The sequence below is a fragment of the Gigantopelta aegis genome, chromosome 9 (genome assembly GCF_016097555.1).
Source record: "Gigantopelta aegis isolate Gae_Host chromosome 9, Gae_host_genome, whole genome shotgun sequence".
In the NCBI taxonomy this organism is placed as follows: Eukaryota; Metazoa; Mollusca; class Gastropoda; order Neomphalida; family Peltospiridae; genus Gigantopelta; species Gigantopelta aegis.
In genome coordinates, this window is record NC_054707.1 from 43,337,300 (window position 1) to 43,409,388 (window position 72,089).

The 72,089-nt window shown below is 38.4% G+C and overlaps 1 protein-coding gene across 1 annotated transcript; it reads left to right on the forward strand.

Annotated features, from left to right (window-relative positions):
• The first annotated feature begins 20,855 nt into the window (after positions 1-20,855).
• LOC121381588 lies at positions 20,856-48,550 on the forward strand. Its single transcript, XM_041510923.1, has 3 exons — positions 20,856-21,058; positions 43,737-43,831; positions 47,676-48,550. The coding sequence occupies exons 1-3, from the start codon at positions 20,856-20,858 to the stop codon at positions 48,548-48,550; spliced, it is 1,173 nt and encodes a 390-aa protein (XP_041366857.1).
• The last annotated feature ends 23,539 nt before the right edge of the window (positions 48,551-72,089 follow it).

The window sequence follows — 72,089 nt, forward strand, 5'->3', positions numbered from 1 at the left end:
CATTTTAGATTTTCTACAATCAATCTCTCTTCAATACTAAATAAAATTGGCTGTCTTGTACGCCGTTTTAAGTTTACGATAACGTTTGAGATAGGAAAGAGCTTGTGCGGAACGCGTCTAAATGGAGCGTGGTTTAACTCGCGCCTATACAGTAAACGCGTGTGTGTAGAATCTATTGGCGTACGGACTCCCATTTTGTAGGTGGGGGAGGGGGGGGGGACGCCGATTTTTGCCCGAATTAATGAATGAATAAATGAATGTTTAACGACACCCCAGCACGAAAAATACATCGGCTATTGGGTGTCAAGCTATGGTAAATTGAAAACTAAAGTGATGAGCAACAGCAATATAAAAATTCGTGATTCAACTAAAAATTCAGGATTCAAATAAAAACACAGTGTAACGAATTTTTGCCCGAATGAAACAAAATTGACCGAATCTGGACAACAGTATTTATTCTCATTAACTTTATTGTCAAACAGCTATATGAAGTTGCAAACGAATTACTTATGGTTTTCACACCGATTACAACTAATATTATAGGTAGAATGATGGAAATGCATCGTTTTGCCCGAATTTGAGCATTTGCTCCAGCACTGATAGGGCAGTTGCTCCCTGCCCCCTGCCCTCTGCCTCCTGCCCTCTGCCTCCTGTCTCGTACACTTATAATCAGAAAGGAGCAGGGTTTATCTCTCTCATATCCACTAAACGCGTGTGTGTAGAATTCCGTGATAGGAGTTCGTTGTTTGAGGCCCAATATGCAAGGTCTCTTCAATAATACTAGCAGATATTTTGTATATTAAATATATTTTGTTCTCAATAAAATATTACTGGCTGTATATTAACTGTGTTTCTGATCGACCTAATATTTGCACTAGGTCAAACTTCATTTTATTTCCTGATATTTTTGTTCGTACGTACGAAATTATTGCAGACTATATCCAGTTTGGGCTACTAATATTACAAATATTAAAACAACCAGAAATACATTGAATATACAGACACTAATATTCTAAACAAGAAAATATATTTAATGTGTCATTTTAGTCGTTAAATTGTTTTTATTATTTTATGGCGAGCTGTCAGTAACTCAAAAACAAGGCATTATTACTCTGTTGCTGTCACGGGGATCCTATAATACCCGTAACTGAATGAAACACGATTATCCAAATATCTCTCCTAACTGTATATCTATTAGATCTCTCTATAACGGGCAGTTCAACCCGCCTGGCTCGTCTAGGTATGATCAGAGATAAGATCTTATATAAAGTATATGATATTATAGCACGTTTAGTTCACTAGAAAACAACAAAAACACCATACACTTTGGAATCTGTATTAACCTACGCTGACAAATGTACTGCCGCAGTAGTTAATTAACAACAACAAATAATAACAACCCAGAACTGATCACTTAATTAGTTAATCTCTAGGTGTCTAGTTTACACAATATGCTAATCACTTCACCGTGACACAACACACACACGTGTGATAATTGAGAAACGCTTCCAGGGGAACTTAATTAATAAAGGAATTACAACTCTATTCCTAACTGGTTAATTTTTAATTAACCCTTACTACTCGTTCAATAACGTGTGATAATTGAGAAACGCTCCCAGGAGAACTTAATTAATAAATGAATTAAAACTCTATTCCTAACTGGTTAATTTTTAATTAACCCTTACTACTCATTCAGTAACCTAGTAACACAGAATTAATACTGTTACCTACCACAATAAAGACACTAACCTACAGTTTACCTAGGTCCTCTAGGATGACTGGCTAAGCTTTATATATTTATTTAGACAGCGAGCCTACAGTTTACTGCGTCATATGACCGGCAGCACCGTCTAAATAATATTGGTATAATACAGTATTAAAATATTTAAAGTCACATCAATCACATCAAGGTTATACAACAGAGCAGAAAATATATAATTACCAAGTCCAACCGGACTAACGTTCCCCCTGGAAGCCTTCCTATGTTTCTCCCCGATATCTCTAAAACCCTAGCTAACGAATATTTCCTGGTGGTACAACGCGGTCCTCCCCCTATCAAGTGGTATTTCCACAGCGACCACGCCGGCATTTTTTTTCTTTGATCGTCAGACTTACTGACGCCTAGTCGCCAAAATCACGGTCGTCGAAACCGCACTCGCAGAGGTATTACGTAACTACTGGCCACATGGCCTCCACACCTGGACTAAGTGCATATTGGGATGCACGGTCGCGCGAAGGTAATACGTAACAAGGTGCCCACCTGGGATAAGTGCATATTGGAACTGCACACGACCCTCTAAAACAATTAATATCGCCACAGGCGAAAACAAAATTAAGAGCATGTTCCGTCACAGTTGCCTAAAGGAAACAAACCCTGTGATGTTCTAAAAAAAAACTGGAGACCAATATCTTTACTAAATACCACTTATAAAATAATTTCTGGCTGTATAGCCAATATAATAAAACAATCTATAGATAAATTAATTCATGAAAATCAAAAGGATTTCCTAGCAGGCAGGTGTATAGCCGAAAACACCAGATTATTATATGACCTGATGCATTACACTAGTGAAAATAATATTCCCGCACTCCTTTTGTTAGTAGATTTTGAGAAAGCTTTTGATTCAGAATCTTGGTGGATTTATTAACAAAACCTTAAATTTTTTAACTATGGCGAGGACATTATAAAATGGGTCAATATATTAAATAAGACTGTATTTTAACTGTTATTCAAAATGGTGTTTTTACTAAAACAAAATCAGTAGGGAGGGGATGTAGACAGGAGGACCCGATTGCACAATATCTTTTTATATTGTGCGCTGAGATCATGGGAAACTTGTTTACAAAGGAAGAGTCAATTAAAGGACTATTTATAGCAAAAAGAGAATATAAAATAATGCAGTATGCAGACGATACAGCTATAACACTCGATGGGACAGAAGCTCCACTATTAAGGAACACATTAAATTTAATAGATCAATTTTCTAAATTCTCAGGATTGAAATAAAATATTTTAAAAACTATTGCTATTTGGATCGGATCAAATTCAAATAATACTCATAATCTGTGTAAAGATAAAAACTTAAAATGGTCACAAAAGAATTTGGCCTTCTTAGGAATTAAATTTAACGTCCAGTTAAATCAAATTGTACAATTTGTTCAAAGTTACTGAATACCTGGTGTAAACGTCATCTTACTATGCTGGGTAGAATTACCGTCGTCAAATCCTTGGCTCTATCTAAACCTGTTCACCTTATTCTCAGTATCCCCAATCCAGATAATGGCATAATAAAAACAATCAACAACATCTTTTATTCATATATTTGGAAGAGTTCCATAGGTAGAATTTCTCAGAATTCGCTAATGCAGGATATAGAAAATGGTGGTTTATTTTATGAATTCCTTAAAATTAACATGGATTAGAAGAGCAGTAAATGGACATGATTCGTTATGGTATCATATCCTTAGATGTCATCTCCCAAACAAAATTATTTTATTTATTAATATAGGAGATGATTACCATAAACTGTGTAGGGAAAAAATTACAAATATGTTCTGGAAACAGGTATTCAATATACTAGCATTATTCAAAAAGAAAGTGGAACTTAACGAAAATGATGTAAGTTCCGAACTACTGTGGTTCAACTGCCTAATTAAAATTGGTAACAAAAGAATTGGAATATAATAGGTATAACAAACGTACAGATGGCAACTTATTTAAATATGATGGATTTTGTTAATTTTATGGCTTTCATCCACCATTTACTACATTTGAAGGGCCAAAGGCTGCAATATTACATACATGGCCATTTTTATCCACCAAACCACTTTCAGCTGACTTTCTATTTTTGCCTAAGTATATAAATACCATAATACAAAACAAACACCTATATAAAGTCATCTTTTTCTCCACCAAAAAATATATCTAAATGGGAAAGAATACAATTGGTGGAAAAGTATCAACAGCAATGTATTCAATATATTTAAGGATACCAAATTAAGATGGTTCCAATATAGAATAATCCAAAGAATTCTCCCTACAAATAAGTTTCTCTATAATATTAGAGTGATAAGCAGCCCAAAGTGTAGCTTCTGTAATGCGTATATTGAAACATATACGCATTTATTTTTCGATTCTGTACACGTCCAAAATTTAATTAAACAAGTCATATATACTGTGTGAAAATGTGACCAAAAATGAAAATTAAAAACAAAAAGTTTGTTTTTATTAGTAGCAATCATATTACAATGTAGCAAACTCAGGGGAGTCCCTTTACAGTTCTTGAGTATATATTTTTAATATTTAGGTGTTTAAAACAAATTATAAACTGTTGTCTCAAACCTCGTCTCGTGCGAGTGACTCGGGCCATGTTCAATTGTATGTCATGCGGCACGTTACGATTTGCTTGTTGGTCACTCGTTTAGTGTAGCAGGGCCTTAACAGTGTAATCTCCAAACTAGATCAAGCGATACATTGTTAGCCAGTACGAAACGCAGAGTGGAAACATTCTAGAGGTTTAGTTGTACAAATGGTGACGGGAATTGTTTGCTTACAGACCACAATTATTTACGCTATATAGCGTTAGTGGCTATAGCGCTTTTATTAATATCAATAGACCTGTGAATTCTTTATGCACCTTTGCCTGCCTGGGGGCAAAATACCTTAAAAATTACATCCCTTGTTGTCCAGCTCTTTCTCCCAGAGTATTGTTTCAAACAAGCACACCCACTAAACCTGGCCGGAGTACAGCCATTTTACATAAAAAGCACTACATGGGCCGAAATTGCCACACACAAAACGTCTTCAATATCAACAAGTTACACATGTTTGCAAACTACATGCATTCTCTCCTGTCGACTTGAGTCTAATAGTTTCCTATTCAAAGCTGTCTGTCATGAAATAATCAGTCCAACAGCAGACTATTTGCGCGGATATATTTCCGGAATGGGAAGATAACTGTGATCTGTAGCCGTATGGTGCTGCGACAACACAAGCTTATTAAAGCTGCAGTCTTGCCCGATTCATAATATGACATCATTCACTAATGCAAAATACAAACACAACTACAGTTTTAATAAACACAAAATCTCGCCTCAGTATGTATAAAACAATATTCAGTAATACAAATGTATACTAAAACACCTAGATTGCAGTTTTAATCAACTCAAAATCTCGTCTCACTAAATTATAGCACATCACATGTAGCATAGAAATATGCCGATATATTGTTTTAATACTTTTTCACGCATATAACAAAACAGCACTTCGTATCCGAGTGTTAAAACGGACAATAATACATTGTTTTGCGTGATACTGAAAGCGCATAAGCAAACGACGTCAAAGCATACCATGCAATAGTAAGAACATTACTAATGGGGATCTATTCTGTCATGATTAACATATATATATATATATATACATGTATATACTTGAGACTGAGACTTAAAAATGTAGGGACTTCGTAAATGATGCGCTCCAGCCAGGGCATCACGACTGATATATCCAAGGCCGTGGTATGTGTTATCTTGTCTGTGGGATGGCGCACATAAAAGATCCCTTGTTACTGTTGGAACAATGTAGCTGGTTTTCGCTCTAAGACTATATGTTAAAATTACCAAATGTTTGACATCCAATAGCCTATGATTAATAAATCAATGTGCTCTAGTGCTGTCGTTAAATAAAACAAACTTTAACTTTAGTAAGTGATGATACAATAGGATGAGACGGCTTTAATCATTGTGTTCGTCATAACAATAAATGTTATGACTGTCGAGTCGAGCCGATATCTAGAAGGAATTTGCTAAATTTGTTCTTTGGTGGCGTCTACAAAAATACATCTGCACTAATGAGCCGCGCCAAGAGACATAGCACGTAATTAGACTAATGGTATTACACCAGTAAAATACAGCAACGAAGAGCAGGAGTACGCTAGGGTGTGTTTCTATTCCCCAGTGGAAACTAGATAAACAGAAATAAATAAATAAAAATGCAATTCAAGTGACGAATCATTATACTTCTAGTTTCGGAACATATCATCATCAAAGTGGAGCAGTGCTTCACAACAGACTGCAAGTTTTGAAAAGTGTGGAATTATTTTACCAAAGACAGGGCGAACAACCTAATGGAAATATTTTTCTGGAATTTTGGGATATTTTAATTTTTATACGCACCAACGCCCTTTTCAAAACAACAATTTAAAGCGCGCGAAAACATAATTTTTCATAAAAGTAATTTTAAACAGTGAAAAATGTCATGTTTGAGATATATTTCCCAAATGACAATACAAATTATTTATATTTAAATTGGAATATCCTCATAAAAAGACACACACACACACACACACACACACACACACACACACACACCACACATACACACCAAAAATCATCAACAAGTGCACACACAAAAAAACCCATTCTATTATCAAATATTCTATTACAGTCTAAGACTCCCATCTACAGATTAGCAATAAAGTGACAACACAACGTGGGACAAATGTTACATTGCCACAAATGCACTATTTCATCATATGCATGTGGTGGGGTCGAACTGATTCGAGCTAATGTTTTGAGGGTAATATACTAGATGCAATATATTAGGCAAGGCATGGCAGACCAAACACTTTTGGGGCATTTTCACCATTTTCGGGGCACTTATTTTTCATTAAAAATACACCAAAATTAATTGAAATAAACATTACTGTAATATATGTGCATGCTTTAATAAATGAATGGCAAAAGATATAAAACGCATATTTTAATAATTAATAATACCTTTTTTTGTGTTTTATAAAGGCAATTTTAGAATTAATTACTGAAAAAACCCAATATCTATATATGTGAGTGTGTGAGTCAGTGTGTGTGTGTGTGTGTGTGTGTGTGTGTGTGTGTGTGTGTATTGGGATAGGTATAAAATGCAGAACAGTGGAATTTTACAGAAAAGTAGTTTGATTTTCATATATGTCTTCTTTTTAAAATGATGCGTGATACAAAACGTGATGTTAAAAAGTGTTATGTTACTACTGTTGTCTTTGATACCTGTGGTATACATCTTATAATTTGTACTATACAAAATAAAATCATGTTAACGTTTGTGCTTAAAAACACATACTTACCCGAACATCTATTTTATTGCATTTTTCTAATCCAGATCAATACAACATGTATATTCGATGTATTCCTATAATCTGTAATCCAGAATATTATTTAGCTAGTAGAAGTGGATAATACAGCTTTAACAATAAAATAAATTATCAAATTACTCCAAGGTAAATAATCAAATCTTGAAAAATTGGTTTCTGAATCTAGTATACATTTAAAATGCACTTCATAGGAGCAAACTAAGTGGTTTGTTTTAAAGATTTGAACTGGAGACCTAAAGATATGTTTAACAAGCTTATTGTTATGTATAAATGAGAAAAGAAGGCACAGTAGTGACCAAATATTTAGTTATGGCTTTGGTAAAGTTTTTCTTCAAAGTTAAATAAAATTTTGCATAAAACTACAAATTTGTCTAAATATAACTTATCACCCTATAAATATGTCAAAATGACAATACAAATCAAGGTCTTTAAAACGTTAACCTTTCAGAATTACATACACGAAACATTAACTATGTTAATGAAATTAAAGACATTAACTCAACATTGACACATGTTATTTTTAATATAAAAATATATTGCTATTAAAATCTGAGTTCAGGTTGCTTAGATATATTACCATATTTAAGAGCAGTTATATATGGCAAGTCAAACACCATGTAAAAATAAATATTCAAATCTTTACAGTATAAATTATAGGCTCAAACCAACTTTTATTCAAACTCTATTCAGAGCTATGTACAGTGATTGTTATCGAGGTCAAGGTCATTATGAACTTGCATGGCTGAGTGACGGTTGATTACTCAAATAGTATACTTTAATTTAATTTAATGACACAAAGTCATAATCTGTTTTATTATGCACTGAATATTGGTTGTACTATACCAAATAAAATAGACTATGTTAACGTGTGTGCTTAAAAACACTATATGCAATATATCAACTAAATTATGACCCATAAATATCAGTACTACAAACCCTACCTCAAAGTATTAACTGACGAAAATGGTACCATTCATGGCTCAATTTCGGTGCAACCAGATGTTTTTACAATACGCCTAGTTTCGCATGTGAGGCACCCCATACATGTTTCAAGCACAAGGCTACTTGACGCAGTCTTACCGGATGAAATAAAAGAGCATACTTTTTTTCCAGATGAAACTATTTTTTTTTACAACCAACATACTCACATTTACCACCAATCACAAGACTTGTGGTGGTAACTTTCTCTATCAAAAGTTCGGGGCTGCTCGAACTTTGACCCTGCCGGGAGGTTATTTGGTTTAGTACCACCTATAGAGGCCTATCAGTCGACATAGTAGAGTGGTCTCCTCATTTGAAAAGCGGAAATGTATGCTAGGAAATGCAGTTTTCTTGTGATGTTATTGTTGGTTGAGGAGCTGCTTTGTATGTTGAATGTATGTTGAATTGTTATAATGTCTTTGACAAGGAAGGGGATGTAGTTTAATTTGTGGATGTGCACACTTTATTTACAATGGATACTGCATACTGTCCATCGCAGCACCTGCGATATTTCTCTAAAACAACACAGAAATAAATGGGTGTGAGTTGGTCTGTTAGCCCACGAGGGTTTATTTACATTGAGACAACACCTTTCGTCCTTTTGAGAGTTGAATGGCCCAAGGCAGGTAAAACTTCTTAAAATAGTCAATGGCCTGGTAAGACTAACATAACTGTTACAGCCACTGGGGCTGAATGGGCAAACAGTGTAATTAATTGTGGTTTGAGACCATCAGTCTATGAGCCGATGGCTTAACCGCTATGGAACCGAGGTCGATAACTGACAATCGTACTTAACCTAAGATGTGGAACTATCTTGTTTAAGTGAGTCTAGGGACTTTCCGTCGTACAAACTGTTCTGTCAGTACTTTATTAGATTACGCCACCTTGTGCGAGCATTGGCTCGCGCTAGTCAATCATGTATAGCTAGTTCCGTGCTTGTATCCAATTAATCATCAAGCACGCTGTCCTGGACACATACTTCAGCTATCTAGACTATCTGTCCTGGACAATGGGTTAGTAGTTAGCGAGAGAGAGAGAGAGAGAGAGAGAGAGAGAGAGAGAGAGAGAGAGAGAGAGAGAGAGAGAGAGAGATATATATATATATATATATATACAGACAGACAGAGAGGTGTAGTGGCTTTACACCTACCCACCGAGTCGTTAAGCTCGCTCTGGGTGGGATCAATACCGAGAGGCGAACCCACATTTCGACGGTTTAACCACTTCCAAAGGCCAATAAACTAGTAATAGTTTCATTGGTGATCATAACAACCATGGCTCTTTTCCGCTTGTACCCCAATGGTGTGGTATCTTTATTATTTACGTTATTTGCATTAAGCCTTCTAGTTCGTAGACTTCATGTACATCTCGAAGACAAGTGGTGAATATAATTATAATTATGGACTATGCATTTCAATGTCAAGTGGTGAATATGTAGAGTATACATTTCAATGTCAGGTAGTGAATATATATGGAGTATACATTTCAATGTCAAGTGGTGAATATATAGATTATACATTTCAATGTCAGGTAGTGAATATATATGGAGTATACATTTCAATGTCAGGTAGTGAATATATATGGAGTATACATTGCAATGTCAAGTGAGGAATGTATGGATTATACATTTCAATGACAAATGGTGAATTAAAAGAGTACACATTTCAATGAAAGGTGAATATATGGAGTACATATTTGAATAATAAGTGGTTAATATACATACTACAGTGACAGGTGAATTTCAATGTCAAGTGGGGAATATATAGAGTATACATATCAGTGTCATGTGGTGAGTATGTAGAGTACATATTTCAATGTTAAGTGAAGAATATATAGAGTACACATTTCAATGCCAAATGACAAATATATAGAGCACACATTTCAATGCCAAATGACAAATATATAGAGCACACATTTCAATGCCAAATGACAAATATATAGAGCACACATTTCAATGCCAAATGACAAATATATAGAGTACACATTACAATGCCAAATGACAAATATATAGAGTACACATTTCAATGCCAAATGACAAATATATAGAGCACACATTTCAATGCCAAATGACAAATATATAGAGCATACATTTCAATGCCAAGTGACAAATATATAGAGCATACATTTCAATGCCAAATGACAAATATATAGAGCACACATTTCAATGCCAAATGACAAATATATAGAGCACACATTTCAATGCCAAGTGACAAATATATAGAGCACACATTTCAATGCCAAATGACAAATATATAGAGCACACATTTCAATGCCAAATGACAAATATATAGAGCATACATTTCAATGCCAAGTGACAAATATATAGAGTACACATTTCAATGCCAAATGACAAATATATAGAGCACACATTTCAATGCCAAATGACAAATATATAGAGCATACATTTCAATGCCAAGTGACAAATATATAGAGCACACATTTCAATGTCAAGTGACAAATATATAGAGTACACATTACAATGCCAAGTGACAAATATATAGAGCATACATTACAATGCCAAGTGACAAATATATAGAGCACACATTTCAATGCCAAGTGACAAATATATAGAGCACACATTACAATGCCAAATGACAAATATATAGAGCATACATTTCAATGCCAAGTGACAAATATATAGAGCATACATTTCAATGCCAAATGACAAATATATAGAGCACACATTTCAATGCCAAATGACAAATATATAGAGCATACATTTCAATGCCAAGTGACAAATATATAGAGCACACATTTCAATGCCAAATGACAAATATATAGAGCATACATTTCAATGCCAAGTGACAAATATATAGAGTACACATTTCAATGCCAAATGACAAATATATAGAGCACACATTTCAATGCCAAATGACAAATATATAGAGCATACATTTCAATGCCAAGTGACAAATATATAGAGCACACATTTCAATGTCAAGTGACAAATATATAGAGTACACATTACAATGCCAAGTGACAAATATATAGAGCACACATTACAATGCCAAGTGACAAATATATAGAGCACACATTTCAATGCCAAGTGACAAATATATAGAGCACACATTACAATGCCAAGTGACAAATATATAGAGCACACATTTCAATGCCAAGTGACAAATATATAGAGCACACATTACAATGCCAAATGACAAATATATAGAGCACACATTTCAATGCCAAGTGACAAATATATAGAGCACACATTACAATGCCAAATGACAAATATATAGAGCACACATTTCAATGCCAAGTGACAAATATATAGAGCACACATTTCAATGCCAAATGACAAATATATAGAGTACACATTACAATGCCAAATGACAAATATATAGAGTACACATTACAATGCCAAATGACAAATATATAGAGCATACATTTCAATGCCAAGTGACAAATATATAGAGCACACATTTCAATGCCAAGTGACAAATATATAGAGCACACATTTCAATGCCAAATGACAAATATATAGAGTACACATTACAATGCCAAATGACAAATATATAGAGTACACATTACAATGCCAAATGACAAATATATAGAGCACACATTTCAATGCCAAGTGACAAATATATAGAGCATACATTACAATGCCAAATGACAAATATATAGAGCACACATTTCAATGCCAAGTGACAAATATATAGAGTACACATTTCAATGCCAAATGACAAATATATAGAGTACACATTACAATGCCAAGTGACAAATATATAGAGCATACATTACAATGCCAAATGCCAAATATATAGAGTACACATTTCAATGCCAAGTGACAAATATATAGAGCATACATTTCAATGCCAAGTGACAAATATATAGAGCACACATTTCAATGCCAAATGACAAATATATAGAGTACACATTACAATGCCAAATGACAAATATATAGAGTACACATTACAATGCCAAATGACAAATATATAGAGCACACATTTCAATGCCAAGTGACAAATATATAGAGCATACATTACAATGCCAAATGACAAATATATAGAGCACACATTTCAATGCCAAGTGACAAATATATAGAGTACACATTTCAATGCCAAATGACAAATATATAGAGTACACATTACAATGCCAAGTGACAAATATATAGAGCATACATTACAATGCCAAATGCCAAATATATAGAGTACACATTTCAATGCCAAGTGACAAATATATAGAGCATACATTTCAATGCCAAGTGACAAATATATAGAGCACACATTTCAATGCCAAGTGACAAATATATAGAGTACACATTTCAATGCCAAATGACAAATATATAGAGTACACATTACAATGCCAAGTGACAAATATATAGAGCATACATTACAATGCCAAATGCCAAATATATAGAGTACACATTTCAATGCCAAGTGACAAATATATAGAGCATACATTTCAATGCCAAGTGACAAATATATAGAGCACACATTTCAATGCCAAGTGACAAATATATAGAGTACACATTACAATGCCAAGTGACAAATATATAGAGCATACATTACAATGCCAAATGACAAATATATAGAGTACACATTTCAATGCCAAATGACAAATATATAGAGCATACATTTCAATGCCAAGTGACAAATATATAGAGCACACATTTCAATGCCAAGTGACAAATATATAGAGTACACATTACAATGCCAAGTGACAAATATATAGAGCATACATTACAATGCCAAATGACAAATATATAGAGTACACATTTCAATGCCAAATGACAAATATATAGAGCATACATTTCAATGCCAAGTGACAAATATATAGAGCACACATTTCAATGCCAAGTGACAAATATATAGAGTACACATTACAATGCCAAGTGACAAATATATAGAGCATACATTACAATGCCAAATGACAAATATATAGAGCATACATTACAATGCCAAATGACAAATATATAGAGTACACATTACAATGCCAAGTGACAAATATATAGAGTACACATTTCAATGCCAAATGACAAATATATAGAGCATACATTACAATGCCAAGTGACAAATATATAGAGCATACATTACAATGCCAAATGACAAATATATAGAGCATACATTACAATGCCAAATGACAAATATATAGAGTACACATTACAATGCCAAGTGACAAATATATAGAGTACACATTACAATGCCAAATGACAAATATATAGAGCATACATTACAATGCCAAATGACAAATATATAGAGTACACATTACAATGCCAAGTGACAAATATATAGAGCATACATTACAATGCCAAATGACAAATATATAGAGTACACATTTCAATGCCAAATGACAAATATATAGAGCATACATTTCAATGCCAAGTGACAAATATATAGAGCACACATTTCAATGCCAAGTGACAAATATATAGAGTACACATTACAATGCCAAGTGACAAATATATAGAGCATACATTACAATGCCAAATGACAAATATATAGAGCACACATTTCAATGCCAAATGACAAATATATAGAGCATACATTTCAATGCCAAGTGACAAATATATAGAGCACACATTTCAATGCCAAGTGACAAATATATAGAGCACACATTACAATGCCAAGTGACAAATATATAGAGCATACATTACATTACAATGCCAAATGACAAATATATAGAGCATACATTACAATGCCAAATGACAAATATATAGAGTACACATTACAATGCCAAGTGACAAATATATAGAGTACACATTTCAATGCCAAATGACAAATATATAGAGCATACATTACAATGCCAAGTGACAAATATATAGAGCATACATTACAATGCCAAATGACAAATATATAGAGCATACATTACAATGCCAAATGACAAATATATAGAGTACACATTACAATGCCAAGTGACAAATATATAGAGTACACATTTCAATGCCAAATGACAAATATATAGAGTACACATTACAATGCCAAGTGACAAATATATAGAGTACACATTACAATGCCAAATGACAAATATATAGAGCATACATTACAATGCCAAATGACAAATATATAGAGCACACATTTCAATGCCAAATGACAAATATATAGAGCATACATTACAATGCCAAATGACAAATATATAGAGTACACATTTCAATGCCAAATGACAAATATATAGAGCATACATTACAATGCCAAGTGACAAATATATAGAGCATACATTACAATGCCAAGTGACAAATATATAGAGTACACATTTCAATGCCAAGTGACAAATATATAGAGCATACATTTCAATGCCAAGTGACAAATATATAGAGCATACATTACAATGCCAAATGACAAATATATAGAGTACACATTTCAATGCCAAATGACAAATATATAGAGCATACATTTCAATGCCAAGTGACAAATATATAGAGCACACATTTCAATGCCAAGTGACAAATATATAGAGTACACATTACAATGCCAAGTGACAAATATATAGAGCATACATTACAATGCCAAATGACAAATATATAGAGCATACATTTCAATGCCAAATGACAAATATATAGAGCACACATTTCAATGCCAAGTGACAAATATATAGAGCATACATTTCAATGCCAAGTGACAAATATATAGAGCATACATTACAATGCCAAATGACAAATATATAGAGCATACATTACAATGCCAAATGACAAATATATAGAGCACACATTTCAATGCCAAATGACAAATATATAGAGCATACATTACAATGCCAAATGACAAATATATAGAGTACACATTTCAATGCCAAATGACAAATATATAGAGCATACATTACAATGCCAAGTGACAAATATATAGAGCATACATTACAATGCCAAGTGACAAATATATAGAGCACACATTTCAATGCCATGTGACAGAGAGAGAGAGGATCCATTTGTAATGAAGATTGTATTCCCGTGAGTGACATCAACTCGTGTGTTAAAGGGACATTCCTCAATTTTTATAATGTTGTCGACTAACAGAGACTTTTTAACGATTGTAATTACATGTCAAATATTTATTTCTGCATAAAACATTAGTGGCTGTATATTAAACGTGTTTCTGATCATTCTAATATTTGTACTAGGTTAAATTTCATTTTATTTCCTAAAACATCTTTTTTTCGTACGTACGAAATTATTTTAAGACAAAATCCAATTTTAGCTTCTTACAACTATTAAGACGACGAGAAACACATTGAATATATAGACACTGATATTCTAAACATGAAAATATATTTAATATATAAGTTTAATCGTAGAAATATTTTATTAGTCGGAAACATTTTAAAATGCAGCAAACTCAGGAATGTCCTTTTAAGGAACAGGAAATTGGTTTATTATAAAAATGAAAGTTCAATAATATATATTTTTTTTAATTATCACAAACGTTCGCCACAGTTTTTTGTTTCTTTTATAGTTTTCGACAGTGACGGAATACTCGTTTCAACCAAACGCAAAGCTGGCGAGGAATCCGTCCGTTATCCCTGCATTCTGCAAATGTGATTTCTCCAAGGCATTGAGAAACGCTCTCTGTTCAGATTGACATACTTATAAGTTAACAACTTTAGGCCTAAAAAACAAAACAAAAAATAACAGAACGAACAACAAAACGCTCTCTCTCTCTCTCTCTCTCTCTCTCTCTCTCTCTCTCTCTCTCTCTCTCTCTCTCTCTCTCTCTCTCTCTCTCTCTCTCTCTCTCTCTCTCACACACACACACACACATACAGAGAGACACACACACAGACGCGCGCGCGCGCACACCAACACACACACACACACACACACGTATATAAAGGCCGACCTACTACATTTATTATTTTTTCTTTCTTTTTCTTTTTCAGCAAGGTTCAATGGGTAGGTGTAAACTACTTGTACCGACCAGTGATCCATAACTGGTTAAACAAAGGCCATGGTTTGTGCTATCCTGCCTGTGGGAAGTGAAAATAAAAGATCCTTTGCTGCCTGTCGTAAAAGAGTAGCCTATGTGGCGACAGCGGGTTTCCTGTAAAAAACAGTGTCAGAATGGCCATATGTTTGACGTCCAATAGCCAATGATAAGATAAAAAATCAATGTGCTCTAGTGGCGTCCTTAAATAAAACAAATTTTACTTTACTTCTTTTGGTCTGGTAAATTAACTTTTAAAGCTGCCGACAGTAGTTTACGAACTTGCGTACGTACTTTATCGATTTCATATAAAATATATTTTGAGCTACTATAAACAACAGATCAACCTGAAACAAGTTACAGTTTCCACAATTGATAATAAAAGCGACACATTTTAACTAATGTGTAAGTTATCGTCGATTCTTGCACTTCGAAACTGACCACGATGAGGATGGACGTATGTCAATGTACTCTCGCGTTACCCCCCCCCCCCCCCCCCCCACCTGGGGGGACTTATGGTCTCCTACGGAGCGTTGCTGGAATACCGGGTCACGTATACCGGGTCACGGGCTTCCGTGACCTTGGTGTACGGGGACCCGGTACCACCGAAGACTGGAAGATGGAGGAGGAGGAGACGTGCGACAGGAAAGGCACAGGGGGAGCCAAAACCGGCGGCTAAACCGCCGGCAGCGACTCCTTCTGTTGCGCCGCCAACCGCCGTACCCCGGAAGAAGACAGGATTGGAAGAGGCACCAGCCCCGGACGTCCCGACTTCAACCAAAGGTCTGACTAGACCCACTCCACAGGCCAGGACTTCAGCGCCTCCGGTTGTGCCGCCGACTATACAGGCAGCACCCGTTGAGGCGCAGGCCCGAAAGATTGCCATGGTGAAGCGGAAGGCAACCACTCCCCCGAGTGGCCAACCAGACAAGCCAGGCCCTCCGAGTCAACCACCGAAGCCCGACATGGATGGGGACGAGCCTTGGTCACTGAAGGCCGGCAAACTAACAGCACGCCACGCTCAGCTCTCCAAAACCAACATCGAGGACGTCAACTTCCTCTTCACGCAACCTAAGCACGAGGCATTTCAACCATTACCAACGAGCCCGACAGAGGGAGACTACTGTTTCCACCACGTCACAATGCGGGATGGCCGAGGTATCTGTTTTACAGTACGCCGAAAAGGAATTTACAACCAAGGACGGCTACTCCCAGAAATGGACAACCCGACCATACATCGAATGATCAAGATCACAGCCGGGGAAGATTACCGCTCAACAGCCAAGGCGTTAGCAGCATCCCCATATCGGTCGGTCATCCCGCATTTCGACGCTGTCAACTTTATCGGAACACCGTGACGTGCTCCCCTTTGCCAACCTCCCTCACCTCCGTGAGTACTATGTTTTTTGGGCTAGTTAGACTTTAAAAGTTTTCGATCGAGTTCTAAATTCATATGTTTATTTTTTTGTAAATAGTCTAACGCATTTTATTTTGGCGCCCGTTCAATTGCTCAAAATCACCTTAAAACCCTTTCGGCCGAGCAGTCATAAACTTTTTGGGTTTAAATTTAGAGTCCGGACATGTATTTGGATGCAGTTACTCTTTGTAGACTTAGGTAAATTACAGGCTTCACCGAGGAATCGAAATTCAGCCAATCAGAGCACGGCTCCCACTCGGTGTTACTTCAAGTTTGCGAAGTGTCTGCTAGTCGGTCCGCGCTCGCGTTGACCTTACTAAATGGCTTTATTCCAAAATCTGCCCACTTCAAACTTACCTCCCCCTCCCCCTGCTCCGGAGTTAGTCACTGGCGAAGTCAGAGGCTAAATCCGTAGTGGGCGTGCCTGAACCTTTTTGGATAGGGGCACGTTAATACAGTTCCCAGTTCCCAGTTAACGGTAATAAAAACCAACAGCTACAAATGTTTTACGCTGCCTAAAAACTAACGTTAAATGATTGTGACAGGACGGACGCCAGTCAACTCATTAACGGGGGCTCGCCACAAAATGTGTCTACAGGACGCGGTGCAGACACACATGATACATTATCTGTCAATACATAGACCTCGTCGTTAAAGGGGATCTATCACTCTCACTCTCCATCACTCCCATGAGACTAGTTCAACAAGAGTAATTGTATCTCCCCTTACCATATGACTTTATATGGTATTAATATGATAATCTAATGTTGCAGTCACATATCCACAGGGCCCCGTACGAATTTTTCTACATACGGCGGATTTCTAAGATTTCGGGAAATCGGGGGTATCGTAGGGGTCTGCGGCATCCGTGTGTAATAGTTACATATTCGGCGAGGCCCGCGCGGTACCCTTTGAAGCTTTCTCGACTCCAATCGCGAGGCGCCCGTGTGTAATAGCCCGGTCTCACCGGGCTTAAGTCGTGTTCCCAATGGGTTTCCGATGTCTTTTTTGGACGCAACGAGTAGGAATAGATCGGTGTACAATCCATTCTACGATTTTTTAACGCAATCAGGATTTGCTGCATGCAGCATTTCCTCCTTGCGACAAAAACATCGGATCGACCACGTAGATAGGACGCAGATTAATCTGAGATACACCGCCTACCGACCCCCTACCACTCGCAGACTAGTCTGCGAAAAGTCTCAGAACAGTCTGCGTTTGATCGGCGAATAAACAAAATAATTTGATTTTTTTTCCAGGTTCTTTCAGGTGTTCGCTGAGTGTTCGGCGACAGGACGCAGACTATCCGCAGACTGTTAGCAGATAAGACGCAGACTAGAAAATTAATTTTCCCCCAATTTTTATATTTTTCTCCCGATCGGTTGCAGACTGTTCGCAGAGTGATTGCTTCCTAACGTAGAATAGTCTGCGATAGAGGTTTTGTCGAAATCTCAACTTGAACGCAGCGTATTTTTAACGGAAACCCATCGTGAACACGACTTAAGCCCGGTGAGATCGGGCTATAAGCTGCAAGGGAGTCGGACGGGGCAGTCGGACGGGAGTCGGACGGGAGCCGTGAGATACCCGTACGATGTTTACATATCGTACGGGGCTCGTGAGGGACTCGCACGAACATCGTAAGATATTCGTACGATGATCTTTCAAATCGTACGGGTGTTGTAGGATTTGAGGGGCTCGAAATTCCGTCCCAAAATCGTACGACATCCGTGCAAATGTTATGGGGGCCGTACTGGGCCCGTGCGGTGTCCGTGCGATGCTGTCTACGACGTGTCTACGGGCTTACGGCCAGTAACAATTTCTACGACACATCGGAAAGCTACAGCACCCTTGTGGCCGCCGTGAGATTTTGCAAATTTTCCCCTAAGTTTGGGCCCGTGCGGGCGCCTTATCCCGAATCGGTGACTCAGTTATAAGTGAGAGAGAGAGAGAGAGAGAGGAGGAGGGGGGTCACATCGAGGTCTGAATGTGCACTATTGTACATAGAAGGAAGGGAGGAACTGTTTTATTTAACGACGCACTCAACACATTTTATTTACGGTTATATGGCGTCAGACATATGGTTAAGGACCACACAGATACTGAGAGAGGAAAACCGCTGTCGCACTTCATGGGCTACTCTTTTGATTAGCAGCAAGGGATCTTTTATATGCACCATTCTACAGACAGGATAACACATACCACGGTCTTTGATATACCAGTCGTGGTGCACTGGCTGAAACGAGAAATAGCCCAATGGGCCCACCGACGTGGATCGATCCCAGACCGACCGCGCAGCATGCGAACCATTTACCACTGAGCTACGTCCCGCTCCTACTTAGAAGGAAGGAAGGAAATGTTTTATTTAACGACGCACTCAACACATTGTATTTACGGTTATATGGCGTCGGACATATGGTTAAGGACTACACAGATACTGAGAGAGGAAACCCGCTGTCGCGTTCAAAACAGTCGGGAGTAATCGTGAATAAAGTTGAAATCGTAACTCAATCTTTCGAGTTCTTGAGGGCATCGTGCGTAACCGTAGTATGTTTATAGACGCATTCGGGATATTCGTGGTTAAACGTGGGGTATTCGTACGTCTTTTGAAGGGTCTTTCTCTACCTCTGGCTCTTTCTCTACCTCTGGCTCTTTCTCTGCCTCTGGTTCTCCACGGGTACGCTGGCTCTTCCCTCGTCCCTTGCTGCCGGTTGCTAACTTCTTGAAGAGTGGCATTGTGATGTTCCCTGCATGCAGGCAGAACGTGGAATGAAATTTAGTCTGTTCGGTAGCCTTCATATAGGCGTCTTGCTGCAGTCGTACTAGTTCTTGAGGCAGTCGTTACTGATTCAGTCATGCGGATTTGTAGGCATGTCGTAGTAATTCTTGACGCGTACCGCATTAATCCTCATGATTCGTAGCGTATTCGGGAAGGCATCCTACGAGACACGTAGTAGGTCTTCCCGATTCGTAATGAATCGGGTTCAAGATTGTAATGGTATCGTATTAGTTCTTGCAGCAGTCGTGAACATTCGTACGCAGTTCGGGAAAGAAGCCGAATCATGCAAATTTTGCCGCAAAAATCGGGAGCAATCGGGGCTGCATAGGATCGTGGATATTCCTGGGCATTAGGGGTATAATTCGTGTATGTGAGACTGGGGCTTAATGCGGCGTTCACACAGTGCCGATTATGGCTCCCGTTTGAGATCAGACAGCGCTACGACACGAAAAGTGAAAAAGTCGGATTACTATCTTCAATGATCTGGAATATCCTATCATTGTCTGAACGCAGTCGTATACGTTCGTATCAGAGTCCTACGGATCGGGAATGGTCCGGAGAGGTCGGCCAAGTACTCCCGACAGTTAGGTGCGTCCCGTAACAGTCGGGAAACTCAGCCGATTTTGTCTAGTCGGATTACAATCGTGACTATGTCGTGACAGATTCTGCTGTATCGGATCAAAATCGTAACAATGTCCTGTGTTGTCTGGACGGTGTCTGGACGGTGTCCTGTGGATCGGGACGCTGTCGTGGTGAACGGGCGTGATCTGGACTATCACGTGACTAACAGTTTTCTAACGGATGACTTCCGTCAGCGTCGGTTCACTGTCGGGTCACTGTCTGATCTCTGTCGGATCGCATTCGGGAGAATCGGGACGCTGTCGGGACAGATTTGGTAGTTGCGAAAGATACAAATCGGATTGAGAACTGGAGAATAGGGACGAATTCGGCTGGAAACGGCTGAATCGGGACGCTTCCTGAACAATATCTGATTGTTGTGATTTCCCGCCACGAATCACTGGATCTTAATCAGACTTTTGACAAATTTTAATCGCGAATGGTCCTATCAAGGACGGCAGTAAAAATCCTGAATGTGTGACTGAAGCTTAAAGCTACGAGTTATAAAATAAATGGTATCTAATGGACACGAATGTAGTATTCTATTTCTTACATATCCTCAAAAACAACATTTAAAATATATTTAAACGTCTTTTTCAACCAAAAAAAACGTGTTCACTGCACTCGAACGGCAGTTAACGTATGTGTTACACATTAATAACTTACACGCCATAAAACAACAAACTTCAGACGTCTTAATTTTATTAGATGGTATGGCCAGTAATCAAAGAGGCCCAAAAGCTAAGCATCCTGGTTTTGATCTTAATATCCAGAGGGAAAACACCCAGTTCGCCATAAATCATAGGTAGGCGACAGACATGCTTGAAACTTTAGTGGTATATGGGCATGTTAAAGATTCTCTCTCTCGGGATAAGGCGCCACACGGACCCAAATTTCAGGGAAAATTTGCAAAATATCACGGCGGCCACAAGGGTGCCTTAGTTATCCTGTGAGCGCCTCGGCGTTCTTTCCTCGCCTAGGGCGCATCGGAAGCTTTTAGCGCGGAGTTAAAAGTTCCCGATGTGTCGTGGAAATTTTTACTGTCCGTAACCCCGTAGAGACGTCGTAGACAGCATCGCACGGGCACCGCACGGGCCCAGTACGGCCCCCATAACATTCGTACGGATGTCGTATGCTTTTGGGACGGAATTTCGAGCCCCTCAGATCGTACGACACCCCTACGATTTCAAAGATCATCGTACAAATATCTTAAGCTATGTTTCCATTAATGCGGATGCGGTCCGGGTGCGTTCGATTGCGATGCGGGAACTTGCGTTTGTTGTGTTTCCAGTAATGCGGCTACTGACTGCGATTACTCCAGTAATGACATTCAAGATGCAAACACTGCAACATCACTTATTATTTGAAAAAGAGCTTATTGTGATAGTCGCAACGTACAATTTGATACAGAAAAAGATTTTTAAAAACAAAACAAAAACAACAAACAAACAAAAGGAAGCGCCATTGTTAAAAATCAGAACAAACAAGGAGTATACCAGAACCATACAGGTCTATGCATTTTCATGTGTTCATATATCAATAATATTTGTAATCGACTTCGGTAAATATTTTTGTATTTAGGAAATACAAATATTTATTAGATCGCCATATTAAATTTATTTTAAACGTTGTTTTTGAGGATATGTAAGAAATAGAATACTACATTCGTGTCCATTAGATACCATTTATTTTATAACTCGCAGCTTTAGCTCGTTAGATACGTTTAAAAAAATCGTTGTAAGATAAATGGCATCCAACGGCCACCAGTGTAGTATTCTCCATAACTTGATTCGCTTTGTGTTTCCTTCCTTCCTAGATATTTACTGTATCTATCACTGGATATCTTAGGATGACATTGACACCGCCACATTAATATTAATATTGTGTTTAGTTGGCTTGCTTAACTGTACGCGTTCAAAGCTTCATGTCACGGCATTGTCTAAATTTAGCCTGTCTGGTGCAGAGATACATTTTGGATATCCTGCGGGTGTTGATGTAGCGAAAGCGCAAGGCTCTAATGAACACACACACGAGTAGGACCCAGTTCGATCGATTTATCTGTTGTGGCGTGGTTCCTTGATACACCCACACCCTATGCACAGTCTAGTGTTAAATGTCAAACATGACATTATGTTCGGCCTTGACGAAGAGTAGGAGTGAAGATTCATTCTGCAGCCACATGTTTTGTTCTAGACTACACCTACGACTTTCGATGCACCACATTTTGCAAAGTTCAGCGAACTCACTCAGAGGCGTTCCAGTTCCTAATAATTGTTGTTTAGAATTATTTTCCCGTTCCAACCAGTGTTCTGCGACTGATATTTTAAATGGTGTTGAAATTAATATGATATTTTTATGCAAAAATTCAAATAAGAGACTACTTGTTAGTTATTGTAACTGAAATCGAGTTTCTTCCATTCCCAAGACTAAGTCTCTCGATTTATGTATTGAGATTTAATAAGTGGCTAAGTTCTATACCCACCCATCCATCCATCCATCCTTCAATCAATACATCCACCCATCCATCCATCCATCCTTCAATCCATCCATCCATCCATCCTCCCATCCATCCATCCATTCACCCATCATCCATTCATTCATTCATTTATTCATTAATTCATTTGTATTCATATTATCGCACTTATATCCAATTAAGGTTCAAGTACGCGGTCCTGGGCACAAACCGCAGTTATCTGGGCTGTCTGTCCAGATACGTTCGCTAGTGGTTAGTAAGAGAGAAATCGGTGTAGTGGCCTTACACATAACCATCAAGTCGATAAACTCACCGGTGGGAACCGGTACCGGGATGCAAACGCAGTATCTACCAGGCGTATGTCCGATGACGTAACCACAATACCACAGTGTGTCTGAGAGAAACATTTCGTACTGCCCGCTTGTTTATGGCTTTGAGAATCAGTAACTCTTACATAGCCCGCACCGTTCGATGGTCCGCAGTGTTTATTTTTAACGTATAGCCCGCGGGCAATACGCGGGGAATTACAGTATATTTCACAAACACGAAACGTGCATGATCGCTTATAGGTTCTAATAGACCAAATCAATTTCTATTGCCGATAATGTTAACATTTACTAATAAAACTGATATAAGCAGCGTTTCAACACACCCAGGAAGTACAGCAATAGAACGTGTAGCACCTCACATCTAATCTACCTGTAACAAAATGGGGGGTCACGTATCATTTAAGATAATTAATTAATGTTTTTAATAGCAACCGTCATTTTTGATGAAAATTGCAGTTCCATTTTTGGGGGTACCCCGCATTAGTTTCAACCTCTGGTATATACTACATAACAACTGTATAACAAATAAAAGTGCATTTATTTATTGTCAATGGATATTAGTATTTGCACAAATAATCAATGTCACATATTACTACCAATCACACCCACAGCTGTTTTTACTCCGTAAATATTTACTTTTACACGGAACTCTCTTCTTTGGTACTGTGCAACCTGTACACACCGGCATCGGTGGTGTAGGTAATACTAAACTAAATAACATTCGGCTGGGTCAAAGTGCGAGGTGATGTTGGGTCAAAGTTCGAGGTGCACCTAACTTTTGATAGAGAAGTTAATACCGCAAATCCTGCCATTTATTTTATTTTGAACTTATTTTCGTGCTTATATCCAATTAAGGTTCAAGCACGCTGTCCTGGGCACACACCTCAGCTATCTGGGCTGTCTGTCCAGGACAGTGGGTTAGTTGTTAGTTGGTTAGTCGTTAGTGAGAGAGAAGAGGGTGTAGTGGCCTTACACCTACCCATTGAGCCCTTAAGAACTCGCTCTGGGTTGGAGCCGGTACCGGGCTGCGAACCCTGTACCTACCAGCCTGTAGTCCGATGGCTTAACCACTGCGCCACCGAGGCCATCCTGCCATTGGTGATAAATGTGACAGTGTTTGTTGTAAAAACAATTAGTTGCATCCGGGACAAAATGTATGCAATTTTATTTCATCTAGTACCACTGTGTCAAGTAGCCTAGTGCTTGAAACATGTATGTGGTACCTGTAAACAAAAGTACTCAATTTGTTTTTGCGAAACAAGGAGTGTTGTAAAAACATCTGGTTATACCGACAACGAGCCATAAAAGGTATCATTGTCTTCAGTTAATACTTTGAGGTAAGGGTTTTAGTACTGATATTTACGGGTCGATTTGGTTTGGTTGATATATATTATTGTATATAGTGTTTTTAAACACAAACATCAACATGGTCGCCAGTGGGATTTTATTTGGTATAGTGCACCCTGTAATGGACAAGCTACCGGCTGGTATGTACAGGTTTCACATTCAGGTACCGCTCCTACCAAGAGCGAGTTTAACGACTTGGTGGGTACACATGTACAAGGTCACTCCACCGACGTCTCTCTCACAGACCGCTAACTACTAACCACTAATCCACTGTCGTAGAGAGAGTTCATATAGCTAAAGTCTACCGGCCTCGGTGGCGTCGTGGCAGGCCATCGGTCTACAGGCTGGTAGGTACTGGGTTCGGATCCCAGTCGAGGCATGGGATTTTTAATCCAGATACCGACTCCAAACCTTGAGTGAGTGCTCCGCAAGGCTCAATGGGTAGGTGTAAACCACTTGCACCGACCAGTGATCCATAACTGGTTCAACAAAGGCCATGGTTTGTGCTATCCTGCCTGTGGGAAGCGCAAATAAAAGATCCCTTGCTGCCTGTCGTAAAAAGAGTAGCCTATGTGGCGACAGCAGGTTTCCTCTAAAAAACCTGTCAAAATGACCATATGTTTGACGTCCAATAGCCGATGATAAGATAAAAAATCAATGTGCTCTAGTGGCGTCGTTAAATAAAACAAACTTTACTTTACTTTATAGCTAAAGTCTGTGCCCAGGACGTCGTGCTTGAACCTTAATTGGATTACAAACTCAAAAATTAAGTATAGACAACAACAGCATGTACCCACACCTTTATCTCACAAGGTACACCACAGCTGCTGTACAATCTTAATTAGTTCATTGCCCTGACTGGTGGGGGGGGAAAAATCTCAGTTCAATAAATTGTCGAGAAAAATGTTATATACATGTAAATGAGAGTGCTTGTCGTAAGACGGGTTCCTAATTAAGAGGACTTGGCAGTACAGGGAATTGATTTAATGATTACAAGCATCCTGAGAGTATTACTAAAGCAATACACGTTCGCTACCGGACCCAATGAATTAGTTTTGTATATCCTAAGTTCAAAGGCCGACAATTCTGTCAAAAAAATGAGTAAATCGCCATAAATAGCAAACTTGTTCTGTAAGAAAGCTGTAAACAAAATTTCAGCTCGATATCTCGAGGCATTGAGAAATATTTTCCGAGAAAAAACATATATGAGACAGACAGACGGAAGGACGGAAGCGGAATCTACACACCACCACTACCACCCTCCCCCCCCCCCCCCCCGAAAATAAATAAATAAATAAAAATAATATATATATATATATATATATATATATATATATATATATATATATATATATATATATATATATATATGTTGGCCATCTAAGAAATTACGTTTAGGGGGTCAAAATGACAAAAACAAAATGTTAGTTTACGAAATTAGGATTGTGCTGAAAATATATTGTATCTATATATAACCGAGTTATCACAGATTATGTTTTTATCTATTTTTGTGCGATATTTTCTTCAGGATTGTATTCAACATACTTTTTTTAAATATGCTGAATCCAAAAACATGTGTTGGCCATTTGAAAAATAATGATTATGTAGTCAAAATAACAAAAACAAAAACACGGCTTTATATATACTTGAATACAATGCATTTTCGACACAATAATAATGAGCAGACGTTCATATTACAAAACCCATAAATATAATTTTTCAGATGGACAACATATTTATTTGTATTCTGCAAACCTATATTAGAATAAAAAAAAAAAAAACATCAAAGTTTTCAATTGTGTTTACAGTCAACCGTCTAAACGAAACTTAGGGAGAATGATTTTAAGATCTCAGATAGGGAACTGTATTTTTGCTTTAACGTATTTTAAAACTGTAGTTAAAAGGAAAAAATAAATAGTGTATGCCTAAATCAACATGGTAGCATCAGTTTTGGAAGATTTTATTTGGTTCATTTTTTTGTTTGTTTGTTTGGTTTTTGTTTGTTTGTTTTTTGTTGTTGTTGGGTTTGGGCTTTTTGGTTGGTTTTTTGTTGTTTTTTGTTTGATTATTTTTGGCGGGGGGGGGGGGGATGCAATATCAATGTACTGGGAATCGATTGGTTAATACACGTTTGGATTTGTAGGTGATAAAAATATTGATGCTCTGAAGCTGAAATCAGAGGATTGATATGTTAGACCTTTATTTTGCATAGACCTAGAGGCATTTAATAACTGATCCTTCCAGCCACCTCCTCCCCCCCCCCCCCCCCCCCAGTTAATGGCCTATCCCGACGCTTACGTTTCGAGGACTTGTTAATATCCAACCTCCTAAACTGGATCATCAAAATTATGAAATCATACCAGACCTGGCAATGACATGACACAGATTTGCCTCCAACATGATTGATATTCAATTGGTATATTATTATTAATCCCAAGTTAACCAATGTCAGATATATGCCCATTTTTCAACCTCTATATCTATAATGGGAGATTCACACATCGCTATGAACTAAAGTTATTGGACATCACAGGAAAAGTTCAGGTATATATGAAATATGGATAGAGATACTTGGCCCTGTAGCTGTTGATCGGGAATTGGCAGGAAAACAATACACGAGAGAAACGAGAGATCATAAGCTAGCATCTCAAGCAATCCAACGTTTAATCTTTTTGCAATTAATGATTTTCATAGAACAGAAATACAGAAACATTCAGCAAAGCCTAATTAAAATTAAAATGTGTATGATAACGATGTATGTTCTTACTGCTGTTTTACAAGTTACTTCACAAAATTTAATATTACCAGAATGCTGAATTCAAATTTTGATTAATGGTTTTAGTGTTTACAAGGGCAGTGCTCGTCAATCACTGAGATCAGTATCTGTACTCGTATCGGTACATGTTGCTATGGTTTTATACATACATTTGTATGATCACATTAACTTAATCGATGGTGCACTGTCTATCATGCAGATGTTCATCGGTTGCTACATGAAATCCTTCATGAATTGTTATGTAGTAATTTTATGGCCCAAAGGCCCAAAGCGCCAAACTGCAATATAGTACAATCAGGTACAATCCTTGAGTTGAATAAGACATTTTACACAGACTATTTACAGCACACAAAGCCGGACTGGAAGTGAATACTTTGCTGATCATAAATAATTATAATTATTATCATTATAATGGCTTGCTACCCATGCCAATACTCATTGTTGAAACAAACTCAAGATTCAAATGTACCTGAGAAATTACTCGGGAAGTCAGTCTTGATTTTTGAGGGACAGGCATTGGTTCAAAGTCCAAAACACAAAGGGAAGAAAATATTTGAGAAATATGCTGACATGTTGTATTTGATCACTTCAAATCTCTGTTAACTAAACTAAATGCACAAATTAGAGATATACAGTGTAGAGTAGTAACACTGAGTTGAATGATGAATAACCAAAGACCAAACACGGGGAATCTGATGCCAGAATAGTAGTTCATACTGTTCAAAACTATCTGACTAAATATTACTGTACATATTAGTGAGACACTGATATCCTGTTGGTTTTTGCTTTTTCACGTGTCAAATGTAACAATGTGACAGGGAAGACAAAGTACGAAATGTTCTACCTGGGAAATTGAAAGATCCGAAACGTGGTGTTCGCAGATGAGCCTGCCTGTGTCATGCCATTACCGTACAAAGCAAGTTTACATGTACCACTCTAGACCTTCCATCACCTTCAGCAGTGGATGGACTCGTATGGATGAATAGCCTATGGATGCCATCTGATTTGTTGCTTCTGTCGTTAAATAACCCTTTCACTAAATACCCATATATGTTAAAAGACTCTTAGCATAATATTTGATGTAATAAATAAAAAATACAGTAATGTTAAATAGACTACGTTTTGACTATATATTTCCACCCATTGAAAATAGTTATGATATGGCAGCCATCTTGAATCATACCACACATATAATGAGCTCATTTGTGTTGTATGCTGCGATACATTCTTGTATTCATGGCAGCAAATAATGTCCTTCATAAGACTTGGATGTCAATTCTATGGCAAATAGCCACCATTTTGTTTTCCGCCATCTTGTTTTTCAACATTTTGACACAAAACTAAATTTTAAAATTTTCAACATACATTTTTATAAATTAAACGTATCCACATATATGTTAATGTCAAAACAAATTCTATAAAAATAGTTAGAATACCAGTTACATGCTTTTTATTAGGCAATTTTTCCGTCATTTTGTTTTCGGCCATTCGGCTATAAAACATAATTTCTCAGATGGCCAACATATTTGTTTTTGGATTCAGCATACAAAAATTAGGTTTAAAATCCTTTAAAAAAATGCCTGTGTATGTCACATTTCTGGAAAATGGGACCTGACTATTATTCTCTATTTACACACAACTTGAATACATTAGTGATGATTTTGAAAAACATCAATCTTTTTTTTTTTTTGGCTCCTTTATGGGCATATGCATTCCAAAATCGTTTGCAGTGGTGTAGTGGTTAAGCCATCGGACTTAAGGTTGGTAGGTACTGGGTTCGCATCCCGGTGAGTTTTACGACTTGGTGGAGAGTGTACGGCCACTACATTGACTTCTATCTCACTAATCTCTAACCCACTGTCCTTGACAGACAGCTAGATAGCTGAGGTGTGTACCCAGGACAGCGTGTTTGAACCTTAATTGGATATAAGCACAACAAATAAGTATATATAAATGCTTGTTATATATTTGGTGCCTGAACCATGTTTGGATAGTAAAGTTTGTTTTACTTAACGACGCAACTAGAGCACATTGATTTTTTATCTTATCATCGGCTATTGGACGTCAAACATATGGTCATTCTAACACTGTTTTTAAAGGAAACCCGCTGTCGCTACATAGGCTACTCTTTTACGATAGGTAGCAAGGGATCTTTTATTTGCGCTTCCCACAGGCAGGATAGCACAAACCATGGCCTTTGTTGAACCAATTATGGATCACTGGTCGGTGCAAGTGGTTTACACCTACCCATTGAGCCTTGCGGAGCACTCACTCAGGGTTTGTAGTCGATATCTGGGATCCGAACCCAGTACCTACCAGCCTGTAGACCGATGGCCTAACCACGACGCCACCGAGGCCGGTTATGTTTGGATAGAGACATGTAAATAAAATTACATAACATAAATACAAAAAAAAAAAAAATGAAATGTATTCCAAAAGTGAGATTATAGGCGATCTTTCAATCAGATTGGGGCCAAATTAGAAGCAACACAATGCATATGACACTAAATAGCTTTCATTTTATTCTATATTCATTACACCACAGCTAAAGTTGAAAAAGTTTGTTTTGTTTAACGACACCACTAGATCACATCGATGTATTAATCATCGGCTATTGGATGTCAAACATTTGGCATTTTTGACATGTAGTCTTAAAGAGGAAACCCGCTACATGTTTCCATTAGCAGCAAGATATATTTTATATGCACCATCCCATAGACAGGATAGCACGTACCACGGCCTTTGATATAACAGTCGTGGTGCACTGGCTGGAAAGAGAAATAGCCCAAATGGACCCACCGACGAGAGTCGATCTCACACCGACCGCGCATCAAGCGTGCGTTTTATCACTGGGCTACGTCTCGCCCCTAAATCAGTGCGAGTGCATGATTAACTATCCTGAATTACGCTATCTGTTGAAAAGGGATATTTGAAATTGGTGGTCAAGCCATCTATGGGAATGTGAGGCTGGCGAATCAATGGCTATGAAAGCGATTGTCTGTCAACTGAAGATGAAAACATCAATGGTTTCTCTTTTTTAAAGGTTACTTTTCCTTTCATATGACAGGTTGGAAATATAATCTTATAGTCCTGAAGCAGGGAAGGGAATATTTCTGCTCCCTCAATCGCCGTCAGTCCGTACGTGACTGGTGGAAAGACGTAATCTCCAGTAACATGCATGAACTAACCGCACAGGAGACACTTTACTCAATATAGTTACTTCCACACAAACTAGTCAGACTTTACTTCATCTAATTAAGTTTGAATAAGACCTGATTTGACTAGTACGCTAATGAGGTTTACTGGAAGGAATTATAGAACTAAAGGCACGTTCACGCCTGTAGGCACAAACACTGGCCCGAACACGACTGACATCTAATATGTTGAGGGGCGAGATTTAGCTCAGTCGGTTGAGTGCTCGCTTGTGGTGCTTGCGTTGCAGGATCGAACCACTTCGGTGGATCCATTCAGCTGATTGGGTTCTTTCTCGTTCAAACCAGTGCACCACAACTGGACAAAGGCCGTGATATTATGTGTTTTCCCGTCTGTGAGAAAGTGTTGTTCTTTATACTTATGTTCGTGCTTATATCCAATTAATTTCAAGCACGCTGTCCTGGGCACACACCTCAGCTATCTGGGATGTCTGTCCAGGACACTGGGTCAGTGGTTAGTTGTTAGTGGTTTGCGAGTCGGTGTAGTGATCTTACACCTATTCAATGAGGCATTAAAACTTGATCTGGGTGCAAGCCGTTACTGGGCTGCGAACCCAGCATCAGTTCGACGACTTAACCACTACGCCACCGAGGCCGTTAATATGTTGTTCTGGATAGACGTTTTTTATATGCCTCTGGGGCCTAATTCATTAAACTCTCGTAGCTTTGCGATCTCGCAGTGCAATACTAAAAGACTTGCAAAGAGGATACTTTGTTGTCTAGCAGAGTCTAAGAGACCTTTGTGAATAAGGCCCCAGAATACGAACAAGGACCCACAATCCTCATACGAATACTATATATTATTCGTGTCGGCACACTTCCCGTACAGGGAATTCCAACCATTTACGATCAAGCTGAGCAATTGATAAATAAATCCCATGATGCAATATATCACAGCTTAGAAGCTTAGCAGAGTTACGCACTGACAGTGAGATGTCACTGCTGAAAAGTAAGTTCAAAAAGGTCAATCATGAATACACGTGCAAACATTATCCTCATCTAGCTAAATATGTGGTCGTAAATATTATACAATCGCATCTTTGTATTCATTCATTTAATTGAGAATAATACATGAGTGGCCGTTAGATACCATTTATCTCACAACGAGTTTGTTTTGAAATAAAAACGAGCGAAAACGAGTTTTAATACGTTTTTAAACAACGAGTTGTGAGATAAATGGTATCTAACTGACACGAATGTATTATTCTGTTTCTTACATATCATCATAAACCATGTTTTAAGCAAATTTTAACATCTCTTTCGACTAAAAGTTATTTACAGCTGTTGCACTTTTAGCTGACTTACGCGTCACAGGTTAACTATACGTCAGTTTAATCGATTTCCATCGTGTAGGTTTGTATTGGTTGTATGGCATTGATGACCTGGGCCCTGGGCCCCGTTCCACGAACGATCTTAGCCCTAAGATCACCGTAACTGCACAGCTAACATAATATGCACTTAAGGTGATTTTAGCGCTAAGATCGTTTTGTGGAACGGGGCCCATGTCATCACCTGGGATTAGCCAGTCGTATGTCTTGAAATTGTTAACTCACGTACATGTGTTAACAACCATGTGTAACCAAAAATAACGCATGGAGTTCTCACTAACCGGTGTATAAGAATACTAATTTTCCTGTTTATATCCAGTTAAGGTTCAAGCACGCTGTCCTGGATACATACATCAGCTATCGTGGCTGTCTGTCCAGGACAGTGGATTAGTGGTTAGTGAACAAGAAGTCGGTGTAGTGTACCTACCCATTGTCTCGTTAAACTCGCTGTTGATGAGAGTCGGTACCGTGATGCGAACACGGTACATGCCAGCCTTAAGTTCGATGGCTTATCCGAATCCGGTATCGCTCTCTCTCTCTCTCTCTCTCTCTCTCTCTCTCTCTCTCTCTCTCTCTCTCTCTCTCTCTCTCTCTCTCTCTCTCTCTCTCTCTCTATACATTTGGGTTGGAGCCGGTACCGGGATGCGAACAAAGTACCTAACAGTCTTTAGGTCCGATGGCTTAATCACTTAACCACCGAGGTCGGTATCTGTATCAGAACGCAGTACCTACCAGTCTTAAGTCCTATGGCTTAACCGCTTCGCCATCGATGCCGGTATTTCTATATATGTATTAGGGTTGATACGATAATGTAGCACTGATGTCGACATAATGTCTCCTGCTTAGCAAGGTGGACATTTTCAGTTAAATATCGTGACTAATATTAGAGTGGATACGATAAAGCAGCGCTGATGTCGGCATATATTAATGTCTTCTAATTCGCTAAACTCTCGCAGCTTTGCGATCTGGCAGTGAAATGCAAGAACACACACAAGGACGATGCGATGTTATTTAAGAGAGCTTAAGCGAGATATATAAAAAAAAATAAGCCTCTATTCATCAAGGATGGCATTTTATGTACTATAATCGCAACAAAGATTAGGAATAAAGCTATGTCCTAAAACCTATCACCAATTTGGTGAATTTCGTCTGAAAGCTTGCAATTAAAATTCAAGTCTCAATAATCCTAACAGCTAAACAAAATGGTAGATATGATTTTTATATTAACCTTGTGGTACTTTGAAAAGTTGTTATAGTCCTTCTCAGACTCTATAAACGTTGTTGTTGGGGGGGTTTTGTAAATCATTTTAGTTTGATCTAACGTAAGAAGAACAGTAAACGTGTTTTGCAATTTAGAAAACAATCGGCTCAGAAATAAATAACTATTCGGTAAACCATGTTGATAGATAAAACTTTAAATGCAAACTTAGAAAGAATCTCCTGAACTGCTAGAAGCTTAAAATATTTTGGGGAGCAAAATCATTACGCACATTTAAGTGTGGTTGTTGTGGGGTTGTTGTTGTTGTTGTTGTGTGTGTGTGTGTGTGGGGGGGGGGGGGGGTCATTCATCTAAATTGGCACATTGTATAATTCACGGAGTTCTTTTTGCACGCCTTGTAATTTGCTGTCACGAAAATACACCAGAATCTCATTTTCATCCATTAAGATTCAGGCGGCATTTAATAGAGAAATCGTGCAATTTGTGTTCACCGGCGGGTACGTGAAAGTTATTGTTTTATTAATACGACATAAATATATAATGGCGTAATAGCATGTGCATTTACATTAATGCATATTGAAATGGCACACACAATTCATCAATACACGCAGAATTAATGCTAATCAATACTAACTGTGACGGTACATGCTCTTAATTTTGTTTCCGCCTGTGGCGATATTAATTGTTTTAGAAGGCCCTGTGCAGTTCCAAATGCACTTATCTAGGTGGGCAACTTGTTACGTAATACTTCTGCGCGATGGTCGTCTAATACACACCCAGCCCAGGTGCGGAGCCATGTGGCCAGTAGTTACGTAATACCTCTGCGAGTGCGGTTTTTACAACCGTGATTTGGCGACGATGGCGTCAGTACGTCTGGCGATCAAAGAGAAAAATGCGTCTCTGGGAGAGGTGGAATATCAGATGATAAGATTCGGTGCCGTGATTTACCCCCAGGCGATATTTCGATTTATAATAAATAGCTAGTGTTTTAGAGTTATGAGGAGAACGAAATAGGAAGGCGTCCAGGGGGAACGTTAGTCCGTTTGGACTTTGGTAAATATCATTTCTGCTCTGTTGTATAACCTTGGTGTGATTGATGTGACTTTAAATATTTTAATACTGTATTATACCAATATTATTTAGACAGTGTCTTCGGTCATCTGACGAAGTAAATCGTAGTCTTACTGGTCTATATTTATACGAGTATTTGGTAATATAAAGCTTAGCCAGTCATCCTAGAAGACCTAGGTAAACTGTAGGTTATTGTCTTTATTGTGATAGGTACCAGTATTAATTCTGTGTTACAAGGTTACTGAATGAGTAGTTAGGGTTAATTAAAAATTAACCAGTTAGGAATAGAGCTGTAATTCCTTTATTAATTAAGTTCCCCTAGAAGCGTTTCTCAATTATCACACGTGTGGGTGTTGTGTCACGGAGAAGTGTTTAGCATATTGTGTAAACTAGACACCTAGAGATTAACTAATTAAGTGATCAGTCTGGGTTGTTATTATTGTTGTTATTAATTAACTACTGCGGCAGTACATTTGTCAGCGTAGGTTAATACAGATTCCAAAGTGTATTGTGTTTTGTTGTGTTTTCTAGTGAACTAAACGTACTATATTATATATACTTTATATAAAATCGTATCTCTGATCATACCTAGAGACGAGCCAACTCGGGTAAATACCGCCCGTTACAGAGAGATCTAATAGATATACAGTTAGGAGAGAGATTGGACAATCGTGTTTTATTCATTTACGGGTATTATAGAATCCCCGTGACACTAACTTACGTTTTTTGACAGAAGTTGTTATCGTGTCAACTATATGTGGAATACGGAAGGTTTTTTTTTTAATGCGTTTAACAGTGTTAAGTACCAGCCTCAGTGGTGTTGTGGTTACGCCATCTGAGATAATGCTGATAGCTACTGGGTTCGCAGCCCGTTACCAGCTCCCATCCAGTGCGAGTTTTAACGACTCAGTGGGTTGGTGTAAGACCACTACACCGACGTCTCTCTCGCTAACCACTAACCACTAACTCACCGTCTTCGACAGACATCCCAGAAAGCTGAGGTGTGTGTGCCCAGGGCAGTATACTTGAACCTTAAGTGGATATAAGAACGAAAATAAATTAAATGAATGCACGAATGATTGAAGTGTTGCATTAATCTCGTTCTACTATTGTCTTTGTAATTATTTGTTTTATTTGTGAACGCGTGCAGTGTTTGTGGTTTTATTGTTTAATAAAATAATAGGAAGGAAGGAAGGAAATGTTTTATTTAACGACGCAATCAACACGTTTTATTTACGGTTATATGGCGTCAGACATATGGTTATGGACCACACAGATATTGAGAGAGGAAATCCGCTGTTGCCACTTCATGGGCTACTCTTTTTGATTAGCAACAAGGGATACTTTATATGCACTATCTCACAGACAGGATAGTACATACCACGGTCTTTGTTACACCAGTTGTGGAGCACTGTCTTGAATGAGAAATAACCCAATGGGGCCACCGACAGGGATCGAAATGTTCATCTTGTTCTTCTGTGATAGCCAGACAGTCACTAGTTGTTAATACATATCCTAAATCAAAAGAACCTGAGAAACAGGCGATATTCAAAAGGAATTTATGAAATTCTGAACTTCAGGGAAATCGCCTGTTACATATATAGAAAGTGAGTAATGCAATTAATGCTCAGCAGTGAAATAAAATAATAAAACACTGGCTAGGGCCAGAGGATACGAAACTGCATTTAATAGTATTATCATCAAATAATACAAAACTGCGGATTACAATGCTAGGGCCAGAGGATACGAAACTGCGTATAATATAGTGTTGGTTTGAAGATGTGGAACTGTCAAGTTGTGTTAGGGGCAGAAAATACGAAACTGCTTCTAGACGTGCTAGCGTTGGGGAAAAAATAAAAAATAAATAAAAAATGGGTCTATAGAAAAAAGCATTGATGTCCTATAAGAAAATCAATGCAGTAGTGCCCTATGTCTATTGAACGGCTTCAAATCATGTAACGATGATAAAGTACTGTCAGAAAGACGATAAGCCACCAGGGTTGCCACGTTTTTTTCACCTTTTTTTCTTTTGTTTTTCTTGTGTTTTTGGAAAAACATGTTCCGTCTGCACTTTTTAATGTCTTTTTCTCCAACACGATGTCAGTGATAAACAGAGATATCTGCCAAGGCGGATTTTAAAAAATGTCTTGTTTTAAATTTAATAGGGTTTTTAACCCATAATCCAATAACATAACAAGATTTAACTGCGAGTTAATGAGGAACAAATCCACGTATCTGACATATTTAGAGATACCGTATTGTAAAACAAATATCATATTCAGTTTGTTTGAAAAGGTGTCTTAAATGACAGACGAGTAACAGAAGTGTGTTTGGTTTAACGACACCATGACGAGTGACAGATACACACTGCCACTTTATATTGTAATTTGTAATATATTAGATTAGATGACATCCCAGCACGAAAAATACATCGGCTATTAGGTGTCAAACTATGGTAAATGCAAAACAGTAAGTAATTTATAATGGCATTCAGAAGACTACTGAGGACTTCAATAACAAATGAGACCTTTCAACATCTCTTCTTGTTTTTGTTACACACCGCACTGACAAAATACGTTAGCATATCTTTAAGTCGTGTAGGCTAGATTTGTGGATAATGAAATATATATGAAAAATGTATGTCCAACGAGCGTTTGTAAACATTCTGGTAATAAGCCAAAATGTCAGCGTGTACTAAGAAATCTAGACATCTAGTTTTGTTAAATGTTCTTTAACATCGCTTTGTTCTTGAAAATGTGAGTAAACATGCACAGGTCATCATCAAGTCAAGTAGTGTTGTCACGGAATTTGGCAGATCATCAAACACAATGCAAGTGTTTTTTTAAACATGTATGAGGCATACTGATTTTCAACTAAATGGTTAGTGTACACTTGTGTTATAGACATTATCTGAAAATAAGCATTCGTCTCAATGTGAACTGATTAAAACATGGTTAGTGTACACTTGTGTTATAGACATTATCTGAACATAAGGACTCGTCCCAAGGTGAACTGATTCAAACATGGTTAGTGTACACTTGTGTTATTGACATTATCTGAAAATAAGGACTCGTCCCAAGATGAACTGATTAAAACATGGTCAGTGTACATTTGTGTTATTGATATTATCGGAAAATAAGGAATCGTCCCAAGGTGAACTGATTAAGACATGGTTAGTGTACACTTGTGTTATTGATATTATCGGAAAATAAGGACTCGTCCTAAAGTGATTAAAACATGGTTAGTGTAGACCTATTTTATTGACATTAATTGGAAATAAAGACACATCCCATGGTGAAAATTATCAAAGCATGGTAAGTGCAGACTTGTGGTACTAACACCATATGGCAATAAGCACTCATCCAAAGATGAACTGGTCATGGTTAGTGCATACTTGTATTTCTCTTAAACTAGATGGAAGTTGAATTGATCGCAACATGGTTAGTGTAAACCTATGTTACTTACACGAGATTGCAATATGGAGGTGAACTGATTGTAACATGGTTAGTGTAAACCTGTGTTACTTACACGAGATTGCAATATGGAGGTGAACTGATTGCAACATGGTTAGTGTAAACCTATCCCACTTACACGAGATGGCAATATGGAGGTGAACTGATCGCAACATGGTTAGTGTAAACCTGTGTCACTTACACGAGATGGCAATATGGAGGTGAACTGATCGCAACATGGTTAGTGTAAACCTGTGTTACTTACACGAGATAGCAATATGGAGGTGAACTGATTGGAACATGGTTAGTGTAAACCTGTGTTACTTACACGGGATGGCAATATGGAGGTGAACTGATCGCAACATGGTTAGTGTAAACCTGTGTTACTTACACGAGATGGCAATATGGAGGTGATTTGATCGCAACATGGTTAGTGTAAACCTGTGTTACTTACACGGGATGGCAATATGGAGGTGAACTGATCGCAACATGGTTAGTGTAAACCTGTGTTACTTACACGAGATTGCAATATGGAGGTGAACTGATCGTAACATGGTTAGTGTAAACCTGTGTTACTTACACGAGATGGCAATATGGAGGTGAGATGATCGCAACATGGTTAGTGTAAACCTGTGTTACTTACACGAGATGGCAATATGGAGGTGAGATGATCGCAACATGGTTAGTGTAAACCTGTGTTACTTACACGAGATGGCAATATGGAGGTGAACTGATCGCAACATGGTTAGTGTAAACCTGTGTTACTTACACGAGATGGCAATATGGAGGTGAACTGATCGCAACATGGTTAGTGTAAACCTGTGTTACTTACACGGGATGGCAATATGGAGGTGAACTGATCGCAACATGGTTAGCGTAAACCTGTGTTACTTACACGGGATGGCAATATGGAGGTGAACTGATCGCAACATGGTTAGTGTAAACCTGTGTTACTTACACGAGATTGCAATATGGAGGTGAACTGATCGCAACATGGTTAGTGAAAACCTGTGTTACTTACACGAGATGGCAATATGGAGGTGAACTGATTGTAACTTGGTTAGTGTAAACCTGTGTTACTTACACGAGATGGCAATATGGAGGTGAACTGATTGTAACTTGGTTAGTGTAAACCTGTGTTACTTACACGAGATGGCAATATGGAGGTGAACTGATCGCAACATGGTTAGTGTAAACCTGTGTTACTTACACGAGATGGCAATATGGAGGTGAACTGATTGCAACATGGTTAGTGTAAATCTGTGTTACTTACACGAGATGGCAATATGGAGGTGAACTGATTGAAACATGGTTAGTGTAAATCTGTGTTACTTACACGAGATGGCAATATGGAGGTGAACTGATCGCAACATGGTTAGTGTAAATCTGTGTTACTTACACGAGATGGCAATATGGAGGTGAGATGATCGCAACATGGTTAGTGTAAACCTGTGTTACTTACACGGGGTGGCAATATGGAGGTGAACTGATCGCAACATGGTTAGTGTAAACCTGTGTTACTTACACGAGATGGCAATATGGAGGTGAACTGATCGCAACATGGTTAGTGTAAACCTGTGTTACTTACACGAGATGGCAATATGGAGGTGAACTGATCGCAACATGGTTAGTGTAAACCTGTGTTACTTACACGAGATGGCAATATGGAGGTGAACTGATCGCAACATGGTTAGTGTAAACCTGTGTTACTTACACGAGATGGCAATATGGAGGTGAACTGATCGCAACATGGTTAGTGTAAACCTGTGTTACTTACACGAGATGGCAATATGGAGGTGATTTGATCGCAACATGGTTAGTGTAAACCTGTGTTACTTACACGGGATGGCAATATGGAGGTGAACTGATCGCAACATGGTTAGTGTAAACCTGTGTTACTTACACGAGATGGCAATATGGAGGTGAACTGATTGTAACATGGTTAGTGTAAACCTGTGTTACTTACACGAGATGGCAATATGGAGGTGAACTGATCGCAACTTGGTTAGTGTAAACCTGTGTTACTTACACGAGATGGCAATATGGAGGTGAACTGATCGCAACATGGTTAGTGTAAACCTGTGTTACTTACACGAGATGGCAATATGGAGGTGAACTGATCGCAACATGGTTAGTGTAAACCTGTGTTACTTACACGGGATGGCAATATGGAGGTGAACTGATCGCAACATGGTTAGTGTAAACCTGTGTTACTTACACGGGATGGCAATATGGAGGTGAACTGATCGCAACATGGTTAGTGTAAATCTGTGTTACTTACACGAGATGGCAATATGGAGGTGAACTGATTGTAACATGGTTAGTGTAAACCTGTGTTACTTACACGGGATGGCAATATGGAGGTGAGATGATCGCAACACATGTTAGACAGTGTTACTCTAGGCTGTCTTAGCGGATTCAATAAATAAATGCATCATTGTTCGATATTTTATTATATATTTCTTTTGTGACGTGTGTATTATTTATTCGAATTATAATGAATTGTAATGAATTGGTTAAACGACACCGTAGCTCAGTGTTTAATCTTGACTTCTTTTTTCAAGCACAAAGTGTACATTGTTGCAAATCGATATTTTGAAACGCCTACTTCGAAAATGAATATATTTATATTTGTAGTACGGCCTATGGTAGTTACTAGTAGTTAACTTACCATTTACATGAGATACAATTAGAAACAATCGCTAAAGTGTGTACCCTGCGACACAGAAATATAACCTCATAAATTGGAGGCGATACCACGATTATACGCGTTCAAAAATAATCTCTCTGGGGGAATATTAAGTAAAATAAATGGAAGCATTGCTGTCTATAATCCATAATTCAAGTAGCCTATATGTAAGTGAGGGAATTTCAATAATAATCCATTACATTATGCACAAGGGTAAAATATACGACGCTCCTGTTATGTGGGCAGTTTTACTGGTATATATCAACATTGTTACGGCGCACTTCTTACGTCACTAGTCATAGCAACTGTATTTAGTTAAGACTGACGAGTCACATTTCATTTCATTTCAACTTATTTTTGTGCTTATATCCAATTAAGGTTCAAACAGGCTGTCCTGGACACACACCTCAGCTATCTGGGCTGTCTGCTCACGATAGTGGGTTAGTTCTTAGTTGGTATGTGGTTAGTGAGAGAAAAGAGGGTGTAGTGGCCTTACACCTACCCACTGAGCCCTTAAGAACTCATTCTGGGTTGGAGCTGATATCGGGCTGCGAACCCTGTACCTACCAGCCTGTAGTCCGATGGCTAAACCACTGCGCCATAGAGGCCGGTTGGCGAGTCACGGAAAGCAGTCCATCGTGGATAGAGTATTCTAAATCCTTAAGCATTCACATATACCATGTAGAGATCGCTTCTTTTAGAGAATTATATATATCTCAGTTTATCAAATAATCAGTCAGATTGTCTCTTTACTTGTTTAAGAAAATGTTTGCGGTCAGAAATCAATTACACAGTTTAGATTAAAAGTACAAGTTTAACATTGATTATTTTTTCCTCTCAAGTTTCTCTCTAGACGTCTTATAATCAGTTTATTGACTTACGACCATTTAAATTCTTTTATCAGTTTCACTGAAAACGGTTTTATTTTAAAGTTCAGATTCCGTATAATCCATCACAGTTTCATTCTAGTTACCAGACGATTGCAATTACTATAATAAACTCTGTACACGAAATGTTGAAGCATAGAGATAATTACGCCACACTGACCTACTGTCTCCCGGGCCAAACCACTCTGTGATTCATGGCAGGGGCGGCAGATTCAAGATTTTGTAAGGAGGGTGAGGGTCACAAAATTCTAAAAAAAGGATAATTTGAATTTGTCGAAGACAAATTAGCAGAGCTTCCAAACTGTGCGAGATTTGTAGGGGGTGCGGTGGCATGGCCCCCGGGAATTGTTGAATTTAATAAGGATACCTAGAGACGTGTTTTAAAAGCTATTTAGTGTTGTATATTATGGATGATTTTTTTTTTAATCATTTAAAAGGCATGTGTGGGGGGGTGAGTGCGGGGGGGGGGGGATGTCACGAGTCCCTTATGATACCCATCTGGTTCCGCCAATACATTTGTAAGCTAAAACAATAAATCGTTAGCATTTATACTCTCTCCGGGATTATTATGTTCGGCTACCTGACATCTGTTATTGTAGTCGATCTCTTACACAAAAACACTCAAAAGACTGATATTTTACACAATGCAAATGTCAGCATTCTAAAACTGGAAAGCCATTAGTTTATGTTATATTGGGGTTTTTTTCACTGAATATCTATTTCATAAAGCGGAATACAAACTGTAAAGATACAATGAATGTAATAAATTATTGATGAGCATGTATGACGTCTGACGATGGATACCATGGATACTGTGTACAACTCATGTGCGAGATGGGGTGGGGGGGGGGGGGGGGGTGGAATGAGAAAAGGGCACATGGACTATCTCGTCAAAAGGGCATCTCAATGAAAAATTATAATAAAAGGTGGGACTTAAATAGTTTTGGGTAAAGAGTTCCCTGGTCCCCATTTGGATCCGCCTCTGCAAGTTGACCCCACACAACTCAATGAGAGTTAGATCAGGGGATGCTGCTGGTCTTGACATCCATCTGATATGGTTGCGTTCTAGGTGTGGTAACACGTGCCGGGTGACAGCGAGCGTTTTCCTGCGTGGTAAAACATGATACTTCGTGTAGTGTCAGAAAATAAAGAAGATAAAATAAATGAAAAATGAAATAAAAACCCAAGTTTGAGGACGGACGTTTCCTACTACAGGAATGTAGCTGTGCGTAATGGCAGACAAACAAAATAAAAACCCAAGTTTGAGGACGGACGTTTCCTACTACAGGAATGTAGCTGTGCGTAATGGCAGACAAACAAAATAAAAACCCAAGTTTGAGGACGGACGTTTCCTACTACAGGAATGTAGCTGTGCGTAATGGCAGACAAACAAAATAAAAACCCAAGTTTGAGGACGGACGTTTCCTACTACAGGAATGTAGCTGTGCGTAATGGCAGACAAACAAAATAAAAACCCAAGTTTGAGGACGGACGTTTCCTACTACAGGAATGTAGCTGTGCGTAATGGCAGACAAACAAAATAAAAACCCAAGTTTGAGGACGGACGTTTCCTACTACAGGAATGTAGCTGTGCGTAATGGCAGACAAACAAAATAAAAACCCAAGTTTGAGGACGGACGTTTCCTACTACAGGAATGTAGCTGTGCGTAATGGCAGACAAACAAAATAAAAACAGAACATTACGTGTTAAGGCAGGAAAGAAAAAAGAAAAAAGAACAACATGTGTGAGAGGGGAGCTAACCTGTTTAGGACTGTGGCTTTGTGTAATGTTTAAAAAAAAAGAAGAAAAAAAGAAAGAAAACAAAAAGTAACAAGACATGTGAAAATGGATTTGTCCTGTTGTAGGAACTGTAGCTTTGAGTAATTTTAGAAAAACAAAAGAACAAAAAGAAACAACGTTTATGAGAGTGGACGTTGTTCTTTTGTAGGACTGTAGCTACTTAGGCAGCTGGGCCATAGAAATTCACGCCTCACGTCTCACGCCTCATGCTTCACGCCTCACGCGTGAATAGAAAAATGAACAGACGTGGTCTCTCTTGCGTGGGGCCATACAACTCCACTCACGCTCCACGCCTCACGGTTCACGGTTCACGCGTGATGAGAGAAGTGGGACTGCCCACTTTTTTCGATTGGTGAAGTTCAAGTTTCTAGTTCAATATGGAATCCACGTGTGCCTGACTACAAGAACAAAGATCAAAGAGCACAAGTTTGGGAAGACTTGGAAAAGATTCTGACTGCACCCAAAGGTAACTTTTAATCGATTTATTTATTTATTGTAATTGCAGTCAACCAATAGGCGGCAGCCTTATCTCAGGGCTTGTACACATGTACAGATTAATATCCAATTTTATAATGTCAGCAACACAAAATTCAATATAACTTGTTTTTTCCATGTCTTTTAATCGATCTCATTTACAATGACTTTTCGGAATACGTGTTTGTGTTGCCAGTGAACACTTACTTCCCTGCGGGTCATTGAAAAATGTCTTTACACTGTCCCGTACGGCCATTGCTTCAGCAGTAGGTCGTCCTCCATGGGTGTGTGCTTCCAGGGGAAACATGCCTATACCTTCTGCCTCCAGCACCTCGTAGGTCACATTAGAAGTCCTGTCAATCATTCTTCCGTCGCGCCGGCGGATGAAACTGTGTAGTACTGCGGCAGCATTCGTCAACAAGATCGCTTGGTCAGGTTGAACTCTCATTGGCCTTTGAAATATTTCAAATTTCTTTGCGAGGATGCCGAAGGCGCATTCAACTAGGCCTCAGATTACAGTTATCTTCCCATTTGGTTGTCCAAAATCCGGAAGTTTCACCGCGCAAGTAGTCTGCTGTTTGACTGTGATTATTTCATGGCAGACAGCTATGAAGTGGCAACTGTTTGACTGAAGTGACAGGGGATAGCATGTAGTTTGTAAACATGTGTAACTTGTTGACATTGAAGACTTGTTTGTGGTAATTCCGGCCCATGCAAAAGTAGTGCTTTTTGTGTAAAATGGGTGTACTCCGGCCTGGTTTAGAGGGTGTGTCTGTTTAAACCAATATGCTGGGAGAAAGAGCTGGACAACAGGGGTTGTCCTTTTCAGGGTGTGTGTCCCCCATGCAGGCAAAGGTACATACAAAACTTCACGGGCCTGCTGATATTAATAAAAATGTTATAGCCACTAAGGCTATATAGAAACATATAGCGAAATTAATTGTGGTCTGAGGCCTGATATAGTTCACACATTACACCGGTTAAATGCTTGATTCTGATGAAAGTATTATAACCAGAGAGGTGAAATTACACAGACTGATTGTGCATACCACAAGGAATATGAAAACTAATTTATTTATTTTCTAAATATTTTATTAAATTAAAAAAACATTTTTTTTTGAATTTATTAAAAATTAAAATTAAAAGTTTCAACTTTTAAATTTCAATATCCTCCAAAATAGCATAAAATGACCTCTGATGTTACTACAGGTTGTTGCAATATTTTTTAACAGTTTTGAGCTAATAATTTGGTAAAAAAGAGCAAAAGTTGGATTTTGTTAGTCAATATTGAGATTTTGATTTTTTTTACATATTGAATTTTAAAGAGTTTCTCAATTATTGCAATTGGACAGAAGATCTAAATATAATGAATATATCACTACTAAATGTAATTAAACACTTTAAATAAATAGTATACAGTTTTTAACAAGATTAAGTACTCTAATAATACATTTCACCTACATTTATGTAAATTACACATTTCAGTCATTTTTCAAAAATGGTCTTTTATCCTTAGAAAATCTAATAGGCTAATATTCTATGCTGTCTGAATGTATTTATTGTGTTCAGTAATCAGATGCTGGTATACTTGTCAAGTTTATTGCAGAAAATGTGCCAAAAAGGTTAACATTTGGCTTGTAATACATATGGCAGAATAATCCATAATGCATATTCAGTGGTCATTACTACAAACATCCTTCCAATCAAGAAATACTACACTGAGGTATCCCAGACACTGGCACATGACTACACTGTTAACAGTTATCACTGGAAACTGAAAATATGGTGCAAGTACCTCTTGGTAGGATTTATATCAGCATTTTGTGACAAAATCTTCATTTTCAAAGTTGTCGTCAACAAAAAAAATATTATGGTGTATACCTAAGTAATATCTGTAGGGCATATTCATATTAATATGCATTTATATGGACTGTTTTGCCTTTTACAAAGTGGCTACATGTCTAATACAGTAAATGAAGTAGATTAAGTAAATACAGCAGGTCAAAATTGAATATGAGGCCTATCATGTCTAATTTTCCCTGAAATTAGTGTGTAAACATTTGTTGCAAATGGCCCCAATTTTGTGACTTTCACCATCCCTCTGACACATTTCTAATAATGGATCATGAATTCAGTCACCATATCTTTACTAAGCCTCCACTTATCATATCTAAAATGCAAAATTTTACAGTTTTAGATTTTTTTGTTTTTCAAAAATTTAAATTTAAGTTTAATATTTAATTAAAAATGAAGTAAAATCTAATGATTGATTTTTTTTCCTTTAAATATTTCAAAATCTTTCCAAGACAACACTGTGCAGATAGAACATATGTAGAAGAAAAAATAGCTGCTCATTGTATGAAGAAATTCCAAAATTTGATAAAGTTATTACATTTTGAAGTTGGTGTCCCTCAAGTTTCCATTGCTAAAATTGGCCATGGCAAGGCACTGTGGTAGGTGTTTTAACACAGCCTCTGTATACTCTCAGTTTAAAGGTGACATACCGATACTTACCGAGCATTGCTTTAATATGTATATCATTGGAATGCATTAGTGTGGGCCAGTTTTTAGGGGAAAAAATGGACTGATAGGCCTCAGATTACAGTTATCTTCCCATTTGGTTGTCCAAAATCCGGAAGTTTCACCGCGCAAGTAGTCTGCTGTTTGACTGTGATTATTTCATGGCAGACAGCTATGAAGTGGCAACTGTTTGACTGAAGTGACAGGGGATAGCATGTAGTTTGTAAACATGTGTAACTTGTTGACATTGAAGACTTGTTTGTGGTAATTCCGGCCCATGCAAAAGTAGTGCTTTTTGTGTAAAATGGGTGTACTCCGGCCTGGTTTAGAGGGTGTGTCTGTTTAAACCAATATGCTGGGAGAAAGAGCTGGACAACAGGGGTTGTCCTTTTCAGGGTGTGTGTCCCCCATGCAGGCAAAGGTACATACAAAACTTCACGGGCCTGCTGATATTAATAAAAATGTTATAGCCACTAAGGCTATATAGAAACATATAGCGAAATTAATTGTGGTCTGAGGCCAACTGTTCGTCGTGCCCGTGAATGCCGGTAATTGTAAATCCTCTTCTCCTGATCCAGAGTCCTTGCTGCATATGGCTTCATTAAATATGGTTTCAGGGGAAATGCTTCGTCTCCTACAATCATGAATGGAATGGTTCTTTCTGTGCTGTCCACCTTGAACGCTGCTGTTGGGATATTGAGTTTTCCTTGCTCCAGCAACTTCGAGATATGGGATGTCTTGTACACTCCAGCGTCACTAATTCTGCCATACTGACCGCAGTCTACAAGAATGAAGCATGAATCCGCGTCACTCACTGCCATGAGCACTATGCTGGGGAATCCTTTGTAGCAGTAGTACATTGATCCGCTGTTGGATGGATTCTCGAGAGCAATGTGTTTGCCATCTATGGCTCCGACAGCGAAATGATAATCCCACAAATCACCAAAACGTTGAGCTATCTGGAACCATTGATCTTCTGTTGGTGGTTTCAAATCGAGTGGTTGCAGTACATCCCGCAGGATTTGACACGTCTTGAAAACATGTCTGCTAATGGATCGTCGGGATATGTGAAATGGGACACTCATGGAGGAGAATGAGGCTCCTGTTGCCAGATACCTGAAAAAAGCAGAATTAAAGAAATGAAAATACAAGTTATTACGTTTGAGCTTCCACAAATATCAGAAAGTCGACTTCTTCTTCTTCTTCCTCTTCTTCTTCTTCTTATCATTATTATACTACAAAAACATAAATGTACTTTACATCAATATTCACAATTTGTCATGATTAATCAGTTTTTCAACCTTTTCTTTCTTCAGGAACTACCCACAAGGTGATATGGGAATCCCTCATTCACTGTCACTGCAACGCCCTGCAGAGGACAAGGACAAAGAAGAAATTGGGCAGTGTAGCAGACAACTCCAAACCCTGGAAGTTCCTGAAGCAAATGGAATTTCTCATTCCTATCAAGGACATTAGAAATTCAAAGGGAAACCTGCCCGAGGCGAGTGACGAAGAAAGTGAAACGGACGCCGACATTTTACAAGCTGCTATGGAAGAGGCTGACATTGTGAGTGAGGGTGATGGAGTCGATGTTCCCGAGCAAGCGGTTGATGTGGTGGAGAAAAGAAAAGGAAGTGAGCAAGGAGGAAGAAAACAGAAGAAGAAGAAGGTTGAGGACAACGAAGATCCCATTCTGTCCTTGATGAGAAAAAAACTGGAGAGGAAACCTGAATCTCCGCGGATTGGTTTTTTCAACTCCATCATGCCGCGGGTAGAAACTCTTGAGGAGGATCTATTCCAGGAGTTCCAGCTCCAAACACTACAGCTATTGAAAAACCTTCATGCTCAACAAACTCAACAGGGACATTTCTCTGGGAAATCTGGACAGTCTTCTCTGTCATCCCATGATTCCTTTACCCCAATTCCATCACCCCTCAGCAGTTCCATGTCATCACCATCACCATCACCATCACCATCACAATCCTATTACCCTCCCACTGCTCTCTATCGTAGTCAAAAAACTCCACAACGTCATATGTTTGGGCAATCAAGACAGTCTCCCATGCCACCCTGGCAGAGCTCCTCCTGGTCATCAGAATTTTCTCAGGTTGACATGGGATCCCAAGGTTCAGCGGACTACTCCCAACTTGGCCGGAGCACTCCTGGACCCAGCAATTACGATATTCAGTGAAATACACTCTGAATGTCCCTAGGCTCAATCCATGCTATCCTTCATTAAAATTAATGTATTCGCAGTATCCCTGTTTGTATTTTTCTTTTGTATTTTTCTTTTGTATGTATGTATGTATGTATGTATGTATGTGTGTGTGTGTGTGTGTGTGTGTGTGTGTGTGTGTATGTGTGTGTGTGTATGTGTGTGTGTGTGTGTGTGCATGTGTGTGTATTTGTGTGCGTGTGTTTGTGTGTGCATGAGTGCGTGCTTGAGTGATGTGACAAACAAACCTGTACGTTTACTATTTCTAAATGATTGTTGTTTATAGTCGAGTAAAACTAAAGGGTTATCTCATCAACATAAACAAATTTATTTTAAAAAATAAAGAGGAAAAATAGATTTAAAAAAAAGAAAGCCAGAATGGCTGATAGCACTGGAGAAGGGACAACAAGTGCCCTATCCACTAACATAGTCCAACCTGAGAGTAACGATGAGCTTTTCTTCTGCTTCGATTGGTTTTCTCCAGTTTGATTGGTCTGGCTTCAGACATTCCAGCACGAGGGACTTCAGGGTATTGTAATTATTGTACGACATCCTTGTATAATTGAAAAAAGAGTTCTTCATCAGGATTCTCAAGGCGATGACGGAATGTACGGTGGAATTCTCCTCGTGATTCTCTAAGGAAGAAATGTTCTCGGCACCATATGCTTTGTCTCTTTCGCTTTCTCCTCCTTAATCAGGAGGTCTTCTTCGTCGGAAGAATCCATCTTCGAAAAAAGAAACAAACCACAAGCACTGCATTCTGGTACCGTCAACACAGAACTGACGCGAGACGCGTGAGTAGTGAGGCGTGAGCTCCTGTGGCCCAGAGCATGAAATGTGAGACGTGAAGCATGAGGCGTGAGACGTGAGGCATGAGTTTCTATGGCCCAGCTGCCTAACACGTTCGATATCTAAAGGACGTAGATTTCGTTTTATCTAGTTTAACAAGACATTACTATTTTGATTCAGCTATTTTTTTAATGGGTTAAATCAAATTGTCTACTAAAAATAAACTTAGCTAATTCTGGTGATTTTGTCTAAATTATTTTTATTATTATTTTTTTTTTTTTTTTTTTTTTTTTTTTTTTTTTTTTTTTTTTTGTAACCGAATTCCACAATTACAGTTATAATGATTTCCAGTGTACTTTAAAATAGAAATATAATATTACCGACACCATGCTATTCTAGGAAGTATTTTAATGTTTTCTTCAATATGTTTAGCTACAAACCGTGCAGTATCAGAGTAAATTTTGTTTCTGGTAGAACGGAAGGGTACACATCCTCCCTGTCATTCAGTTTGTTATGACTGGTGAATCAAAAACCGTGGTATGCGCTGTCATGTCTGTGGGAAGAAAAGAAGAAAAAATTAAAGTGAGTTTTGTTTAACGACACCACTAGAGCATATTCATTTATTAATCATTAGCTATTGGATGTCAAACCTTACCTTTGATATGCCAGTCGTTGTGCAATGGCTGAAACGAGAAATAGCCCAATGGACTGACCGACAGAGGTCGATCCTAGACCGACCGCACATCAGGCGAGAGCTTTACTACTGGGCTACGTCCCTCCCATCTGTGGGAGGAATCCTTATACGAAATCTATGCTACTAATGGAAAAAATAACTCATTTGACGGCTTCGGAATGTTCTGAAATGTATGCAGGGTGTGTCTAACTTTGGCAAGTGATTTTTATAGGGGAGTCGAATCACGGTTCCCTGCAAAATATATTTTTAAAAAAGAGAAAACAAATTGTGCTTTAGTACAAGCACCTGGCGACCAGGAGGGAATTGTAACGGTTCAGTGAGGAGTTGTAGGTTGTACTATACCAATAAAATCCCATAGGCAACCATGTTAACGCTTGTAGAAGTATCCTTTGGAGAAAACCCTATATTAGTAAGCCCTGTTTCTGGGTTCTTCGCTATAATACCACAACACACACACACACACACACACACACACACACACACACACACACACACACACACTCCCCAACCACACACACTCAGAAACCAGCCCAGTTGTTTATAAACTGACACACAATGAAAATGCAAAAAAAAAACCTTTTCATTGCAAATGACAAACTATTAATGAATTGATGGATACTATAATATGACATTAATGACTGGTATTCATGAGATAGATTCACATGGAAACATGGCCAGTTATCATCAGTAATCGAGTTGCATTCGTAATCGAAAAGTTCAACACCCCCATATCAAGGTCAGTATCTGGTGTGTCCACCATTGGCCCGTGAGCATGCGTGAAGACGACGGGGAAAGGATTGGCACGTCCTAACTCATCCCACATGTGTTCAATTGGATTCAAATCCGGTGAAACGGCGGGCCAGTTCATAACGGTGATACCGGCTTGTTGCAGGAATGCCTGGGTAATTCTTGCAGTATGTGGATGGGCATTGTCTTGTTGAAACAGAAGGGGACCTCCTGGTCTTCGGTGACGGCGCAAAAGTGGCTGGAGAACTGGTCTTAAAATAACGTCAACATAACGCTGGGCTGTAAGGGCATCGTGGACAATGATGAGATCACTCCTGAAATCACAGTCCAACTGTCGGATGACCGTCATCGGATGAATAGGCCTTCCATGACGTCCTATCGTGTTGCTTGCTGTCATCGTCGCAGTTCTGAACCGGTCACGGAGGTGGTGTCGTCGAATCTGCCGATCTTGGCGTGGGGTCGTAACGGGACGTTGACCAGGTCGTGGTCGATCACGGACACTCCCGGTATGTTGATGACGTTCAACAAGTCGTCCAATAGTTGATGGATGGACACTGAAGGTCCTAGCAACTTGGCTTTGAGAAGTTCCCCCTTGAACCATACCCAACGCTCGCTCCCTTTGTTCTTCTCTGAGTTGTGGCATTCTTAATGTGATGAGGAATATGACACCGTTACGTGACTTTTATGTGTCCACATACTGGCATGATTAAGCATGTAGTGAACGCATTTCACACCATTTTGTGTGTTTCTGCTATTGTATGTGTAACGAGAACAAAACCAGGATTAAAAGCCAGACAAAAGTACCAATCAATGGCTTCCTCTCATAAATTGTTATTTTAAGTCCAATAAATATATTTTTCATTAATCACAACAAAATATTGAAAAATATCTGTTTTGCGTTTTCATTGTATGTCAGTATATATACTACTCAAAAGAATTTAAGGGTCAGACGATATTTTCAACATTATTTTCTGAATGTCAATTATACTGAACCGCAAAAGAAACGCGAGATTTTTAAATGTCATTTCTATATGGTAAATTATAACAATTTATTTCGGGGATGTAACTGTCAATATTACAAGGCATGCTGGTTTATGACTGAGACCCAAATTGCAGGTACCCTTTCAACTTTCCATGAAACGACACGCCAAAACGCACCTGTCTCGAAGGCCGTGGGTGGCAGTCGCAAACAATTGTCATGAAAACCGAAATGCACGTGCATCTCGTGGAGGTTATGGGTATAAAAACCAACTTGAACCGCGTTCCTGGCATTCGTAATTTGCACGCATCAGGTATGACCCGATTGTCAGCAGCGCAGAGAGAACAAGCTATCGGCCGATTGCAAGCCGGGCAGCGTGTCCTGGTTGTTGCTAACGCTTACAATGTCCATGTCAGCACCATCCATCGTCTACAGCAGCGGTACATCAACACCAACAGCACTGCAGACAGTCACCGCAGCGGGCGCCCCCGGGTGACCACGCCCAGGCAGGACCGCTACATCAACCGGCAACACCTCCATGATCGCTTCAGAACGGCCAGCATGACAGCTCGCGCGACCATTGGCACTGGACAGCGACCCATCAGTGACGACACGGTATGACGTCGACTGGCCGCCAACAACCTGTTTTGCCGACGTCCCGCTCGAGGATCTGTCCTCACCGCCCGCCACCGTCAGACACGACTACAGTGGGCTACACAGCACCAACATTGGCGGCATCAACAATGGAGGTTGATAGTCTTCTCTGACGAGAGACGGTACTGCGTTTCCAACTCGGATGGCAGAGTGAGGGTGTGGCGTAGGAGGGGTGAACGCTACAGAGACGCATGTGTCCTGGAGAGAGACCCGTGGGGTGGCCAAAGCATCATGGTTTGGGGTGCTATAGGCCTGAATCAGAGAATTGGGCCCCATTTGTTCCAAAATGTTGGTGCAGGCAGAGGTAATGGCATCACAGCGCAGCGCTACGTTGACCAGATTCTAACACCTCACATAGTGCCCTTCTTCACGCGTCACCATAACCACGTGTTCCAGCAGGATAATGCTCGCCCCCACACGGCCAGGATCACCATGGACTTCCTGCGTCAGCACAACATCAGAACCATGCCGTGGCCGGCTCTCAGCCCTGATTTGAACCCGATTGAACACCTGTGGGATGAAATCCAGAGACGGCTTAACCAGGTGGTCCCACGGCCGACAACTCGTGTGCAACTGGAGGCAGCTTTGCTGAGGGTGTGGGCACAGGTGCCAATGGCTTTTGTGAACCGCCTCGTGCACTCCATGTACCGACGGTGTATGGCCGTTTTGAACACCCAGGGAGGACATACACGGTATTGAACATGTCACGCCCTACAATCTCGATGTGCTGGATCCCCCCACTACCTGAACACAGGCAAACGACCCAGAGACTGTGGTCAAAGTGCATCCAATAAATTGACTTTATCAGATTTTTCAAAATTTATCTTTGATATTAATAAATTGAAACATATTTTCTCAGCCACACATGTGTCGCGTTTCTTTTGCGGTTCAGTATATATTAGCTAGACCATAATGTCACGCATGGTATTGTTCCATTTTGACGAAAGTGGGTCTAAGCAACCCATAAATGAATTAAAATCCACTGTCATTGACACTGTCCACTAGTTCTAATGGCGAAAACATGCTTACATTTGCACGTAAATTAGGGCGAAAGCGAAAGGTCTGCTAAGTGCCCATAACTTGCTTTTTCACAAAGCGCTTCATTTGCACGCTTTGCACGTGTATTCCATGTTCCCAATGCTGAATTTCCATATAATTGGAGCTTGCATTCGTGTACGGTGCACACTCCAAATTCGACAATGGTACGACTTCAACTGACTATCGAAGATCGAGGAAGGGCTATTGCTTGGCTTCAGGATGGCAATACGCAAAGAAATGTTGCTCTGAGACTTGGTGTCAGTCAGAGTGTCGTTGGCCGACTGTGGCAACGGTACCAAGCAACGAATTCTGTTCGAAATCGTCCACGTTCGGGAAGACCTCGAAGCACTACAAATAGAGAGGACCGCTACATCACCAATATGGCTCTACGTCAACGCACAACCACTGCACGCCGATTACGTGACAATCTGCGGACTGCGACTGGAACTCGAGTGTCTGATCAAACCATACGCAATCGTCTGAGAGCCAATAATCTACGCTGCCGTCGCCAGGCTGTTCGACCACCACTCCTACCACGTCACAGAACGGCCAGACGTCACTGGTGCACGCTTCATCTGCGGTGGCAACGTGTTCAGTGGGGTCGAGTGATGTTCACTGATGAGTCCAGGTTTAGTCTCCAGTTCAACGACGGTCGGGTTCGTGTCTACAGACGTCCTGGGGAGCGCTTCGCTGACTTTAACGTTAGACAACGTTACCGGTTCGGTGGTGGCAGCGTCATGGTGTGGGGCGGCATCTCTATCCACAACGGGACCCCCCTCTATATGGTGGATGGCAATCTGAATGGAATCCGCTATTTGAATGAGATTATCCGGCCGTTGGTTCTCCCAGGCCTTCAGCAGATTGGCGGCGGGGCAGTTCTGCAGGATGACAATGCCAGACCCCACCGCGCCAGGGTGGTAACGGACTTTCTCAGACAACAAGGTATCGCCAGGATGGATTGGCCAGCATATTCGCCTGACTTGGCCCCAATAGAGAACGCCTGGGACGAATTAGGCAGGAGAGTTCGGGATAACCATGCCCCTCCGGCCAACCTTCATGATCTGGGTCAACTTCTTATGGCAGAGTGGCAGGCCATTCCCCAAAAGTTCTTCAGACGTCTGATCAACAGCATGAGGCAACGATGTGTCGAGTGTATTCGCGCCAGGGGTGGATTCACACACTATTAAACGAATGTTCTAATGTGTAAAATCCATGTTTGACAACCTTCAACTTTGACAGCATGTCATGTGACTTTCTTGTATACAGTGACGTTTATTTGTGGTTTTTTGTAAATATGGAACAATAAATAAAAAATTTGGTGTAGTTTACATCATCAATCTAATACACTCTGAAACTTATTTGGTTATAAATTTTTGACCCTTAAATTCTTTTGAGTAGTATATATATTAGGATAGGTACACAGGGCCATAGCTAGGATTTTTTTGTTGGGGGTGGGGGAATGAGTAGTTAATAGTCTAAAACTCCTTAAACGGTTAAGAGGAGAATTTTCTTTAAGTTTCCATTTTTTTTTCGGATTTTCCCCCGTGGACCCCCCCCCCCCCCCCCCCACACACACACACTAGCTACGTCCTTGGTATATGCACATCATTGTACAATAAAACGCAATCTAACATAATCTTCATCTCATTTAGAGATTACACATTTAAACTTTTTATTCGAAAAGTAATAAAAAAGCCTAAAAAAGACCATCGAACAGACAGAATGTTAAATATAGAATGCTAGACAGTTGACAAGAAAAATCTCTCATTTTAACAATCTAAGAATCGGACATTGGCGAGAGAAATCCTTTCGTTACAAAATAAAGATTGTGATAAGCGGATTTGTTTGCGCTTCACTCCCTCAACACAAGGGATTTTCGTGAATCGATTTAGCGTGACTGGCACAATGATTAATATTTAACTTACCACACAGCGGGATTGTATGAAACGATGTCGTAATATTGGCACAGCCATTAATAAAACTTATTAAATGTTTTTGAAAAATAATCTTAAGTCTACTGCAAGTTTTGAAAAGCCAATATTGATACTATTTACGTCTTTATTATCCACACTGGTAAGCTAATATTGTCAGTAAATATGTATGATATTATTATCCACATTGGTAAGCTAATATTCACAATAACTATGTACGTTATTATTATCCACGTTGATAAGCTAATATTCACAGTAACTATGTATGTTATTATTATTCATATTATGGTAAGATAATGTTGATAGTAAATATGTACGTTAATATTATCCACGTTGATAAGCTAATATTCACAGTAACTATGTACGTTATTATTATTCATATTATGGTAAGATAATGTTGATAGTAAATATGTACGTTATTATTATCCACGTTGATAAGCTAATATTCACTGTAACTATGTACGTTATTATTATTCATATTATGGTAAGATAATGTTGATAGTAAATATGTACGTTATTATTATCGACGTTGGAAAGCTAATATTCACAGTAACTATGTATGTTATTATTATTCATATTATGGTAAGCTAATATTGACAGTAAATATGTACGTTATTATTATCCACGTTGATAAGCTAATATTCACAGTAACTATGTACGTTATTATTATTCATATTATGGTAAGCTAATGTTGACAGTAAATATGTACGTTATTATTATCCACGTTGATAAGCTAATATCCACAGTTACTATGTACGTTATTATTATTCACATTGGTAAGCTAATATTGACAGTAAATATGTACGTTATTATTATCCACGTTGGTAAGCTAATATTCACAGTAACTATGTACGTTATTATTATTCATATTATGGTAAGCTAATGTTGACAGTAAATGTGTACGTTATTATTATCCACGTTGATAAGCTAATATCCACAGTTACTATGTACGTTATTATTATTCACATTGGTAAGCTAATATTGACAGTAAATATGTACGTTATTATTATCCACGTTGGTAAGCTAATATTCACAGTAACTATGTACGTTATTATTATTCATATTATGGTAAGCTAATGTTGACAGTAAATGTGTACGTTATTATTCAAGAGGTCCCTAAACCGTAAGACACGTGCTTGAACTTCGTATACCACTACCAAAACGGCGGATAAAGCTCGCTTCGACACACGACGGTGAGTACATTTTGTCTTACAGCTGCATGCTAAATGCCTTTCCGATTAAAATAATATTGCGATATGGCTCTAGAATGAATACTGTTTACTTAATTCCCGATTTTGTTCAACCACAAAAAAGCTATTGAAGAAAAACCTCGTTATTTTGACGGCCAAAACAAACATGATCAAAGTTTTTTGTGTTATTTTAAGGGAACGAGTTATATTTATATACTTAAAAAGTGTCATGATGAAAGTTTGTATACCCTGGAAGCTAAATTAAGCAAATACGTTTTGGAAAGTCATTTTATAATTATCCATCCAAGAATTTTCTTATAGTTTAGGGATATGTTCGTCTGCTCCCCCAGGTTTAGGACACCTAATCGTATGTTCCAAATTTATTTTTTTCAGAACAGTTTGTGAAGACTGCGACCAACTATACTCTGGAAGATCTGCCGTCCGCAGACATGTGGTTGTTCATCACAACAGACCAGGCGGGTGTAGTTCCCACAAATGTCGCAACGACCACAAATGTCACAATGTAACGCCCACAAATGTCGTAATCGACCACAAATGTCGCAAAATCGACCACAAATATCACAAAGGTCTCGTCCACAAATGTCGCAACATGATAACCACAAATGTCACAACCACAAATGTTGCAACTCATCAACCACAAATGTCACAATTTACATTGGCTGTTTTTGTGATTTTTCTTCTTTTGTCGTTTTGGGGCGATACCCTTAGGTCAAATATAGTGTCCCTTGCTCGGCAGGATCACAGGTTCAACCCCCACTGTAGCATCTCCTAAAGTTCTACATTATTAGCACCAACTTAGTGGTTTGAAAACTCGATAATAAATCAATATTACATTGAAAAAAAATACTCTTGTACTATGTTCAGCACTATATAAGTAATGTTCGTGTGAACAAGACTTACATGTTCGGTTGAACCTGTTACATGGACATCTTTATTTAACAACCACTCCTCTATAGCGGGCATTTCACACACTACTTTATGCATCTATTTTAATTGTATATAACAACCACCTGCTACTAGAGTTGACTTTTTGTAAGTTCCTTTGTAAAGCAGCAATACAGAGATTTTGCAGGAGAATGCCTAGAAAGTAAAAAATATGTGCATAATCCATTTGTTGAGGAAGTGTCCACTCATGGTGCGGTGAGTCGTCAGATCGATCTCACCTAGTGGACCCATTGAGCTATTTCTCGTGACAGCAAGTCACCACAACTGATGTAATAAAGGCCGTAGTATGTGCTATCCTGCCCGTGGCATGGTGCTAATCGGAAAGAATATCACGTGCTTATGACATCTCTCTCTCTCTCTCTCTCTCTCTCTCTCTCTCTCTCTCTCTCTCTCTCTCTCTCTCTCTCTCTCTCTCTCTCTCTCTCTCTCTCTCTCTCTCTCTCTCTCTCTCTCTCTCTCTCTCTCGGTCAATCAAATACTGAATGTATACAATTTCCTACGAACTGTGATGTCATAATAGTAGGACGAGTTCAGCGCAAGAGTGTCCGAATGCGGTTCGAGTAATGTAAGGTCGATCCTCCTCGTTGGACTCATTTAGTTAGGAGCGGGACGTAGATCTGAGGTAGAGCGTCCGCTCACGGTACGGTGAGACGTCGGATCGATCTCACCTGGTGGACCCTTTAAGCTATTTTTCGTTGCCAGTGCTCCACAACTGGTGTAAAAAGACCGTGGTATATGCTATCCTGTCTGTAGGATGGTGGGTATAAAATATCCCTTGCTGCTAATCGTAAAGAGTAGCCTATGTGGCGGTAGCGGGTTTCCTTTCTATCATAATGGTCTTTAAACACATGCCTGACGTGATATAACCATAAATAAAATGTGTTGAGTGCGTCGTTAAATAAAAAAAAATTCTCTTTCTCTCATTTAGTTATGTCATGTGTTCCAACCAGTGATCAATAAATGGTGCATCAAAGGACCGTGCTATATGCTATATATACATATATATATATATATATATATATATATATATATATATATATATATACAGTCGAACCTGGTCTAACGGTCACCTCTATATAACGGTCACCTGCCTATAAATCCCCCAATGCATTTCCTTCTTTGTTTGACCTGTACATAACGGTCACCTGTCCATAACGGCCAGCGGTCACTATTTTTCACCCAAAATCACAGGTTGAACCTGCTATAACGGTCACAAGATGATCGTCGTGAAGACGTTTTTAAGTTTATTTTTTGACCTTGGTTATGTCTTTACTTTTTCAATCATCTTAAAAATTATAAATTAAATGTGTTTATATGGCCATGTCTGTAGCTTTCAGTTTATTTTTCGTCAAAGTAAAAATTCTCTGATCGTAATCGAAAAACAAACGGACACTCGATAACTTCTGTGACACGCAGTTACTGGTGGTGTAATTCGATTGGTTCTCAGCATCCTCACTGAACAGTAGACGACTTCCCATTGGCTGTACATAATGTAATCTGTATGTATGGTCACTCTATTGAGTGTCGAGAAACAAAACAAATGAGGTGTTAAGTTAGGTGTCTGATTATTTCTAGCCAGACATGATTGATAAATAAACATGAACTGCTGAAGGCGGCGGTCATTAAAGATGTCCCGTGTTAAGATTATTTAATGACTCATGATCTTAATCAGCTGTAATCAACGGTCAGACTCCACTGAAGGATCAGCGGTGACATGAAACAAACAAATGAGTTAAACATGCCACAGGGTAATAACCTTCAATTAAACAAAATATCTTCTGACATGGACAGTCTCATGTAATACAAAAATCTTATTTATGACACATGTATGTCTTCTATGTATGTCTTCTTTCTTTATGACAGTTGTGATGTTTTAATATATGGGTTCTAATTTTGAACCTGTATATAAGGGTCACCTGTCTATAACGGCCACTTTTGTCAGGTCCCTTGGGTGACCGTTATATACAGGTTTGACTATATATATATATATATATATATATATATATATATATATATATATATAATATAAAACATTCATCTTTCTTTCGCAAACTTTATTCTTCTTAACAAAATTACAATCAACATATTAATTTCAATGAAGAAGCAATGATTGGTCTTTGTATGACAACTGTTAACAAAATGCAATATTAATAAGACTGCCGTGCATGTTCAGCAATAAGATGTCCCATTCATAAACATTCTTTAAATAATCAAATTATATATATATAAAAATAATAATAATAAAACCCCCACACCAAACAAACAATAAACCACCAACAAAAACAACAACTACAAAACAAACAATAACACAATAATTATGACAATGCGATAATCAACTTCACTTTCTAGGATACAGCTGCTCTGTATCAATAAATTATTCATACATGTCCAGTGAAAAAAAGAAGTGTTATATCCATTAATCAAAATAGACAATCAACAGATTAAAGGCGCTATATCACAGTTGTAAGTGGCATATTTTGTTTGTTATAAAGATTCCGCAATATAAAATAGTTGGGGTTTTTTCTTTCTACTTATATTGAATTATTGTATAATTATTGTTCATGAATAAATACTTGAAGATATAATTTAAAATTTTAAAGCACAAATTAATACACAATTTTGGTGAGAAGCCGCTTTGATGTAACTTTGACATAGCACATGCAATTATAATAAAGGGCAATCACTGACGTTTTCATGCTACAACTATTCTGTAGGTTTACTGATATCAATAATATAGTCATGTCCGAAATCTGAAGGAAAAAAAATGACATTCATAAAAATTATTTTCATTAAAAAAAAATACTTAACAATAACAGAAAGGTGGCAGTGTTTTTGCCTTTTAATAATGTTTGAAATAACTTTCTCTTCCATAAACTTGAAACTGATGAGTTTTGAAACAAACTATGCCAGATTGTTACTAAATGAAAATATATCTTAACGTAAAACAATTTAATGGCGCCAATACACGTTTATTATTTTTAACCACCCTGGCCCCTTGCTGTCCACACGTTCAAGTATGAGCCAGGCACTAAACCATTTATTGTTTTACAAGATTGATCTGATTTTTAAACCTATCGAACTTTGTGACCCAGCACGTCTGATTATGCGATTAACTGACAGTGTTAGTAATGATTTTTTACCAACTCGAAAGTAATGCACAAGTCATCATCAAAGTAAATGAATTTGGAAACTGTGGTTTCGTAGGCATCAGTTAAAGCACTGTGGAAAGCGTGATTCACAAGTGATAGGTGTTGCATAGATGATATGTCTGATGCTATGACGTACGATAATATTTTAACTAGTATTTCGTGAGGAAGTATCCAGTCCGTGATTTCACTAGTGGTGTGGACAGTTTGTGTATCATCAGTGTCCAATTGCTGAGATTCGTTGGTGTCGTTTCGTTCTATAATGGGACTCAGTTGCCCAGAAAGGTATATCTGTGGACTTTCTTCGATGATATTTTATGCACCTGTTCTGGATCACCATCAAGAGATACGTAATGGATACCATGTGACTCTGCAAAATGTCCCAAAATAATGACCGGTATCATGTCATCAAATGTTGATGAGCCAGTAGGACTGATCAGAGTGGTACCGTGTTGAAGCGATGAAACAACCAAAATCTGAACATTGTATATTTCACTTACAGTCTGTAGTGTTATCTGATCCCCAAATGTACCATCTTTTTCCATTTCTGACAGGTACTGCTCACTTGATACAGTGAGGCTTGCGTTACACCTTGTAACGTTTCCAATAGACATAGCGCTTTGCGCCAAATACGGGTGAAGCTTTAAGTATTTTACAATTTCTTGCCTCAAGGTTTCGGCAGATCTATACACTCCGTGTTTTTGGAGCTGATGTGCAATTGCACTGAACTGGCAATTGCCATCCCTAACGGGGTCAAACACTATGCTTAAACCAAACTGTTCAGAAATATCTTGCAATGCATCGTTGTGATATTTGGATATAAGATATTTAGATTTTCTAGTCTTAAGTCTTTCACCAATTTCTCGGATCAACTGAAGTTGCACCGTAGCCGCTGTCATACTTTTAACTGAAACTATATTTGTATTAAGTGAACTGGATGATGTTTTAAATTTCACTTTGTACATATGTGTGTCTAGATTTCGTTTAACAACACGAGCTTTCAAAATTCTTTGTTTTCGTTGTATTTTATACCTAGGATTTTTATATTTTATGAGACCAGCGTCACCCACTTCATAAATAGGGGTACGCATTCCTCGCATACGAGATTTAAAATTCTGTTCATTGCATTCGAGGGTGGCCTTATAGGCCTTAGCTCTGTATTCTTTTAAATGATGTAACCATTTATTTACAGTACATACATTACTTTTGCTTGGATCTTGTAATCGTTTCCGTCCGAAACAAATTTGAAATGGTGTTTTCCATTTGAGACATTTACGTGGCATTTCGTTTAATATCGTTTCATACTGTGACAACTGTTTTGCCCAGTTAACCCATAAAGCACTCCCCATCGACATCAGATCGAACGCAATTTTATTGCGAAGTGTTCTATGGCATCTTTCTACCTTCCCTTGTGCCTGCAGATGGTATGGTCTGCTTGCTATATCTTTTATTCCCATTTTCCTTAGAAATCGTTTTACTGCCCCTCGGAATTCACCACCTTTGTCATGTTGCACAATTACTGGCAGTCCGAACCACTGAAATATATTTTGCAGTTCATGTTTCACAGAAGCACTTCTTTTGTTAGATAATTGTCGAAGTCATGTATATCTCGTAAAAAATGTCCATTACTGTTAGTATATACTTATATATGTTGCCTTTGTGCCGCACACTGTCTTTAGTCATGTCTAGTAAATCGATTTGTAGATGACCATACACACGTTTACATGTCACTGAACGAAGGGGTGCTGCGTTCGAAAAGCGAACTTTTAACATACGATTTATACGATTTGTTTCCAGATGATGACTATGTTCGTTTCCCCTAAGCCACAAAACTTTTTTCTAAGTTTATGATCTAAACTTCTGATTCCACTTCCTTTGCTTTGAGTAAATTCAGAATTACCTTTAAACAATAATATAAAACGATTTTCTTCCACGTAATAACTGTAATAGTCTTTATAGCGGTAGTATTGTCTTAAAGCATTCGCCTGTTTGTTTGTTCTTTCTTTAACGGGGATATTAAAGTCTCCCCTCAAAATCTGGACAAGAGTGTCACATATATCGTCGTCCATTGCAGAAACACCTCTTTTCCCTGCACTGTCCACTACTTCGAATGTTAATATTAGCAACGAAAGAATTATAAGTGTATTGATACTCATCATTAATGGTATTTTCAAATGTATCGACATTGAAATTCCTATCAAAACTGCTAACTTGCTTTCGCACAATTAAACTGGCCAATGCCCAACAGTTATTGTTACACTGCTGGTTATACCTATTTCCCCCACTGGGGGTATAGAACGTATTAGGCTTTTCGGGAAAGACACCTATATCATACTGATGAACTGTAAAAACGCAACACTGATTTAGTAATATAGATTTTCTTATTTGACGCTCAGAGTGAAATTAACCAACTATTGTGATCTGCTGAGATACACGAATGTAGAAAATGGATACACGAATGTAGAAAATGATATGCCTGGTTCATTCGTATAGGTCTGATACATTGTAATTAAATTTTCAGTATTTTATATGTCAGTTTCCAAGTTGGTGTTGCGTTTTCATAGTGCATCACTATATCATCGGTTAGTTAGTGGTAATTGATGTGCCGCTTTCATCTTGCATGTTCAGTAACAAAGTTTGCCGACCCTTTGAATGCCAGACATAAGAGATTCATGAAGGCTTTGCAAATATATTTCAAACATTTTTATTTTATTTGAAGTGTTCAATTTACCGATTGAAATTTTATGCTATTAAATACGCCAATTATAATTTTATAACACTGCTTCGCTAAGACCTTAGTGTAAATGAAAATAGCGGTCCGGGGGATACAAAATAAAATATCGAGAGTCCTTTTGATCATGTATATTCGAGTGTGAATATAGACAGAGACAGAGAGAAAAAAAAGAGAGAGAGAGAGAGAGAGAGAGAGAGAGAGAGAGAGAGAGAGAGAGAGAGAGAGAGAGAGAGAGATCTGTTTCTATTTTAACGACGCACTCAACACATTTTATCTATGGTTATATGGCGTCAGACATAGGTTAAGGATCATTTTGATAGCGAGAAAGGAAACCCGCCGCCGCCACATAGGCTACTATTTTCGATTAGCAGCAAGGGATCTTTTATATGCACCATCCCATTGACAAGATAGCACATACCACGGCCTTTGATACACCAGTTGTGGAGCACTGGAGAGAGAGACAGAGAGAGAGAGAGAGAGAGAGAGAGAGAGAGAGAGAGAGAGAGAGAGAGAGAGAGAGAGAGATTTAACGACGCATCCCTAATGCTCAGCACATGGGATAATTTTCCCGATTAACAGCAAGGGGTATTTTATATTCACCATCCCGCAGACAGAATAGCAAATATCACGGCCATTACTACACCAGTTGTGGATCACTGGCTTGAAGGAGAAAGAGCTCAATTGGTCCACTAGGTGGAATTGATCTGATGACCCAATGCACCATGAGTGGACGCTCGTGCGCTGAGCTACGTCCCTCAACAAATGGATTAGACACATATTTTAACGTACTAGTTAGGTCTTCTGCAAAATCTCTGTATAACTGCTTTACAAAGAACTTTTAAAATAGTCAACTTTATTAGCAGGTGGTCGCTATATACAGATTAAAATAGATGCATTTGTATACGTAATGTATAATGTGAAATGCTCGTTTTAGATTAGTTGTTAAATAAAGGTGGCCATTATAGCAGATTCGTCCCAACATGTCAGACATGTTCACACAAACATGACTTATGTAGTGCTGAACATGGTACAAGAGTCATTTTATTAAACAATACTTTTTTCAGTGTAATATTGATTTATTATCGAGTTTTCAAACCACTAAGTTGGTGCTAATAATGTAGCACTTTAGGAGATGCTACAGTGGGGATTGAACCTGTGATCCTGCCGAGCAAGGGACACTATATTTGACCTAAGGGTATCGCCCCAAAATGACAAAAGAAGAAAAATCACAAAAACCGCCAATGTAAATTGTAACATTTGTGGATGATGAGTTGCGACATTTGTGGTTGTGACATTTGTGGTTATCATGTTGTGGTCGAGACCTTAGTGACATTTGTGGTCGATTTTGCGACATTTGTGGTCGATTACGACATGTGTGGGCGTTACATTGCGACATTTGTGGTCGTTGTGACATTTGTGGTCGTTACGACATTTGCGGGCACCAGTGCACTGACTTTCCGCGTTTCCAGATTCATTGGGATGAATGCTCTAATTTGTATATACTGTTTAATAAATCGACATTATAATGCAATGTAGCATTAGTTTGTTATTAATCCCCCAATAGACATCAAAAACACCAATCCTAGTATATGAATACATGCCGTGTATCTCGAATAGGTCACTGTGACCTTGACTCTTACCCTTGGCCTATATCTGGGAGTTTTCAGATGTGTTTAGACAAAATTTAATGACAATGTGACGTACGTTGTATTGTGCAGGCCCGTACGCAGACATTTATATGGGGGGAGGTGTGTGTGCGTAATCGACGGCCTAAAGGGCCGAAGATGCTAGAGGAGGGGTCCGGGACATGCTCTCCCCCCCCCCCCCCCCCCCTCAAAATGTTTTTAAATCTAGAATGCAGGAGATGGATTTTCCTGCATTCTGGGAAGTAAATTGAACTATCGGCAGATTATTGGGGGTGCGTACGCACACACACACACACACCCTGCGTACGGGCCTGTTGTGTACATAAAGGTTCCACAACGAATGGCGGTTGATTATTGTATTTATTTCACTCTCGTTAGTTAAGACATGGGTTATAGTCTTAGGTGACATTTTGAAAATTAACTAACGTGAGTGACATATGTAGGATAGTCAAACTTTACGAATTGAGAAACTTATTTCATATATGAGGGAATTTATATTACATTTCTGTTGCCATTCTACTAAATTTTGTTTTTAATTTCTCAAGCTAATCAGAGAAAAATTAGGAATTACAATTGTGACGTCACATTAAAAATATTGCATCACAATGCGTTTTTATCCAATCCAAAGCCTCTAAGATGTTTTGTCATCTGGAGTGTGATAACCTATAATTTATGTTACATTACTGCTGCTAGTGGTATCACAGTGTCAGTGATGTAACACGAGCAGTTATAGGATAAATATACTATGCAGGCTGCCTTTGAATATAAATGTACAAGCAATCAAATCATAAGCAATTATAGATGAGCATTTACAGGTTTTGAACAATACTTGGGTTGGTTTTTATTTAGAAATAAGGACGCATTTGAATAGTTGAAATTTAGTTTATGTGTACAATTCAATTGCATGTAACATCTTAACACATGAGCATATTGTCCTTGATTCCAAGTCATAATGAAGAGAGTATCTTTCCTTCATCCATCTTGTAGTTGGTACGTGCAGGTTGTCCTTGAGGTGGTCCAGGATATATACCGGTGAGAAAACCCTCTCATGAATCTGATAAACTGACCTCCAAAAATTACCGTGACAGTGCCGTTTCAGAGTATCTTTAAATAATACATAGGAAATGTTTTGCTTTTTGTGTGTGTGTGTGGGGGGGGGGGGGGGGGGGGGGGGGGGGGGGGGGGGGGGTTGTGTGTGAAAAAAAACCCGCCATTTTGAACACTGCTTCTGAAACGTGACATTGTTTCTGTTATATCATCAGTATACATGTCTGCGTCAAGGGACGGTTCATTTAACACTTGAAATGTATGATTATCATCACTGTCATTTACACTCCGAGTTGCGAATGACAACCTCTTCCTAAATCGCTTTTCTCCTTTCTTTTGTGGTGATATCTGCTGTGGTGGTGTTGGAAATTCCTTGTTGGATGTAGGATATACATCTATAGGTGTTGATATGGACTGAGGAATCACAATTTGCAAAGTCTGAGGTACGACGATTACACAGCCTTTTGCCAGAACTGGATCTCCTAGGTGTCAAGACGGGAAACAACTTTCCTCTTGGCTTAAATCCGGGGAAGAAGGCGAAAATGTGCCTAAACTATAAGAAATGTCTTGGATGAACAATTATAAAATGACTTTCCAAAACGTATTTGCTTAATTTAGCTCCAAGGGTGTATAAGCTCTCACCATGACACTTTCTAAGTCTATAAATATAACTTGATTCGTTAAAAAACCACAAAACATTTTGATCATGTTTGTTTTGACCGTCAAAACAACAAGGTTTTTCTTCAATAGCTTTTTTTCGGTTGAACAAAATCGAAAATTACGTAAACAGATGGATAGAGTATTCATTCTAGAGCCGTATCGCAATATTATTTTAATCAGAAAGGCATTTAGCATGCAGCTGTAAGACAAAATGTACTCACCGTCGTGTAGCGAAGCGAGCTTTATCCGCCATTTTGGCAGTGTTATACGAAGTTCAAGCACGTGTCATACGGTTTAGGTTGGACCCCTTGTTATTATCCACGTTGATAAGCTAATATTCACAGTAACTATGTACGTTATTATTACCTGCATTGGTAAGCTAATATTGACAGTAAATATGTACGTTATTATGATTCACGTTGATAAGCTAATATTCACAGTAACTATGTACGTTGTTATTATCTACATTGGTAAGCTAATATTGACAGTAAATATGTACGTTATTATGATTCACGTTGATAAGCTAATATTGACAGTAACTATGTACGTTATTATGATTCACGTTGATAAGCTATTATTCACAGTAACTATGTACGTTATTATCTACATTGGTAAGCTAATAGTGACAGTAAATATGTACGTTATTATGATTCACGTTGATAAGCTAATATTCACAGAAACTATGTACGTTATTATTATTCATATTGTGGTAAGTTACTATTTAGACTAAACCATACCATCGCCTTTAGTATACAAGAAACACTGTAGTGAGACTGATTAGGAGGAGAGAGAAAACCAAAAGCAAACAACTGTTTTAACAATCGCCTTTCATCATTTAGTTCGATAGATTGTTCACTTCTTTTTGGAAAGGGAGAGTCCTGCACTTCAGGCGAGCACTCTACCACTGAGCCACATCATGTTCCGGCATCAAACATGTTCCGGCATTAATCATGTTCTGGCATCAAACATGATGATTGTGATGTATGATCTAAAGAATTCTGATGTCGAGGCAATCGCTAAAAAGAACCCATTACATTTAGAATCTGCACACCAAGAGATATTATGTTTTCATTTCCAGTGTCATTGAACCAGAACTTAGGTCACTACACACACTGTGGAAGGACAATACTGTTATTAGTTCATCTAATTCACGATTTAATGAAACTAATTCGTATTTAAATCGTTTTTGCTATAAATTCTTAATGGATTTGCAGTCTTCAAGTTGAACATGGTTTAAGCCCTCATGGCCCCTCCTCAGTAACAATAGTGATTTTTATCTTCTTTATCATTGGTGTTCAAAGAAAAATGTATTAACTATTCTTTATTGAGTTAGGACTAAAATACCAATGGTATTTATGGTGGAATTCTTATATGTGATATATTGGATGTCAAATTATTGGTAATTCTGTCATGCTAATAATATTATAATATTATGCCAGTGTCACACTACCAACTGTCAGCAGACAGATGACCACCTTTCTGCTGGCACGACGTCTACGACTGTCCAGATGCTTGTCTGGGTTCTCTTACAACTCGATTCTCGTCATAAATACCCCATTAGTTGTTAATCTGAGCGCACCCGTCGTAAGTCGGGAGTTGAGGAAATTACAGCGCAACCGCCGAGTTGGCCAACTTTCTGTTGGCAGTTAGTAGTTTTCACCTAGCATTAAAGGAAATCCGCTACATTTTTCATTAACAGCAAGGGATCTTTCATATGAACTTTCCAACAGACAAAACCCAATAAACTGGATCTACCGAAGGAATTCGATTCTTTGAGCTAATCGCCTCAGGTGAGCGCTGTATTGACTGAACTAGTCACCACCACCTCATCACCCCACCACCCCTGTGCTAATTATTGTTAATTGTTAATGCATACATCAAATGCTGTGGTCATTTAAATTAAAATTTAAGAGGACTGCCATTGATCTTTTCTTTTCTTCTTTTGTCTTTGAAAAAATAAAGTTGGGCTGTCATCGTATTAGTTCTGAACGTGATGAAGACATTAAAGCCAGCTGGTGTGAACATGATCCTATAAACATCTATGTTTTAATTATTTATGTTAAGAAGTGCAACTAACCAAGAAAATAGTCTCACAGCATTAGCCCACTATAATAGAAAATCGGCTGACACATCTCCAAAAGTATAATAGGTCTCTAGTGCACCGACTAATCAAATCTACCTAACGCGCCATTAGTAAGCCAATAGTGCTAGTGCGACCAACCAATAGAATTACCTCACAGCAATACTATAAGATAAAATTGACAGAAACATCTCCAAAGGTATAACAGCTCTCCAATGCATTGTTTAATCAAAGCCTAAAACGATCTAATACATTGCCATATTACTGGCTATTCTTTCCGACTAACAGTAAGGTATCTATTTTATCTTCTTTTTTTGTCAGAGCAATTTCAAGAGAAATGTTGCAAACTGACATTTATTCACTAGTCCAAAATACGTTGACAAATCAAGTTTAGTTTTAGTTATTTGTATCTCTTTATATTGATACAGGAACCTTCATGAACAATTTGAGAGAGAGAAAAAACCTCAACCAAAACAGCATGAGCCATTTTGATGTATAGAGGATATTTCATGTTTTTTGTCAAATATGATCTATATCTCATCAAGTTGCGCTTGCGTGACGAGTGTGATATGATTGCATACTTCACGAGATGAGATATAAATTATATTTGACAAAAACATGAAATTTTATATTTATTATATAACTTTTGCAAGTTTTGGCAATTTACCTTTATTTTTAAAATGCCAGCAGCAAAATAGTTCCGGCTTTCTTACAGTGAAGATAACACTTTCTACACTGATGATACACATTTTAGAGTGAACCTTTCACTCTAAAATGTGTTATCGTCACTGAGTGACTAATAACACTTTTATTTCACTGATATTTTAAGATATTTCACTAAATGTTATATAATAACGTGAGGTATTGTTTCAGACATCATATCGCATAACATAGCCTTTGATATACTGGTGCAAGTGTTGGAACAGTGCATGGTTAGAACTGAATCAAAGTCCTAGAAAACAACTAGATTTTCAACCTTTAAATTAAAGTTCAAACAATTCCTGTTTTCGTTATGTCTACTTATTGAAATGGCCAGTTTTACTCATCGTATTCTTCATCAACAGTATCTAGCGAATTGAGATAGTTTATTCTGCCACTCGTATTCTTTTTTGTAAATTCGAAAGAAAAAAAAAGGTCCCCGGGCAACCTTCACCTTTGAATGTCAAAGAAAGATGGCAATCAAATGTTTCTCTGAATGATTCTAATTAAGTGTTTCATCGACCAAATGGTGTATAGAGTGGGATCACTAATCAACAAATCATAATTTAATTTTCCGAGTTTTATTTATGACATTGCCAGTATTTGTACAAACTGCACATACAATAGAACAGTTTTGTTATTTACCAACCATTTTTCCTTTTGCTTTTAGGTCAAGCCAAGCTGAAACTATAAAACAAAACGTGGAGGGTATAACGGGGTAAAGCATAAAGTCAAAATGTGTTGCGTTCAAGTGATAATGAATTTAACAAAGTAAAATCAGTATATTCATTGAGTGACTTCTCAAGGTGGACTAACTTCCATTAGTGCGTACATCGATCGAATGTTTTAAATGTCAAACAGAAATTGCTGTTCGCGTGTTTTGTTTTGTTTTTCTTGTGCACTATGGGTTAATATTTGATAAACAAGTGAAGTGCTTTATCTAAAATAACAAAAGAAAACTTCTCGCTTTTAATTTGCAATATTACTTCATTTCCACGCATGGCTAATCAGATGGACAGCAAATATCAGTGACAATCAAACGAGTTGCTGCAGGCGAAGTTCTGTTTTCTTTGACTTATGACAAAACCAATAGCAGTCTCCTAATACTGATTAACTTAAGCGGTGATCATGACATTTAATACTATGTAACTTAACCAGTAATCATGACCGTTAATAATGTGTAACTTAACCGGTGATCATGACCTTGAATACTGTGTAACTTAACTGGTATTCATGACCAATAAGACTAAAGTAACTTAGCTGGTGATCATGACCTTAATAAAGTGTAACCGGTGATCATGACCACTAACACTAATGTTACTTAACCGGTGAGCATGACCACCAACACTAATATAACTTAACCGGTGAGCATTATCACCAACACTAATGTAACTTAACCGGTGAGCATGACCGCTAACACTAATGTAACTCAGCTGGTGATTATGGCCCACAACACTGGTGTAACATAACTGGTGATCATGACACCTAAAACTGATGTAATTTAACTGGTGACCATGACCACTAAAATTGATGCACCGAACTGAACTGAAAACGTGTTCATATACCACACAGGTTTCGAACACGTCCACCCTGGACTTAGCTACTGACTTTGTCAGTGACTAAGTCCGGGACAGGAAGGGAAGGATAAGTTTGAGGTGTGCGGAATTTGGAAAAAAATAAATAAAAGTTAGGTCAAAAACCTAAAGCTAAACTGGAGACCTGATAACATTCTACTCATGTCTGGAACAAAAAAACCCACCTTATAATAAATTTAAAATAAAACAACAATAAACTTTGAGTGCTCGGCCGAAAAAGTTTAAGGTGATTTAAGATATTTAGACGGCTGTCAAAATAAAGTGCGCCCGACTATTTATATATAAAAAAACAAAAACAAAAAAACAATTGTGAACTGCGGTCAAAGGATTTAACGTCCGACTAAGCCGTTGCCTGGAGGCAAAAGGTTTGCGGAAGGTTGGCGACTGGATCTGATCCGGGAAGCTGTAGTGTGGCAGATGGTCCGTCCACAAGCGAAGGTGCTTTGTAACGCCGCATATAGCTCATCGTGTGCTTTATGTGTTGAAAATCACCGCATAACGCTCACAGTTGTTGTGCTATATGCGGCGCGCGCTATATGCGGCGTTACAGTGCTTCACCACGTAGACGTAGGCGCTGCCAAAGATGATCTTTGTTATCCTGTGGATCGTCTGATTGTCCATGGACGATACTAAAATTCTTAGGGGCGTGATGTAGCCCAGTGTTAAAGCTTGACGCCCGGTCGGTCTAGGATCGATTCCCGTTGGTGGACCCATTGGACTATTTCTCTCCAGCCAGTGCTCCACAACTGGTGTAACAAAGGCCGTGGTATGTACTATCCTGTCTGTGGGATGGTGCATATAAAAGATCCCTTGCTGCTAATCGAAAAGTGTAGCACATGAAGTGGCGACAAGGGGTTTTCTCTCTCAATATATGTGTGGTCCTTAACCATACGTTTGACGCCATATAAAATAAAATGTGT

Excerpts from the sequence above, each read along its gene's own strand:
- LOC121381588 (XM_041510923.1), top strand. The coding sequence starts at position 20,856 with ATGTCCTGTGTTGTCTGGACGGTGTCTGGACGGTGTCCTGTGGATCGG. Across the intron at positions 21,059-43,736 it reads ACGCTGTCGGGACAGATTTG|TTCAATATGGAATCCACGTG; the intron begins GTAGTTGCGAAA and ends TCAAGTTTCTAG. Across the intron at positions 43,832-47,675 it reads GATTCTGACTGCACCCAAAG|GAACTACCCACAAGGTGATA; the intron begins GTAACTTTTAAT and ends TTCTTTCTTCAG.